Here is a 72,089-nt window from a genome sequence, read left to right as displayed (position 1 = left end):
CCCCTGTAGTGCCACAGTGTTTTCAAAGCCACATTGAGAAAACCTCCTTATTTCAATCCACGCTACATCTGTCCCTGAATAGGATGGATTAACCACAAACACACAAAGAATAAAAAACCCACAAATTTTAAAACAAAAAAAGAGTGGCTATGAAAAACGTACATATTGCAAATGTGCCAGATTCCTTTATTTAGAAAAAGGAATAGCCTTACAGCCTCTTATTTTGTCAAATACAATTTCTCAGTATGGAGAAAAGTGTTGCTTTTCACATTTAATGTTGAGTTGTGAACTGTGGTCATTTTCCTTACCTTTGTCAAAACACTAGACAGCAGTGGGAAAAAGAGGAGAGGATGGCAAAGGTAGGAGAAATAGAGCTCTTGTTGATGCTCCCAGGATCCAAGGCGACTGGTGAGACATGGATGGATGCTTTGGGCTGGCAGCCTGGTCACAGCAGATGTTGCTTTGGACCCTGGCTCTCTTCCCAGGTCTGGGATGTCATCTGGTTTATCTAGTCGGGCCCTTTTCTTTACCAGTCTTTGTAAGACAGGGCAGAGCTACGCAGGCTGTCTGCTTATCACACTGATAACCATGTGGTGCAGTAGATCTCAGAGACAAGTGAAAAGCAAAGAAAAACACACACACACACACACTCAGAGGAGCAAAAACGGCTGTGGGAGAATCAGAAAAGAGAGGGTTCAGTTTTCTGTTGTTTCTGTGGTAAATGCCCATAGCGTGCTACTAAAGACATAGTGTTTGTGAAGATGGGATGATGCATGAGACTGAGAGACTTGGAAAATGTGCAAATTCTGTTTTGGCCTACCCAACAGATTTTTCTGTCTTCCTTTAATGAAACATTTTTACAAAGATGTGAATGAATGGATGAATTCTCCAAATGAAAAACACTGCCTGATACATTATTTTAGCCTGTTTATTTTTCTTTTGTTTGTCTGTTTTAGTTTTTCAATTTCACATCCATATTTTTTGTCAAACTCCCCCCTATTCCACCCCTATTTGTTTGGATAAAAGTTTACTGTTTTATTAGAAAAATCTTTTCTGCCAGGTAAGATTACTTCAGGAGAGGTCGGTTGAACTATCAGCATTTTGATACCTTCTCTGTTGTGTCAGTGCTTGACTGATCCCTTGATTGCTTTGGATCAATTAAAATTGTTTTTCTTCCCTTCCATGGGCATGTAAAGCAGTAAGATCTTAAAGACAGCACCCAAAAAATCTACATAATTGAAGTATGATTGCAGTGATATACATTTTTTTCTCAACTCCCCTCAAATGTTTTTTCCAACTGAACAAGATTTGAATAGAAACAATCTGTAATAAGATTTAAAAAAAGAAAAAAAAAAAAGAAAAAAAAAGAAAAAAAAAAAAAAAAGAAAACAAAGAAAAAAAAGGTGTAGTTTGGATTGCCCCTTATACTGAAATTTCTTAGGCAATTTTCATTTTCCAGGCATACTAAATATTGAGGAAGTTAACTTGTGGTCTCCCTTACTTCCATAAAAATGGTAAAATTCAACAGGAAGCAAGGTAGCACAATAATAGACCCAGTCCTGCAAAAGCTTCTGGGAGAACAAAACTGCATTCAAACACTAACAGGCACCAAACATTAAACTTTCAACCTATTCCTTGGTGGAAAAACAATAAATCTTTTTTGTCTTGCAGACAAATCAACATTTCTCTTTTTCTGTGGCCAGGCAGTCTATCTTTAGTGTTTATAAACCCTCTGAATTATTTTATATTTACTGTACATAACTTTGCATTAAACCCCATTTATTTTGACCATATTGAATATACAAATTTACAGTGTAACAGTGAATTGTGAATGGAAGATCCAGATCACCCTAAAAGCATCATTCTCTGTATCATTTATAATCAATCAGCAGTACCACAAACACATAGATCCCATCTATTTGCTAAGACATTGTGGCATTTGCAAAATAATTTCAATGACTTCCACACATACAAATGTTTGACAAATAGAAGAATTGGTGTTGATATGCACATGCACAAGGGAAATGACAGTGATTTCCAGATGCCCAGCTGGAATTACTGTCCCTGCTTTGACTATCCTGCCAAATACTTCTCTAATCTTGTGATAATGATGATGATGATGATGATGATGAAGAAATACCATTGGAGCCAGCAGTCATAAATGGATTGAAAAATAATTAAATGGAAAATAAGTTAAAGTGGGTTTTCAGCTGGGTTACTCAATTTCAAAAGGGAAAACTTTGACAAATTACATGAACAAGCAACTGAAGTCAATGGAAACAATGAGGCTTGCAGAGTGACAAGTTCCTCCAAACTCTTTAAGTCAGCAGTTAAAAGTTATCTGAAACTTGCACATCAAGCAAGTGAGAACAAAACTTTCAGAAAAGGTTTCCAAAAGCATTTGGATGTATAGCCACCTCAAAAAGGACATTAAGAGTAAGCATAAAGCCTACGAGAAATTGAGGGGAAAAAAAAGGATTGATCAGCAAGTAAAGGTACACCTTAGAGGTCACAAAGTGTAGAAATAATGTAAGAATTTCCAACAACCACGCTGAGGTAGGCCTTGCAAAGAATATAAAACAAATAACAAAAAAAACCTCTTCAGTCATATAAATAAAAAAGAGAGCAGCAAAACAGGAGTAGTATCATATGCAACAGGGTTGGGTAGAAAAAAGGTAGTATATGTCTGGTTCTAAATATTTAGTCTGATTCTCCAATAAAGAATCTTTGAACAGACAGGAGGGATGATAAAAGTGTAGAAGTGAAAACAGCTATATGCAAGAGAAAGAAAAACAATATTTTATCTTAATAAATGAACCAATAAATGAATTTAAAATATATTTAATTGATAAATTACATCCTTTGAAATGCAAATTAACCACTGACAGGTAAATATTTTAACTGTAGGCTAATATTACTCAAGAATAAAAGTTGGTCTATGATTTTATATTGTATAAATTATCTGTTCCTCAGTGACAAATCTTCAAAGGTATTTGAAGGCATCTCCTATCTTGACAATTCCCCATCTGAAACAGCTCATGTTTATCCTGGGAATTAGGACAGGTGAGATTTTTACCTCTCTTGGCACAAAGAGATTTGAACAGGCAGCATTGCTGAGACTGAGCAGATGTGTTTCACTTCTGACTAACTTAGGGCAGATAGGGTTTGCCACTTCCTTCTGCTCATCCTGGTTTAATCAACAAGTGCTGAGTTCAGTTTTCATAACACCTCAGCGGGTTTAAGTGTCTGGATTCCACCTGTGAAGTTATTTTATAAAAGGTGGGGATTTTTCATCTTCTCCTTCTTGTGCTCCTCATCTTTTTTCCAGTGAGATGTTCTGGCAATGTGTTGCTTAACTGCTCATTGTGGAAAATGAGGAAAGAGACTGTAGTCTGCAAATTATTTTCAGCCTTTTTTTTTTGGTTTATCCTGTGTACTGAAGAACTGAAACTCAGGTTTCTTAGTGTTGACATGTGTTGAGGGTTTTTGGGGCCAGTTTGAGGTATTAATTCTCTTCATATGATCTGCATAGAGAATTAAGTACAGAACATTGCCAGCAAACAAACAGCAGTCCACTAATATTTAGATAAATCATTTTGAAATAATTAGATTTAAGGATTTTGTGCTCATCTATCTTAGATTTCATATTGCTTAGACACATTCTGTCTCTGACCCAGAAATTCTCACTTTCTTTTGCCACTGTGGCACATCATAACTGAAAAAAAGACAAACAAACAAACAAAACAAAACAAAAAAGACCAAACAAAATAACCAAACCAACCAACCAACCAAAAAAACACCCCCAAAGAAGGCAAAAAACCTCACAACAACAACAAAAGAATAACTCCTCCAGGAGATTAGAGACCTGGATTAAGTCAGATGGAGAAAAATAAAATCACATCTTAGGTCAGACCTCTAGTTTCTGGCATGAATGTTGCAGTAGAAATAACATGAGGCATCATGGATGTCCTAAGCCTGCCAGCTTTGTTCTGGGTACAGACATGCTGACCAAAGCATCCCAGGAATCTTAACAGGGGTACTTTGTTTCTCATTCAGGTTTGATATGAACACTGAAAAATGAAGGAAAATAAAACACTTGAGCACATATAACTCACACAACTTTTCAAGTCATAACTGTTTCAAAACTGTGGAAGCTTCTGAATTGATTTTTGGGAGGTGTTTGGCAGATCCGAGTGAAAAGCCAGTATAGCAACCATTTGGCAATAAAATTTTATGTGGACAAGGGGACAGACTTCTTGGAAACTTAAAAAAAAAAAAAAAAGAAAAAAAAAGAAAATGTGATCCTCTATTTTTGTTTAAAGTATAAATGATAAAATAAAATAAAAAGTGCTTGAAATACTTGCTCATAGAAGTAAAAGAATCAAATGCTTTTAATAATAAATTTCTTGTTTGAAAACCTTTTGTTTTGTTCTGCTCTACAATAAGGATTCCTACCAGCAGGACATTAAAATATATTATGAAAGATTTATACGTTCATTAATTCCATGGCAAAGGTCACATATATCAATGGGTAAAGACAATGAGAAATGCTTTTCTTGTGAAACAAGGGTTCTTAATGAGGCCATCTACTCCTTTCTTTCCCGCTGAAACCAGTTAGATGTAACAATTATTTGTTTTAGTAGGAAGAGCTGTATAATAGTTAAAGAAGGGATGTAAGCCAAGTATCGTTATACACAGAACTACTCTAAGAAGATCTATAGTTCAAATACTAATCTGTAAGAGACAGAGCAGCCTTGCTCTGGATATGGGTTAGGCAGCTCAGTTCTGTGGATTTCAGCAGAGATCCACCAAGTTTCGTGTTTCTGGAGATTCAGAGATTATATGGAAAATGGTAGGTATCTAAAACAACCAGGTTTTGGTGAGATTTTCCCGCATGTTTTGATGTTTAACTATTGACTATATGAATCTGTTTGTACTCTAGTTCTTTACAAGAACCCAGAGGCTTTCCTTCTCCAGAGGAGACCACAAAAATAATCAGAGGGCTGGAATTCCCCTATTGTGAGGACAGGCTGAAATGGTTGGGATTGTCCAGCCCTGGGAAGACCAGACTCTATGCAGACCTCACTGAGGCCTCTCAGTACCTAACAGAGGCTTGGAAGATGGACTTTTCATCAGAACTTCTTGTGACAGGAATGGTAATGCTTTAATCTGGAAGAGAGTAGTTTCAGATAAGATATTGGAAAGAAATTTTTGACTGTGAGGCACTGGAACTGTTGTCCAACAAAGTTGTGGATGCCAATCCCTGGGAGTAGTCAAGGCCAGGTCGGATGGGACTTTGAGAAACCTGGTCTGGTGGAAGAAGTCCCTGCCAGTAGCAGGGGAGTGAACTAGATGACCCTTAAATCCCCCTTTCAACCCAAACTATTCTATGATTCCATAAGTCACCAGAAACGTGACTTTTTGTTTTGGTTTTGTTTGGATTTGTTTTGTTTTCCTGTCCACTCCCACAGACATTTTCTCCTGAAATTGAACTGACAGGGTTATTCAGGGAAGTCTGCATATGAAAGATTGCAATCTGGTGATCTAGTCTTTACAAACTGTTGAGTTGCTGGATCATTTCACTCCACTGACCACCCGCTAGCTAATGCGGGGGTTCGGAGCTTCTGCTGGCTAGCTCTGTCCTGAACTTGCATTAATTGGTACAGCTCCTGTCCCTTTTCGCTGTGTGGGTCCTGACCCTCAGGCAGAAACGTGGCTTCAGTGTGGAAGTAAGGCTGACTCTCACATACGTGATAAGAGAAGTTTATTGCTGCCAGCTGGCCACCTGCAAGAGTGAGTCTTTCTGAGCTCTGCTTGAGTTTAAGTACAGGGGGTGTGGAGAGGGGCAGGAACTAGCCCAGGACCAATACCAGATAGGATGGGAGTTACCAGTACAAAACTACAATACACAGGACATCTGATAGATGATACAGGGCAGAGAAGACATAGGCTCTGAGTCACCCTAGCCCCCCACCAGAGTCTGGGCTGGGTTGCAGGGAGATGGACAGGACCCACAGCTAGGGAAAAACCAAAGGGGTTAGAACACGGGGTAATCCGGAGCAAACCGTTCTACATAAAATTGCAAAATCCCAATTTCACACCGCAACAGCTAACTAGTGGAAAAACATCTTGAATTTACATTGGGCATGTCAAATAATTTGACTAAAAATATGTGAAGAGAAGTATTGGTTTGGTTGATGGTGACAATGATTTTTTAACTTTCAACTGGTGAAAAAAGAAAGAAAAAGCCCTTCAGCACATTTATGTGTAAAACTTAATTATGCCAAAGTGGAATTATAAGTAGGATATGAGGCATGATTAACTGAAAACAGCTTTGTAACATTGTTTTCAATTCAAGAGTGGAATAAACATAGAACCCCTTGGATGAAGAAACGACTGACCAATTTCTAAGCTGGTTTCCATCTGACAAGATGAGAGATGCCTAGGGAAACCACCTAAATTCTACAAACAGAGAGGTGACTGAGTGATGGCTCTCCTCTACCATGCACAGCAAATACACAGGGATTACTTGCCTCTTGGAGGCTGTGGTGACATTTGGAGAGCTAACAGTGCTCGCGTCTCAGGCTCCAGGCAGAAGAGACTTCCACCCTGCTGGAGTGCAATGGTTGGACAAGTGCCCCCTGCCCTTCCTTAAAACCACAGAGACATGATATTTCAACTCGAGCAAATGGGCAGCCCACAGAAAATAACAAAACAACACCATGACAACCTCCTGCCCTAGTCGCCTTCCCGGGTGCGAGATTCTCATCACACCCCCATTTAGCAAAACAAAAGTTTTTCAGATGCTTCAGCGCAACTTTGAAACTACTTTCTTTGTGGAGCTAGGTCCCCATGAACTGCCTGCTGATAGGTGTTATTTAAAGTGCTGGTGACATCAAGATAGAAAGGCTGTAGTTGCTGTTGAAGTCACAAATGGGAGAAAAAAAAATAAGGAAATATGAAAATTCAGCTGAGCTGTTACCGTCTGGGACTCGTGTGGTTCTCTTGTGTGAATGTGCTTTTTGTTTGTCTTTGCATTATTGCCTGTGAACAACAGAGATTTCTTTCTTTCTTTTTGAGTTCTTTTCCATCGGCAGGGTGCTATTCACTCCCTCAGAGTAGTGAAGGGTCTGAACCTGGAATTTTGCACAAGAAATAAACTTTCATGCTAGGGGAATAGCCCAAATAAAAGCAGTAAGAGTATTTAATACTTGTTCATGAGTCCTACTGAAAGATAATTCCTTCAAAATGATATTTCATTCTCCAACCGTTTGACTCTTCAAAAAATGCTGAATAGAAATTTAAAATTAATATTCAAATAAACAAAAATAAAGATTTTACATTGTTGCTTTTGAAACCACAAGTATTTAGACTAAAATTGTGGTGGGCAAAAAAACCTCCAAAAAAACCACAATATATTGTTGGCATGAAATTTCTTTTGAGCCTGGCCCTTTAACAGATTTTGTTTGTCCTTTTAACTCTCAATAGATACAGTATATAGCTTTCATTGCGAAATTAAATTCACAATGTTTCATGCAACATGATTATTCCTTTGCCACCAACTAATTATCTAAAAAACAAAACAGAACAATAAAATATATGAATTATTGCAGAACAGCTATGGCAGCTGCTTGCACTTTTTCAAGTTTCATTTTATTTAAATCATTTTCATCTCTCAGCATTTTTTAAGTTATTGAGGGATTTTTTTCTTAATTTTTGCTTTAGTTTAGAACATGTTATGTGTTTTAACATAAATAAACCTGTGTTTGTATGTAAATATGTGATCATACATGCACCATACACAAATCATGTGAGGTGCAGGAGCTGAACATATGATAGTGACTAGGAGAGAACATTTTTTAAAGAGAAGAGTACTGTAAAAATATATTTCAATAAGAGTATTAAAATGTACTATTCTGGAGGAGTAACTTATAATGTAGAAAGAAAATTATAGATAACACAGGCAAATATTGATACATCATAGTTATTTAATTCCTCTCTAATCACTAAAAAGATTTACAGGATCATGGAATTGTAGCTATAAACCTTATGGTTTCCTTGGAAAAAGTTCAGCTGAATAGTTTAAGAGAGAAATGACTTATAGACAACAATATTCCTGGTGGGATTAGATGAAAATTCTGTCTCCAGAGAATTATCCAATCAGGTCAGCAACTGGAAGAATATTGATGGTCACCATTAAGGAGATTACGTCCTCACTTTAAAATATGCTTATGTTCAAATATTTTGTTAAATACAGCCTTCAAACCAGACAGACGTGAGAAAATATATTTGTATGCAAATTGTGTTTTCTGCATTGAGTTGCTAATCATGGTCACTTTTGTTGTAATTGTATGTTTCCCCATGTGGAAAAATGTAACTGTGGTGCATTGAATACACAGCACAAGCAATTTTGTGTCACCTTAACAACAGGCTAACCATTCATTAAATATAGTAAGGCTAGTCCAAAGAAAGATAACAAGCCACCTGTCTTAGTGGCTTCCAAATTGCTTCCTATCACCCCAAATAAATTTTATCCTGCTTTTGGACGCTCTAATGACCGTGCTTCTAGTTCTATATTGTTGACTCACATCAATAATGAAAGTGCAAAATTAATATCATGTCAGTGTGATGCATCATCTGAGAAAAGATAGAAGCAGACTGAACCTATTTTGTAGAGGACCTAAGAATGACAAAAAACTACAATGTTCTGAATTGCATCATAGATGATGGCAGGTGAGAGTCAAAGTCTTTTAACAACAGCCAGGAGGTAATAAGGATGCCTTTGTCTGCTCATCTCAGCAGAACTGGCTAAAGGCAGATTCCAGATGTACTTTGCCTTTTGAACTCTAACATTTTATTAGAAAAAAAAAAAAATTAAAAAAAAAATCAAAAACAAAACAAACCCACCTGTGCATACAAAGAAGAAGGAAGCATTTACAAACATAGAACCCCTTCTAGTGCTTTACCAGTAGGTACAACGTTGCTTCTTGCAAGGCACTCCAAAAATAGCTCACTCCATTCTTCGGACCCCCCACTAATCTGCAGTACAGTCACTATTCCAAACATCTGTGATTTTTCTGTCTCTTTCTTTTTCTTCATTTCTTTAAACAAAGCCGCACTTGGTGGATTTCAGCTGCTATCCAGTCATTTGGCAAAAGGATGTGAGAATCCATCTTCTTACGGGCTTTCAGTATGTGTGGGATGGAGGTAGCACAGCAATTCCCTCCTTTTTCTGAGACTGCTGCTGCAGCAACTCCAACAACAAAAAAGCACAGTCAGCAGTTTTGGGGTTTTTTGCATCTTTGTAGTGTTCTTGGCACTGAATTCTTCAACGGGTAAATTAAAATGGTATCTGCCTAATCCCTCTGAAGGATTTGTCTGACACTCAAACTACAGCTTTTTTTTTTTTTTTTTTTTTTTTTTTTTTTTTTTTTTTTTTAAGACTTAAAAGATATCTTGTTTTTTGAGCTGGATTCTCATTTTGGTGTAATGAGTTTTCATATGTAACATATGGAATGTGTTGTTTAAGCTCTAAAGTACAAGTAAAACAGCAAGGAAGTACACCTGGTAACATGGGGCACACATCCATGCTTTACAGAATCTAACAAGGATTTTATTTCATGTTGCATTTTCTTTAATATGATAATCTAAGAGACCACGGGAAATATTGTATCTCACCTTTGAGGATGCCTTCCTTCCTCCCTTACTCCCTTCCTTCCTCCCTTCCTTCCTTCCTTCCTTCCTTCCTTCCTTCCTTCCTTCCTTCCTTCCTTCCTTCCTTCCTTCCTTCCTTCCTTCCTTCCTTCCTTCCTTCCTTCCTTCCTTCCTTCCTTCCTTCCTTCCTTTTTCCCCTTCCCAGAACTTCCCAGAACTTCCCTTCCTTTCTCTCTTTCTCTCTCTCTCTCTCTTTCTCTCTCTTTATCTCTCTTTCTTTCTCACTTTTTCACTTTCTCTCTCCCTCTCTGTCCTTGAAAAGACCTTTTCTGTGCTGCTGCATACAAAAACCACATTATCAGATGGATGGTTCTAGAGTATTAAGTTTTCTGTATATGGAAATAATATGCAATAAAAATTAGTCCTTATTACCAGAACTGCAGTGCTTGCATGGAACACCATTACCAAACCTAAAAAAAAGTTCCATTTTCTTTAGAAATTGGATCTTTGAAATCTCTGTATCAATTATGATTTTGGCACCTCCTTTTTAAAGGATGCATTAAACCATGCCATTAAACCATGGTCAAAGCTAATCACAGTGTTTAAATAATTAGTTCACAGAGTACCAGAGCTAATAATTACCTGTTTCCAGCTTTTCTTCTTTCTCTCTGTGTTGCTTTAACCACATGAATTCTCTGATGTTTAATAAAGTATGAGCATCTGAAGGTTTCACTAAGGGGAGTATGACAACAGTGTCTTTCAAGTTGTATGTTTACCCAGAATAAACAGCATTGTAGCAGCACATGACAAAATGTCTTTTAAACCTTTATTTTTCTGTCGAATTTGGATGAAGTCAACCAGTTGTGTTAAAAGATATTGATGATGGACAGTAAAAGAGTGTGAGATAATACAGATACACAAACCCATGATTATTCAGCATAGAATATAAAATGCAGTATATTCCAAATGTGATTAAATTAACTGCAGACATCTACATAGCTGATGTCTATGGCTGAACTCTTTACATATTTAAAAAAAAAAAAAAAAAGTTATTTGATAGAAGACACTGATTTTAGCACGGGAGGTGTGTTGTTCCCTTTTTTCATTTTAATTATTTCCACTGAATAAAAGAGGGTCAAGGATACCTCATTCACATGCTGATTGTCCACTCTGTTTCCTTTCAGTCTCATTGACCCATCCCATCCAACAGTACCTCTGCTTTGCATTAAAAAAAGCAGCTTTATTTTCTAAGATACTATGCCTATGCTGTTTTTAGCCAACCTTATTCTCAAATTTACCGAAGGAAAATAGAGTGGGCAGAAATAACTTTTTTTATATGTAAGCTTGTTTCTACACACAACAAAAGGCAACTTATGAATCAGTCAAATAAATGCATTGCAGACTCATCAATGTAATAAATACCCCCTAAATCAAAATTAAATAAAACAATAAAGGACACCATCTTAGTCATTTTAGTATCCTTTGTGAGTTCCAAGACTCCTCCATTTTTTTAACAGAGATTTTATTGTTATTTCATTTCTTCCTACTCAGACTTTCATGCTACATTTCTTTCCTTGTGCTCTCTCCTGAACACCTTCTTCGAGTAAATGAAATGGTGTGAGGAGGATCTATCTCTCACATTTTTTTTGACATTTTGGTGGGTTTTTTGGTTGGTTTTATTTTTGGTTTGTTTTTTGGTTTTTTTTTTTTTTTTTTTTTTTTGTGGGTTTTTTTTTTTTGGTTTGTTTGTTTTTTGGCAGGTTTTTTGCTTGCTTTGTTGGGTTTGGGTTTGGGTTTTTTTTCCCATCTTCTCCTTCCTTCCACAATTGCAAAACTTCCACTTTCTGATGTGGATCTATTATGCTATGCAGGATGTGAACAATGATGAGTTCAAAAAGGTTGTTCGGAACAAGGAAACAGTAGATAAAATCATAGACAAATCATGAAAATAATACATGCAATCCTAGACAAGCCATGGGATAGAGATAGAAGGGAGGATTATGTGGTCTAGATCAAGTTCTTGTTTATTACAGGCTATTAAACATGACTGAGTTGTCTTTATGTTAATCACAATACTGTGCATCTGTCAGACATGCATCTGTCCAGAGGTATCTGGAGACTGAGAAACAATGACAACTCACTGGAGTTTTTCAATTTAAACATCCTCATCTTTTGTTAAGCAAGTAAAACTGAGCAAGTAAAAGAGACACTTTGTTTATATCTTTTACATTCATTTTCATGCTTCAGTTTTGGTCCATATATTAAAAAAAAAAAAAAAAAAAAAAAAAAAGTTTACAAATTTTTCCCTCTTGCTGCATCCAATTATGGTGTGCAAACTGGTATCATCTAGTTTCATAAACAGGAAAAATGAGCATCTATCTAGGAGTCTGAGATCTGCAAGATTATTTCACTCTCAAGCTCTTCCTCTGTAGGAAGCCTGCAAAATATCACAAAATAAGACTGAGGCATTCAAGAAGCTCACAATTCTAAGAAGTCAGAACTGAAGTCTGAAGAGTTTCATATTCATACTACTGTAGCCCTTGAAGAAAATATTGAACTTAGTTATGAGTAATAGATCTAAAATAACCTCAACAGAATGTGAGCTGAGTAATCTAATCAGCCTTAAATGGTTCAAAGAATTTTGCAGAAATTTGATTACACCAGAACATTGCATTCGGTGTTTTTCTTCATAGAAAAATAAAAGACTTCATGATCTGCTGAAGATGAACATCTTCAGTGATTAGAGATCCCACTCAAACTTCAGAGACACTTCGATGGTTTTTATTCTCTTCCATTTGTTCAGACTAAGTTTTGACCCCACGCTGCTCTCAGCTCAAACATCAGATCTCATCCTATCTTTACTGCATGAAATGCTTAATTAACAGTACAATCTACCAACAGCACAATAAGAAAATGTTTCCAGGCTGGTAAGTTGGGCCTTCCTGGTGAGGCACCACATCAAGTTAAAAAACATTGCTATGGTTGTATTAGACTCTGCAGGATGAGAACAGAGGTCCCTAAACCACAGTCCTGTACACTGAGGAGGTACTTGGTCCAGGCAAGGAAATAAGAGGTCAGCATCTGTCCCAGGATGGAGAAAAGGGACCAAACCCACCAAAGCAAAGTCCACTTTCAATTGTCTCAGATGGTCTCTGAAGTAAAATGGGGTCTGAATCACTGTTGTAAACCACTCATGTTACAATGTTTGTGCTCCAAATATCCAAGTACATCTTCCCATGAGAACTAGAAATTGTGGGAAGTGCTTCTCTGACAATATGGCTAAAAAATACTAACCAGCTCAAAATTAACTCTTCCTTTCTCAGATAACATATTATCTATCACCTGTTAAAAGCTACTAGTGAGTAGTTTTTAGTTTTCAGTAATTCTGAAAGTACTGATGCTAGTGTGGCATAAAAGTATACTTTTGGGTGTGCATGCTGCACTACTGAGTTTTGTCCTGACCCCACAGATGACCATGCAGACCTTGAGGCATGAAGACTTGTGACCTTTCCAACATTTTTTTAGTTTCTGTAATGGCAAAACTGTTATTACTGGCAATAAAATTACTCAGACCTTTTCTAAAGTCCTGATATTGCGGTTGCCTCTAGTGACCTTGCCTGACAGTGAATTATTCAGGTTGACTATCAGCTACATTAAAAAAAAAAAAAAAAAAAAAAAAAAAAAAAAAGGCAAACAAAACACTATTACAACATTTGCTTTTATTGGTTTAAAATTTACTGCCTTTTAATTTTAGAGAGAGAAGAGTAGGGAGCCACTCTTGCTCTCCCTCACTGGCACCAAAAATGAATAAATGAATCAATGTAAAACCTCATGAAAATGAAGCAGTTTAACTATTGTTATATATTGGTACATTCTGATTCTGAAACATTTTCACTTTCTTTTCTGTATATTTTTTTTTCTCTTTTAACTTCAGGCAAAGACTTAATGGATTACAAGCACCACCACATTTTGGCTGTGGAGCAGAGGTTTAGTGAGGACAGTCGTCTCTCAATAAGATTTAGAGGTTTCATCCCAATCTGGAAAACCTCTGATCCACAGAAAGGCCATGCACACTGACAGGACTTGATGCACCTCTGGGACCCTCTGTCCCTGTTCACAGTCCAAGACCACATTTTGGACACTGGCAGTCCCTGCCCCTCTCTGGCTGTATGATGTTGGTCTCTTTCACTCCGTTGCTGTGTCCAGCCTGGTCATGGGCTCTACTAAGCCATACTCACCTGCAGAAGGATGTCCCAGCATTGCCTCAACCTGTCCTCCTCTCCAGGGAAGTTCCCTGCTACTGGAAGAAGCAGCACAGCAGCTGTGGCTGACACAGGTTCCCCCTTTCCCTCACTGCCCCAGGATGCCCTCAGCTCAGGTGCTGCACATCATCCAGCTGAATTTCTGTTTGCAACTAAAACAAAAAAAAATGGCTTTGTTGAAACCTCAAACTTCATCACAAATCTAAATATGATGCGAAACATCATAAATAATTCCATATAAAGATTACAACTTCAGAGGACTTTTCATCCTCTCCCTCCCTCCTCCCCCCTCTCCTTTTTTCTTTTGTGCAACTGAGCTGCTATCACAAATGTGGGGAAAGAATTTTCATGGAACTACATTGCCTTGCTAAATCCTTGCACTGTTGTGTTAGATGTGACCTTAATCTCCTTATTCTTTGTGTTAGGGGATCATAATCTTCACATGTTTTTGCATTAGAATAAATTATATCATAGTTCACACTTTTACTGTTTTTGCAGAGACATCTCTGCAAGCATTGACTGATGCAGTGTGTGTGTCCCTCAACTCTGATCCATCCCAAACTAGTGGACTGATTGAGCATCCTATGCCCAGTGTCTGCTCTGATATTCTAGCTCATTGACTGGCCACAAGAAAACTTGTTAAATATTTTCTCACTTGGTTACACTTTTCTTCATGCAAGTGTGTTGTACATAACTTGAAGTGGAAAAGGTGACAGGGGCACTGACAAAAGAGAACCAGCTATGTAACTTCGGGCTGAGAGACTTCACAAAGAGGTGAGGTCCCTCTTTTAAACAAGGAAAAAATCTAGAAAGAAAAGCCGAGAAATTATGAAAACAGACTTTCTAAGTGACACCAAAGAGATGCCACAGAGTATGTTTTAAACTAGGAACATCCTAAGAGCAGTTTCTAACCTGGCAAGATCCTGGCAAAGAATACATTCCCTTGCAGAGGATCATTTCTTCTTACTCATATTATCTGATATGTTTGTCTCAGCTGACCTGGATTTCTTTAATTTAGGAAGTCTACAAATCCACTGGAGCAAAAGTCCTTTGGTATTGATTAACATAATTACTGCCGTATTCATGGACCTGTAACTTTTGCAGAAGTTTTAAGCCAAGGCTCCATTTGCTGTGACTCTTGTCCTGTGCATATTGCTTTAATAGTTCATTCCTGAAGACTAGCAAACCCACAAGCAAAAATCCAAGTAGTACAAAAAATACGTAATTCAGATCTTCAAACTTCCATAGCTGATTTTTTTTTTCCATGAAACAAACTTTATAACAAATCAAGAAAGCAGATGAGGACAAGATAAAAAATTACCAGTTTCAGATTACACACTTGTGAATCAGTGTGATTAAATGTCTGTTCATGCATCTTCCAGAACCACCTCAGGCAAAAAGAGTTCAAAGCATGCTATTTTAATTGAGCATATTTTCTGGTTTATTTATAGTATTATGTGGGATTAAAACTGTCCAGCCATTAGGACCTTTATTCCTGGTGTTGCATAAATGACCTGCTGAGTTTAAAATCACTTAGTAGAAAAACTACCCTCACAAGAAGAGTAGTGGAAGAAAAAATTTCATGCTGTTTTAAGTGTTTAGAGAAATTCAAAACCAAGTTATAAAAATAAGGTAAAAACAGGGAAATTTCCAGCCATTGCTATTCAAATCAGTATTGTTAGATTCCAACTAGTCCACAACACTGGCAGTATATTGAAACAGAAAAAGATATTTTCTCTTTCTCTTCCTGTCTTTCATTTTCCTTTCTTTTTTTAAAGCAATTTAGATCATAAGGCATCATTTGCTGCCCAATAGAAAACTCTTCTTTGCTCCAGAGGGAGCTAGAAAGTTGATAGATGCCCCTGTACTTTGGTTCATCCATCTGTAGAATAACATAAGACCTTCCTCTTGGGATTGCTGATGTCTGAAAAATACTTTAGGTTTCCCAGGTGAAAAGTGCAACTCATGCGCAGAGTATTATTATAATCTTTTTTTTTTTTTCCCCAACACAAGCATTTCATAAACTTGCATTGTTGTGAGAATAGTTCTGAAATATTTTACCCTCAGGTTCATCTTTCTACCTACAGAGTAAAGCTCTCAGTAGTTTATTCTCAGTATGTCTGTCTATGCACACACCATCTTTTTGAAGCACTGCTGACATAGAAATTCACAGGATATCTATAATGTTCTTATTAAAGAGACAAATTAGTTATATTACTTAAACAAACAACAGGAGTATTATCTGCTGGAATGCCCAGGCACTCTCTATAAATAATACTGAGTGCTGATGAGGTGTGTTTCAATGCATTTTATTTTACATTTTACCTTGGAGGATAACTCAGCCTTAGTTGAACTGACTTTACTGCTCAAGTGCCAGAATTCTCAGGAACACTCTAATATCAGAACATTTATGAGAGCAGGATTTTCTTTGTCAGGAAACTTTAAATTCTGATCCAAACTTGTCAGTGCTTACTAGATTTTTTTTTTTCTTTCTGGTGATGATCTTGTAACTAAGTGCTTAAACAGATCAAGATATGTGTCCTAAACAGAAGCAAAGAAACATATGAATAGAAGACAGAAAAGGGAGATTAATTTGACAGTCATCTACTCTGGGTCATATCAAGGGACATCAAAGTAATAAAATCTTTGTGGCAGCTTTAAAAGGTAGGACACCTTCTTCAATGGCACTGTAATAACAGTTTTTGACAGGGTACCTTAACACTTTATTGCTTAACTGCTGATCATGCTTTCTGGAATTCACCTATTTCTAATTTTTTTTTTTTCTATAATGTTAATCTCTATAGTCTCATTAGGAGAAGACACTACATACTTTTGCCCAAAGAAAACAGCATCAAAAGGTACAAATGTTTCAGATTCGCTTAAAACCTCCTTCTTAGCTTTTATATGCATAAATGTACTCATGAAAATTTAAATTCATAAAAATAAATAATCACTGAATCATTTGTGATGTAAAAGATCTCTAAGGTCATTGAGTCTAACACAGCACTACAAAGACCACCACTAAACAATGTCCCCAAGTACATTTACACAGCTTTTAAATATTTCCAAGAATGGTGATTCCACCATTTCCCTGAGCAACCTGTTCCAATGCTTTACAATCTTTTCTGCAAAGAATTTTTTTCCTAATCTTCAGTCTAAACCTCCTCTGGCACAACTTGAAGTTGTTTCCTCTCCTTGCTGATTAAAACTGAGTTTGCTGAGTTCTGCCATCTCTCTTTGTACCCATCTGACCCCAGAGGCTTGTTTGTGCCCAAGCGCTGCAGCTGGTTGCTAAGCAATTCCCCAACTCCAGTATACCCAACTACTCTAGTTCCAGTCTTCCAAAAGACTACTGATTTTCTCCACCATCAAAACACATGGTTCATCTATCTATGCAACTACATGATATGATACTCATTACAGTTAGTCTCCAAAAGTAGCTGTCCTCCTAAATTTAGTGGTTTCAGCAGTGAAAAATTATACTGAAATGAAGATTTGTTTGTTTATTTAGCTGATTGATTGGGTTTTTTTGTTTCTCCTTACCTTATGTTTCTGGCCTATAATGTCAAAAATGGTCCAGTAAGTTGTTAACAGTAGTATGCTTTTCCTTTTTTTTCTCAGGAGTGGAAAGCACCGTTTACAAACTATTAATTCCCTCTACACAGAGGACTGTGGTCACTCTGAAATACTGTCTATATGGCCCAACAGAACCCATAAATATTGTCTGTTAGTAAAAACCACAGAATATTTTTTCTGAGTTAATAGCTTCTGAAATAAAGCACCCTTTTTCATCCATTAGATACATATACAGATACAGATCAAAGGACAAAATGATGAAAATTAAAAGAGAGATATTACTTAATCTCTGCAGAGATCATGTTAAGATTCCAATTCTCTGCAGCAAAATACTTCACTAGAGGGATAAAATCAACATTCAACCAATTAAAATCACACCAGGTCTATTAAAATGAGTCATCAGACCAGATCTGAATCAGGTCTTTCTATACTTGTAAAATAAGAATGTGAGTAAATAATATTTGTTGCACCTGTTTATAGCCTGTAGGATGTTAATTTTGTTTTGAGACAGAGATAATCCTCCCCCGCTCCAAAGTAAATTTAAAGACATTCAAGGTCAAAGTCAGGTATGGAAAGATACTTAGCCCTTTTATATCTCTCTTATCAGAAAGACGCAATTCCCCAAAGTTTACTGTCTAAACACAGCATATATTCCTAGCCATCTAAATATATTTTTGAGATACTTTGGGCAGGGATTCAACTAACAGCCTAGGCATTTAAGGTGACATTTTGGTGGAATTTCAGTTTCTGCATCCAGGAAGCAAAGAAAACACTTTGCCTAGACACCAAAAACACCCTATCTGCTGAAGTCTTTAGGAGAAAAAAATTCAGGTAATTAGAGTGACTTTGGGAAGTCTCTCATCACTATCTCTGCATTTACTGAACTGAGGACTTAGATATTTATTTCTTATTTATGGAAATTTATCACTGAAATTGATAATTCTTCAGGACATCCTGGCATGTGAAGTATATTCAGACTCGTTCCAGCTGGGATGGTGGTGCTGTCTATATTATGGTATATAACTACATGTCATGTAATGTGTATTAACAAAAAAAAAAAAAAAAAAATAAAATATATATATATATATATGTATATATGTATATATATATATGTATATGTGTATATATATATGTATATATATGTATGTGTATATATATATGTATGTGTATATATATATATGTGTGTATATATATATATATATGTATATATATATATAATAAAAAAGGATTTGAGATGTGAACTGGGGTTAATGAAAAGGTGTTTCAAATGACAGTTACTTCATCACAAAACACAAGCCTTGTAGGAGAGCCTGAGCTATGCTGAAGGAGATGCAATGCACCTTGCCTCTGTGGAGTGAAGCTGGGTGGAAAGGACCTGCAGATCTTGTGAATCTCTGGTTCCAGATGTACAGAGAAGTTTGCCAAAATCAGGTTGGCAAAAGAAGAGATGGGTCTAGACCCTGGCTGGCACCTAAATTTGTCATTGTTTTCATCCAGTGATTACTCGTTTAAGTGAACAGTTGTTGTGAGCACTCAAGGAAAAGGAGCTCCCCTTCAAAGCTAAGCTCCTTGGCTGGAAATTCATCTTTCATTTGTATCTTTAAGCCATGCATGCAAAACTCATATGTAGGTAGGAGAAACTGTATTTCCAAGGCTAGTTTGGGCTTCTGAGGTAAAATTGGTGGAAAAATGTCCCTTAGGTTAAGAAATGCAGGTCTCCCACCTCCTAGCGTTATACCATCTGTATTATCACAAAGGCAAAGAATTGCAAGTATGTGAGAGACAGCTCCTGAATATGAATAGCTTCATATTCACTTACTTCAGCAAGTTTAGCTTAGCCTTCAGATACCAGCAATTTATATCATGCTTTTGCATAGGAAAGCTGTGGTTTGGGTTTTTTTGTTTGTTTGTTTGTTTTCCCAGTAAAGAAAGGAGTTTTATGATGTTTGACAACTCAGATAAGTGTTTCATCAAAATCTCAGTGGACAAGGAAGAGTCATTTTTAGAAAGAAAAAAGAGAAAAAAGTATAAAACAGTATTTTTTAAATTTAGATGAAAAAAATTTAAAAAATGACAAAATTTTTAATAGACTTTATTATATTCTTTCATCTGTAAATCTCAAAAGACTTGTTCCTTCATCTCCTGCCACCAAGATTTAGACATTCAGAACTCAATATTAAGGTCTCATTGGTAGCTGCAATATAAAATGTCTGAAAGTCTAGTTAAGTTAGTTTTAAGCTCAAATCCTTGATATTCAGGCTGAGCAAATAAAAAAAGTTGTTCTCATTTTCCTTTTTTCTGTAAGTACAAAACTATTTTCTGCTTAGCAGCAATCTCCTTTAAAAGACACTTCTTTTAAAAAATAATAGCTGTGATCGATTATTTAAACAAATCATATTTAATACTCATTTTAAATAACATTGGAGATGTAAAAATAATATTTGAAGATATTTAATTTAGAAAATATATTTTTTTTCCTCAAGAACATTTGAATTTTTGCTTGATTCACTTTTCCTAAAATATTTCTTATATTGTTGTTTACAAATTACATCAGTAAAACTGTTGAGATAGACAAGTTTGTGGTATTTCGTTTACTTTTCCAACTGAAATGTAGGAAGTGACTTCTCTGAATTAATTGGGGAATAACAGAGCAATGAGAATATGGACAAACCAAGCAGTTACCATCCAGGATATTAAAAAAAAATATAAAAAAACCCAGAACACAGAGCAAAACAAAACAAAGTGGGAGGGGGGCAGGACTGGAGGGGAAGGCATTTTTGAAGAAAATAAGAGTATGTGGTGAGGACAACAAAACCTCAGAAAACTAGTATTGAACGTTTCAGATATTTTAGTTTTTTTTTTTTTTTTTTTTTTTTTTTTGTTTTTTTTTTTTGTTTTTTTTTAATCAGACTGAAGTCTGTCTCTGTTTTTCCACACAAAAGAAGGAAGAGTGAGAGAAAGATGCTGAGGTCCAGGACTATGAATATGAGTGACTGAGTGATTTTAACAGGGAAGAGGCTTAGCTGCTGCTGAATGTCTGTGAGAAGTATCAATGGCAATTAACCTCCTGAAAACTGCTGCCATGTGATACCTTCCACAGTCTCAAAATGAAATAAGTTTATAACTGTATCTGAGGTTCTAATGGTCAATGCTAGTGTCAGAAAACTGAATAAATGATATGCTTCTTCAAGTAAAGTTGCAAAAGAAGTCAGAGTGTAAGCTGCCATGAAATATGAAATACCCCATCTTCTGTATGGGTGGGCCCTCCTCATCTGTAAATATTCTATTGTGCCATGATGACCTTTGTTGTGGATGAATGGAAGTATTCATTCTCTGGGGCTTTATAAATTCAAGATTAAGCATTTTAAAAATGTTGCATATTTGAAATACTGAGATGTCAAAAGACGCTAAATATCTGTCCCATGAGACCTATTAGCTCCTGTCTTTTCTTTCATCTGAACCAGTCTGGTATCACATACACTAAACAGGGATGGAATCGGTTTTGAAATTAATAAAATCACACAAAAACATACAGATTTCTGGTTCATGTTTTCTTGCTGGTTCATGCCACATAAATAAGAGATTATCCAACATGCTATTACTGTGACACTATCAAACAGTGATGATTTTTACTTACTGCATCTAGTAGTTCTTCAGCAATACTGCTGCAGTCTCTCTCTCAAGATAATGAGCTGTAAAAAAAAAAAAAAGGAGGGAAGGAAGGAAGGAAGGAAGGAAGGAAGGAAGGAAGGAAGGAAGGAAGGAAGGAAGGAAGGAAGGAAGGAAGGAAGGAAGGAAGGAAGAAAGAAAGAAAGAAAGAAAGAAAGAAAGAAAGAAAGAAAGAAAGAAAGAAAGAAAGAAAGAAAGAAAGAAAGAAAGAAAGAAAGAAAGAAAGAAAGAAAGAAAGAAAGAAAGAAAGAAAGAAAGAAAGAAAGAATCATTGTAGAACATCCTGAGGGAATAGACAGAAGTGGAAAAGCCAAAGAAAGAAGTAGCTAAGCCTGCCTTTACTGCATGAAATTTGTTGGAACGCCTCCTAGGGAAAGAAAATCACTTTTTGGGGTGATGGAATTTAAATAACTTAAAATTGTGCATACACAATTGCTTCTTTTGCTGCTGTTAGGAAAAAGAAAGTTACTCAGTCATAGCAACCTATTTTTCAGGAGGAAGGGAAAAATAGAGTAAGTGGAAAATATCAGCACAAGTTTGGGAGCTGAGACACATTTCAATTACTAAAGTGAAATACAGTTCTTGAAGTATTTTTTGTTGATTTTCTCATCAACATCTCTCCTACCTCCTTTTCAATGAAAACTTGGATGTGTTTGCAAATGTCTACCCTCAGAGAGGGCTTTAACTCCCAGCCAGGTTGAACACAAACCACCGTGGGTGTAACAGGGTAAGAAAAGCCTAAACTACAATAATTAGAGTCAATAACCCCAAGGAGAGTGGAGTCAAGGAAAGCTAGCCTTAAGAAATAAGCTTTGAGATAGTGTGCTACAGGGAAGAGGAAATTTTTAAACATACAGATGGAAAGGTGCCTGACAGCCCTGGGGGAGCAGGGTGGTTTTCTGAAGGAGGAACTGAGCTGCTTTCTGACAAAAATCCTTGGGTAGTCCTTTAAAACCAGTCCTCCAAATTGTTAGTTTCCTGTCCATAAAGCTGGATATTACCACAGTCATTTTAATGAACTTACTTGTGCCAAAGCACAAGTCAGAAGACTTTAATGTTTTTCTACTGAAAACGATAATACAGAAAAACTCAGATAAGCTCTCTTTGTAGAGAGCTCTACCTAAGAAAACACAGAGATCAACATACATAAACTTGCTTGTGATGAACCACCCCACCTTTCACAGAACCCTGGCTTTTCCACAGGCCTCACAGGCACAAAAAAAAATGCCTGCCTGCCTCACACCAATATCCAAAATATCTCTCCCAAAATAACACTGATAAAGAGAAATACTATGTCTGCCAAAGTTCAAGGTTTTACTTGTCTGCTTTATCTGGGAAGCTTATGAATATTTCCAGTCAAGGTGAAGAGTTTCAATGCCTCAGGGGCCTGCCTTCCCTTTTGACCATCTGGGAATCCAGAGGCTGCTTTAAGTATCTCCACCAGGTGTTCGAGGTAAAACAGTGTGACCCCTTAGCCTTTCTTGTGGCTATTGTGCAGAGTACTGACTGCACTGCCAGCACCTTATCTGTCATCTCACGATTACATTCTTTTCAAAGCTGACCTTGCACACCCACCCCGGGTAAACAAGGGAGATTTAGAACCTTTCAAACTGGCACTGAGCATGTGCAGCCGTGAGTTGGGCAGGGTTTGTCCTTCAAAAAATCATAGAATGTTCTAGGTTTGGAGATACCTTCAGATCATATTGATCCAACCTCCCTGCCATGGGCATGGGCACATTCCACTGGACCAGGCTGCTCAAGCCCCTATCCAGCCAGTCCTTGGACACTTACAGGGATGAGGAAGTTTATTTTCAGAGACAAACTCAAATATAGTGCAAATTCATCTTTGGTAGCAGCATTGCTACACTCTAGCAGTGCTGTTACAAAGATTTTGGTACAGTTTAAAGTTGGTACTGTACAAAAGCAGCTGAAATGGCTCAGTGGCTGGAGCTCACCATCTCTGTGTTTTTTCTGTAGCTATAGTGCAGACATGCCCTGAAGCCTTTTAGAAGTGTTGGCCGTCTGTTTTCAAGAAAGCCAGAATGCTATTTTAAAAAGTTAAATATGTATTAAACAAGGCTTTACCTTTCTTTCAGAGTCGGAAGGACATATTGTTAGACTGCAGCTGGTGAGATTGCACATTTGAGTTATGCTTTTAAACTGCTGCAAAGTTACTTGTGTCAGGGGCACCACAGGGTTCAATGTTGGAACCACAGCTTTTTCAGTACCTTAAATGACTCGGAGCATATTATTTAAACTAAAAATTTCTGGTGTGCAGATGATAGTAAATTGGGAGGAAAGGTCATCTGTGAGAAAAAATACAGTCAGGTAGGGAAGGATTTAGATCATTTAAGTACTTGAGCTAATAGATAGCAAATTCAATGCAGATAAATGCAGAATAATGGGTCTCGGAGAATGTAATAAAAGGACATAATGTCTGTTTAATGGGAAGGTACTACAGCATATTGACCTGGAGAGAGATACGAGAGTTATTTTAATAATAAAAAACCCTTATATTAAAGCTTTCAACTCAATTACTGTTAAGGAAATACAGTGTATTTCGTTAGGACCTCACCCAAAGTACTGCATTCAGCACTAATCACTCTACAGTTCAGAAAGCATATTTAGAATTGGTCTTAAAGGGGTGATTTATGGAGCAATCTAATGAAAGCACTTTTCAGATATATAAGTTTTGAGGACATTGCAGTGAAGATTGACTGTATCTTCACCAGAGTCAGAGACTTTAGAGGTGACTGTCTAAGACGTCCAGTACAAGCTTAATGAATACTTGGCAGTAAGAAGTGAGCTGTTGAGGAACTCATTACTTTAACCCCTCAATCTTCACAATTCTATAAAGTTCAGAGCTGCTGTCACAGAGGAACAAATTCTCATTTAGATTTATACCATTTCAGTTTGGGTGAAATTGCTGGACCTTCTCTTTTTACAGAACCATGAAGAAGAGCAGGATCTGTCCTTCAATTTCTAATAAGAGACTAATGGAGCCTCTGCTCCAGCACAGGTCTCTCTCTGTATGCTCCCTTGTCTCATTTGGCTATATAGGTTACAGACTAGTTAGATAAGGGAACATCAAGGTCTTGAAAGTCTAACAGGGCACAAGAATTGCCTAAAAAAAGACACGCAACAGTTTGCTAAGTAAAAAAAGAATTAAAGTATATCAGATGCAATCAAGAGGATCTTCTTTCTCCTTTCTGGTTCAGTATGACTGAAAACAGCTGGTGGGGGGAGGTGGGCTCTGATAAATGGCACTTTTTTGTCATAGCAAAGTCATCACATAGTGCCTGCCAGAGACCTGCTAGAAGGCATTTCTTGTGAAGCCAGTTTTGAAGCTGTCTGTATGTGACTCTTTCATCTTTGCTATTATTTTTTTCCATATTTTGCAAGATATTATTTTCTCTAAAGCTAATGGGCAGTTAAAGTGACAAATCAGTTCCTTCCCACCTACAAATTGGTGGTTTACAGATGTTGGAAATGTAATCTGGTGTTTTGTTAAAGCTCCAGACACAAAATCTTCTTTGGCAGGAGGCCTTCATTTAATCAGAAAATACACAGATCTGTTCCAAATGCATGGTCCTGGATAAGCATGAATCATTTGGTGCTCTGTAAGCAGAGAACAAGAGTGCTTGTGTATATTTTCCCTCATTCTGGTAATACAGATGACACAAAATTCATGCTTTTAAAATGATAATATTCAGAAGACAGTTCATATTTACCATATCCTACATTAACAGTTCTGACAAACTTTTCTCCTCTTTCAAATGGCTTTTAAACGAATTGGGTTATTCTAATCAGAGAAAGTTTCTCAATGAGACAGATAGAAGTTGAATCTGAATTTTGTTTTTCATTACCTTCCCCAGATAAAAATGGAGGCTTTTCTAAGTATTACTTCCATCATTTCCTTCATGAATAAACATCTTGTTGGAAGAGATAGAACATGAATGTTGTGAATGTTTTTCAGATGATCCAGAAAGAAACATAATCTTCTTCCAACATAATTCTGCTATAACCTCCTTGAAAGGCTTCTAAAGATAAGTCACCTGCTCTAAGATTAATGCAACTAACTTAAATAGGACTTTAGAACTGCAAATTTTATACTTTCTGCATCTAAAAAGAGATGGTTTGGTTTGTCTGTGTGCCTTTTTTCTATAAACTTCTGAAAAACTATTTTGTGTTGTACATAAGTTGCAAAACATTCCAGATCAATTTTTTGGTTTTTGTTTTTTTTTTTTTTTTTTTTTTTTTTTTTTTTTTTTTTTTATGCCTTGCATATTTTTTTATTATGTCTTATTATATTATATTTGCTTTACTTGTCTTGTGGTATTTCATTATCAGGTTCAATTTTCAATTGCATCATAGAGTTTGTTCAATTATGTCATAGAGTTTTCACTTCACAGTTGATCCAGGAACATAACAGTAACAAAAGCCAAAGGATTCAGTGAAGAAGTAAATTATGTTAAATTGTGTATTTATATATAAATCTTTATGCAAATAATTGTCTGTGGGAAATAAAGTAGGAATCAAATTCAATCTTAAGTGCTACCAGGTTGAAAAAAAGTCTAAAAGATGACTTGATGTAATACAAGCTTGGGAATCGCTGGGTATTTATCATGAGCTATTGGTTATGTATACAAAAATCTGTACAAATCTTCAGTTTTGTTCTTCATGACAAAAAGATCCATGATACTATCTCATTATTTGTTTACTTTATCTTTCATTTCAATATACAATTTTATTTCTATGTGCTCCATCCACTAGCTATCAATTGAGGTAATTTTCTCTTTGACTTTCCACTGCTATGATTTTGTACTTCCATTTGCAACTGCCTTTCATTTATTTTGAAATGCTGTTAATAGATTTTTTTCCATTTTTTTAGTTCTCAGTTTTATGATTTTCTTTGTGCTACTGTTGGGACTTTCCTTTCAAGAAGGCAATGAATATGAATAATTAAATGAAAAATGAATGCCACAAAAATAATTGGAGAAAAATATGATGAAAATGCAGAATAAAGTAATTTTCACATAGAGAAAATTTATTATTGACTTCTAGTGACGTTTCAGATCTTTTCATCTCCCTTCCCTCCCCACAACTTCCCTCAATTTCCCACAACTCCCCACAACTTCCCACAGCTTCTCACAACTTCCCTTCCTGCATCTTCCCTTCCCACAACTTCCCACAATTTCTTCCCTTCCTACAACTTCCCTTCCCTTCCCATCCCTTCCCGGAACTTCCTTCCCAGAACTTCCCGGAACTTCCCGGAACTTCCCGGAACTTCCCTTCCCTTCCTTTCCCTTCCCACAACTTCTTCCCACAACTTCCCACAACTTCTTCCCACAACTTCCCACAGCTTCCCACAACTTCCCTTCCCACAACTTCCTAGAACTTCCCAGAACTCCCTTTTTTCTTTTGTATTACATAAACAAGAATAGAAATCTGTTCTTAGGGAATAAAAATACTTTCACCTCACAGATTTCAATGATCTGGACTTCTTTCAAAATGTTCTGTACAGTAAAGGATACTTTCTTGCCTTTAACCTTTATTCTGTGGCTTCATTGAGGAAACTATTCTCCAAGGCTCCAAATTCAAAACATATTATGGAAACAATATTTGATTCACAACACTTTTTCAACCCAGTTCCACTCTTTCAACACTGGCAGTAATGGTTCCTATGAGAAAGTTCCATTTTTGGAATGAGGGAGTGGTGCTTTGGCCTTACTTCACACATCTCACATTATCTTGATTTTTCGTGGCTTGTGAGCTCCCACCATGCATGAGTCTTTCTGATTAAGGTCTTGTTGGTGGCTTGCCACCCTACTTGTCAGGCTTCTGGCATCCTTTTCATCTGGAGCTTAATCAGGAAGATGAAGTTCGGTAAGAGGATTCCAAAATGAACTCACGAGGGGGCTATGGATCTAATTAGAATCTATCCAGTGCAATTTCTTGTTGAACTACAAAGAGCCCAGCTAAGCAAAAACACAGCCTCTGTTTGTTAAATGAAAGTTAACACATTCACTTCGCTTTTATCTACTGTTCTCATCACTCTGGAAAAGATAGCCTGGGAAAGCTGCAGGATCTCACAAGTGAATGCATTTAGGAACATCTTAGATGAACAACTGTCTGGAATGGGGAAGTTTAGAGGAGGGATATAGAGGTAGGTGAACTTTTCAGACCCTATAAGCCCTATCATCTTCCATGTTGCTGTATACCAAGTTCTGTCTTCTAACACTGTGAGTTCATTCACCCCTGACAAAAAACCTGCACACCAGGTTTTCTTCTACAGCAGTGTCAGTATTACAGCAGTTTCTTCAGCAGTCTCTTCAGTTCTGAAAAATTTACTTCATGTTTCAGCTATTAAGGCCATGTAGGTTTCTAATAAATGACGAGGTCAACTGAGACTGAAAAGCAAGTGCAGCAATTGCAAAATTAAAAATGTGCTTTATTTTAAGTCTGTCAGGAATGCAAACACAAGCTGAGGAATGCAAAGTAGTAAAGCTCAGTTAAAAACTAGCATAATTATAATATATGCATATTTAAAAAATAATCTGACTGAATGATTCAAGATTTTTCTCTTGTTTTCTCCAATGGCAGTGAAATCACAACTTTCAGCTGATTCTTTTCTTGGAAGATAATATTGCTTATGGCTTTCTTGTCAATACTGGTATTACCTTTGCTTTCAAGACGGTGTCTTGCTCAAGGAAATCCCAGAAACGTCATCAGTTCAGTTTCATCCAAACTCAATCAACAGTCACACATATTCATTTTGGTAAATTCAAGCATTTCCAACCAGTGTTCTTAATTCTCTTGTTTTTGGTGAACTGTGATCTTCATAGGCATTCAAATTTCTATTCAAGATTCACTCCCTTTTACTAATATATTATTTACATCTTGGAAGTAACATTTTAGATTTCTCTGTGCCAATTTTTTTTTTCCGTTGTGGGCAATATTGGGCAGGGGTGGGGACTCTCTGGCAAAGTGGATGGCATTGACAGAGACTAAACAGTGTCAATTAATGTGTCTTCCTTAATTTTAACCAAATCTTTCCATATCCCTGTTTACACATCATTTAAATCACATTTTGTCTCAATGTATCTTCAGAAATCTAATCAATTCCAAAACACTTTGGTTTGTCTTACAATTTTTTTTGGATTTTTTTAATGATTGTGAGACTTAAACCAAGATGACCATCAGTGGGAGATCTGTGGATTTCACAAACACTTCCTCCATGATATCTCTTCTCTGGTTGTTTCCCTAGCGTTTTTTAGAGAAGAACAACTGGTCTCTGACATATGGCTTTTAAACATCTTAGCTAGCATCTTTTAATCCTTTGTCTTGAAAAAATTGTCTGCCTTCCTATGGCACATTGCTTGCCTGCCTGAAGTTCTTCAGGGCTCCTTTTCCATTTACTTTTCACTCTTCGCTCTCCAAAAATCTTGGAGGAAATATAAGATTTCCCTCAAAAAAGATTTTTTTTTTTGTTGCTTATGAAAACAGAGTAAATCTTATCGATCTATCCCATCCACAACTGAATTCCCCTGAAAGATCACAACCGCTCTTAAACGGCTTATTTTTCTTGCTTTGATTTGGTTACAGTAGAAGTAGCAGAATCCTAGAAAAAATATTTTATACTAGCAACCTTTTCTTTTTCTTATTCACTGAATTCATCTCAAGAATGCCTAGGCTAGAAAGCCTACTTTATCCAACTCATTAATAGTTTCTTTAAAAGCATCTTCTTGGGAACTTAAGACCTTCAAAATTCAAAGCTGCCACTACTCTCTCTCATGTCATATAGTTTGCAATTGTGAAACATAGCAGTGCATGTTCAAGAATTGAAATAAAAAAATACTGCTATTAAAATTCTCCTCAGCCCCTGGAGGTGATACATGGTGATCTGTGTGGTTCCTGGGTGCTAGAGTCAAAGAACTAGAGGTCCCTGTGGGAGCAGCCAGATGATTTTCTGAAATAAACAGTGTTAATTTGACCTGGAGAATCCCATGGTCCAAACAATGTGGAATACTGAAAGACTACTAAAAAGCTTACCTGTATACTTTTATTTCTTGCCAATAACTGTTAGTTTTCTGATAAATCAATTTATTTGACAGACAAACCATGATGATCTGTTCCAGTCCTGTGAAATTCTTTCTCTATGTCAAATCTGTTTTATTTGTGTGTATGTCTAATTGCTCTTTCCTTTTAAGTTTCTTTAATACCAGCTTTGCTACTGGACTCTAGTCTTTACAGAGCTTACACAGAGTATTTACTGCAATGGTTGAAAATCAAATTTAAGGAAAAAGTAGGCAGTCAAGTGCATTTATTAACATAGTACTGTGAAATGTAAAATGAATGACAGTATTAGTACAGCTTCCCTCTGGGCAGTTCTCCAAACTCCTCTTTTGATGATAAAGACATGACAAAACTTTGGCTTTGTTGTTTCTTAGCTAGTTATTCAAGAAACTGCATCTAAATGTTTGTGGTTTGGGTGTCTTGTTTTTTTTTCTTCAGAAGTTTGGGTATTCTGCTACACCTTTGGTTTCATACCAGAGGTCTGAACCTAAGACAGCATTATTAGCTTCATTGGAAGACTTTCACCAACTCATCAGCCAGGGAACGTCAAAAAAAAAGAATACATGTTATTTTCCAGGATCAGAAAAACCCCAAAGAGTCAAACAACCAAAAAAAAAAACCAACAAAAAACCCAAAACAACCCTCTATACTCCTCTGGAAACAAGCAACTCTATGATCTTGAAGTTTGAAAATAAAAAGTTCCTTAAGGCCAGTTGTCCATCCACCTAACACAGTGTAAAACATGGAGCATTTCAGAGGACTGAATTCACTTTTTATTGCTATTTCACTATTCCAAGCAGCAGGTGTTCATTAAGTGCAAGGGCACCATTAGTGAAATTATGTGTCCTACATCATCTCTTGAGTATGGTCTTAGTACCTCTGGTTTCTAATTAAACCAATCAGTTAATCTGAGACATTTGGACGAACTCTCGTAGGATGCTGGGGTGTTTTTTTTTTTTTGGTTTTTTGGTTTTTTTTTTTTTTTTGTTTTTTGTTTTTTTGGGGGTTTTTTTTGGGTTTTTTTTTTTTTTTTTTTTGGTTTTTTTGTTTTTTTTGTTTTCTTAACAGAACAGTGATGGCAGTCATTTAATATAGGGAATTTTCCATATATTTATGTTCCAAAAGTTCTTTCTAGAAGAACAAGTCTAAAGCCAACACAGAAACAATCGGAAGAGGTTAGGTTTAACTTTGCCTGTACTTTTCTCCTCCTTGAGTTCACCTACATTAGCAAAAATATTAATGGTGCTGTAGAGCTTTCCCAACTACTTCTTGAAGGGGAAGAGGGATTATTTGATTCCTTTTTTATCACAATTTATGTCAGTATAAAAGTTATAGAGATTGCCAGAAACTAAAAGAACTTGATGTAGAATCACAGGAAAAGTGTAAAATCAATACAGCCAGGTGTCTGAATGCTGCACTTGGCAGCCCCTCTCTAATCCATAGTCAGTGCTAAAATTTATGTATATAAAACTGAGATTATGTTCCTAGATAATCCTCAAACCCAAATAACCTTCACCAGTGCAGTGACCGCAGAAACAGAAGGGGTTCAGATTTTGATGTGCAAGGAAGGTTTTTGAAATAAGTGTCCAGAGAAGACCTGCAGTCCCTGAAAAGGAGAGAAGTACTTCCAGGCTGCCTGTAATGTCTGGAAGTGTCTTTGTGTCCTAATGTTAGAAGAACTCAAGGCAAGTTTTGCTTGTAACTTACATTTCTCCTGTTCAGTGGTGCATTCCAGGCTCAACAGTGACCATTTTTACCTGGGAGATGTATGTTTTTCACAAGAGACTGTCAGAAGAAAATGGAGAGCTTTTTTTGCTTCCTCTTTCTTCTCTCTTTGGTAGTTGGTTTCTACAATACATTCTTGTGCATTCCTCCCATCTCAAAAGAGCAACTGATTTAAAATCTGTCCAGATCTCGAATTTCACACAATCAAAACTGTGAATTGTAGTAATTAATTTGTCTAGCCATCAGCCCAACATCTTCTCACAAGAGAAGGTCATTTGACTGTCAAGAGGAAGATGAAACAATGAAGCACTAAGGACCAAAATACCAAAAGCATTTAACACATTTCCTTATTTAAACCAAATTGCTAAGGAGAGGTTTGTGATGGGTAATCTCTGATCCTACTTTCACGAGAAAACTTTTGTAATCATATTCCATCCCTGCCTGGCTTTAAAGAAGGTCAGATCTTTCCTGGTTTTGATTAGAATTTGAACAAGATGTAAACTTCATTTGGTCAATTCATGTGAATGTCAGGAAATTTTCTCAACATTATTGTTTGATGTAAGTTTTAGGCTCAAAAAATCTGAGATTCTGGGCTTCTTTATTCAGTTTAAGTGTTTAGTGCACTTTGATCATCACCTTCTTCTGCAGTCTCACACAAAAAATACATTTACACCCTCTCACACATAGAGAAACAAACAAAACTCTTCACATTTATATGCATATTTGTGTGCCTTCACTAGTTTTGTTTTATACTTGACTTGTAAATCATTTTAAGAATGTTCTATTCTTGCAAAGTACATAGTAAAATTAAATTCTGATCTGTTGCCATAGTTCTTCATTACGCACTACTGCAATACAGACACAAACACAAACACAAACACAAATACAAGTAAATAGAAATGCAAATATTACTACTAATGAAAATAGTAATTAATAATAGTAGTAAACACCATTATCTTTGTCTGTGCCAAGGGCACAAACAGACTTAAAACTGCGTACTTATAAAATTCCTTATATTTGCATAGGTTATCGGTTCACCGTGGCTGGATGCCCATTGCCCGTCAAAGCCACTCTGTCACTTCCTTGCTCAGGTGTACAGCTCAGCTCAACTTCATTCCTAATTTTCTCTACCTCTTTCCCCAGAGCAGCACAAGGAGATAGGGAATGTGGGCTGTGGTCAGTTCATCACACATTGTCTCTGTTGCTCCTTGCCCCCCCAGGGGCTGGACTTCTGCTGGACTCTTTCCAGATCCGGTGTGGGGCTCCTCCCACGGGAGATGGTCCTTCACAGGCTTCATTAGTTTGAATCCTTCCCACAGGCTGCAGTTCTTCTTCATTGCTCCAGCAAAGGTTTGTTCCATAGGATCAATCCTTCAGGAGTAGGCTGCTCCAGCCAAGGGTCCCCCCAGAGGTCACAAGCCCTGCCAGCAAACCTACTCTAGCCTGGGCTCCTCTCTTCATGGAGTCAGAGGTCCTGCCAGGATCCTGCTCCAGCAAAGGCTTCCCATGGGGTCACAGCCTCCTTTAGGTATCCCCCTGCTCCAGCCTGGGCTCCTCCAGGGGCTGCAGGTGGATCTCTGCTCCCCTGTGCCCTCCCTGGGCTGCAGGGACACAGCTGCCTCAGCATGGGCTGCTCCAGGGGCTGCAGGGGAATGTGAGCTCCAGAGCCTGGAGCAGCTACTGCCCCTCCTTCTGCACTGCCCTGGCTGTCTGCAGGGCTGCTCCTCTCACGTGTTCTCACTCCTCTTTCCTGCTGCAATTGCTGTTGTGCAGCTGTTTTATCCCCACAACTTCTCAAGTCTCTTATCCCAGAGGTGCTGCCACAGTTGCTGAGGAGTTCAGCTTTGGGAAGTATTGGGTCAATCCTGGATCCAGCCAGCACTGGCTGTGCCAGACATGGGGGAATTTTCCAGCAGCTTCTTGCAGAAACTATCCCTGTAGTCCTTCTGTTACTAAAACCTTGTCATACAAACCTGATACTGCATTGTATTTCTGTTTATTACTATTACTGTGATTGCTACTTCTAGTAAAATATGTTTAAGAAAATATTAAAGCACTTTTAAGACTTCTTTTGCCGTAGGCACGGACAAAGTTTTCGCTGCTGAAAGGATGCTAGCAGATTGTATTTTTGCTGGAAACAAAGTCGAAAGTCTTGTGGGTCAACAAATTTCTGTTGAGCGAAAATGTCATTTATGTATGTTCAATAACCTCCCCCCCCCCCCCAAATGAATCAATGTTGCAACATGGCTTAATAAGTTATGGCCTCTCTGCTGAAAAACTACTGACTCACTGGCTATGTACTTGTGGGCTTAGATTCAAACTTTCTAAATACAGCTAGCTAGGCAATGGACTTAACCTGGGAGCCTGGTCTCTATGGGCACCCAGTGAAGTAAACAGAGAGAGTCAGGTCAATCTAAGCAAGATTTGAGCACCCCTTGGAGAAGTCTCTGGCTATAAAGGGAGCTTTAGCACTGAGATTCCTGCTAATTGCCCCAGGCAGGTGTGCAGAGGTGGGTAGGAAGAGATTCAGGCTTTTGTATGTCAAAACTGAACTCTTCAGTGCTGTCATATGCTTCTCTCCTGCAATGGACTCAGGTCTGCTTGTAGCTCATTGACTGGGAGAAAGTCCTTTGCAAACGGCTAGATAAGGTGTCCTTTGTGACTAAAATAAACAAAATGTTTGAACCGGCCAGGCAGTTCACAGCCTTGACACAAGGCCAGGCTGGATGACACAGGCTCTTATGACCAAAACATTATTTTTAGTGCTTCCAAGAAAGTGAAGGCTCTTGGGCTTCAGCTCTGTGTTTGGGCCAGTTTGATTGTTTGTACTGATACTTGCAGCAGCTTCCCTGCCAACCTACTTAGTCAAACCAATAAAACATCTTTACAGCACCTCTTTTCCAGCCACTATTGATTCACTTGCATGTGCTACCTCAATAGTAAAAAGCTGCTAGGATTTACTCCCTCTGTTCTTTCCTTCTCCAGGCAGTCATTACTCAGTACAAAACTCCCTTAACCTGGTAAAGTTGTTGCTCTTGTTAATACTGGTTTAGCAAATTGTCGATTCAAATAATGAGAACAGGAATTATTTGCTCCTATTGTACAATGTGCAATTGGATCTCTGTTTTGCCCCAGTAATTTTCTCTATAGATCTTTTAGTGGTACTAGATAAATGGATCATAAAAAAATAAATAAATAAAAATACCAGGAAGCTGCCTGAGGTTGATGGTACACTTGAGCTGAATTCAAACTTTATTGGTGTTTCTCAGTTTCTATTTGAAAACTTATAAACACTACTCTTTGGAACTTTACAGTGGTTCTTTTTCTGCTTGTCTGGCAGAGGTACTAAGTCAGTTCTTCAGGTCTAATGAAATTACATACAGCCCATCAACTCCCCATCACACCTGTGCAAAGGCAGTACAATGTCAATGACCCCAAAACAAAATGAATTAATATTGAAAAATACAGCTCATAAGCTATTAGAAAATTTCAGATGTAAATTGACAATCCCAGGTTGTCCAGTGTCACACCTTGCAGTAATTTGCAAACTTCCCTCCATATTGTGTTTCTCTTTCAGCACTTTAATCAAAGCTTTATAAGCATATTCTTATATCGGGCTGTTCAATGTGACAGCAAAATTTATACTGTGCTTGATAGGCATGGAATAGAGTTAAATGTCTCCATAATACCTGGTGTGGACTGTGTTTTGGATTTGTGTGGAAAATCATGTTGATAATTTAGGGATGTTTTAATTGTTGCTGAGGAGGGATTACACAGAGCCAAGGCCTCTTTTGTCTCTCACCCTGCCCCCAGCTGTGTGGGTGGGGGTGCAGGTGAAGTGATTAGGGACAAGTGACAGCAGGTGACCCCTGAGTTAATCTGGATCACATGTCATCATGCCCAGCACATAAACCTGAGGAAAGAATGTGGGGATGTTCAGAGTGATGATGTCTGTCTTCACAGGTAATCATTACGCATCACAGAGCCCTGCTTTCCTGGAGATGGCTGAACACCTGATTGCCGTGGGAAGTTGTGGATGAGTTTCTAATTTTGCTTTCCTTTCATGATCAACTCTTGCTTTACCTGTAAACTGTCTTTATCTCAACCCACTAGTTTTCTCACTTTTACTTTTCAGATTTTCTCCCCTGTCCTGAGGTAGAGGGAGTGAGTGTTTGTTTGGGGCCTTGTTGCTGTCTGTGGTTAAACCAAAACAATATTTGGATACCTAACAATGAATAGCTTTCCCTTCATGTGAGCAGAAAGAACACATATGTTCAGATTGCTACATGAACAGTACAGTTTGTTGGAAAATCCATGGTTGTGTCCCTTCCGAGATAGCTCTCTCTCTTGGACCTGTTTAGTCAAGAAATATTAACCAGCACAAGCCAAAAGGTTAGATTTAAAAGTTAAATCTACCCTTTCCTTCATTTCAGTGGCATCAGTTGTATATTGTTAATGAACTGCCAGAGAAAAAGATATTCCATAAATTAGTTGTTGTCATTGCCAGCAGCAGCAGCATCATTGCCATCATATCAAATAGCATTCCCTGGAAAAAGCGAACAAAGCATGCAAGAAGGAATAAGAATCTTCCATCTGAAATATAGCACAAAATTAAGAGTCATACACGAAACTCCTTCTGGCAAAGGAGTCTAGAAGGCTGACCAGTAACTCTTTTGGCATACAAGTTCTCCTCAGTTACTTGTTGCAGTTAGTTATTCACACATTCATCCTTTTTGACAAAACCTGGATCTGATTTGAGGTTTGGAATCCCAGCCTTGCAGATGCATCCATCTCAATCCCAACATATGACCTTCAGTCCATAAGAGAACTGAAATTAAAGATATATTCTTAAACCTGTCTGCACTCAAAATACACAGCACTGAAAACTTCAAACTGAGATATTTACATTTTCCTTTATTTTGATCTGGGGACTCCAGTGTCTAACTCAGTTCTTGGATTTTGGAGTCTAAAAGTCAAGTGCAGAGTCCTTCAGCATCACCATGTTTAAGTCATATGGGAATTTGAATATTATCTTTTCTTTCTAGTCTATTTCATTCATTAGAATGAGGCTATAGTCAAACTAGATGACTAATCCATTTGAAAGAAGCAAAGAAAAGAGGAAATAAGAGAAAACACTGATAGTTAAGCCTTGTACATCAGAACAAAATGATGGATTCAGAGGGCATATATTGTCAAAAAGATATCATAATGACAATAGGAACAAAAAGCTGGGCAACAAAGGCTTATGATGCATAAGTCAAAGATTTACTTTTTCTGTATTTTCAGATGGAAATTACTCATTATCACTCTGTGTTCTTTTTTGTGCCTGTGTGTAAATTTGACCTAAACTTTCTGTTGAAGTACCACAATATGAATAAGGACTTTTAGCAGTGGTTTCTGAAGAAAATCATGGAATCATAGATTTGTTTGGTTTAAAATGGACCACAAATCTAGTCTGAATCCCCCTGCAGTGGGAGGGACACCTTTGACTCGACCATCTTCCTTAACCTGGCCTTGAACAATTCCTAGTGAGAATGGTGAGAGGGCTGGAGCACATTCTGGGAGGATAATCTAAGAGAGATGAAGTTGCTCCTCTGGAGAAAGCTCCAAGGAGATCTTCTGGTTTCCTAAAGAGGACCTACAAGAAAGTGAGAAAGGGACTTTGTAAAAGGGCATGCTCTGATAGGATGAGAGGGAATGGCTTTGAACTAAAAGAAGGTAGATTTAAGTTAGATATTAGGAAGATCCTTTTTACTGTGAAAATAGACACTGGAACAAGTTGTCCAGAGAAGTTATGGATATCCCATCTCTCTCAGTCTGTCTCCACAGGAGAGGCTGGATCATATACAACATCCCCAAGTCTTTATACTCAAGGCTGGTCTGAATCAATTAATTCACTGTCCAGCCTGCACTTTTGTTTGGGATTGCCTTGACTCAGGTGCAGGACCTGGCATTTGGCCTCGTTGGACTTTCAGGCATTCATGCAGTCCCACTTTTCCAGCCTATCCAGGTCCCCCTGGTTGGCATCCCTTCCCTCCAGTGTGTGACCTTGCCTCGCAACTCAGTGTTTTCTGAACTTTTGAGGATGTCCTTGATCCCTCTGTCCACGTCATCAAGAAAGGTGTCAATCAATGCTGGTTCCAACTCTGACCTCTGAGCAACATCTCTTGCAACTAGCCTCCATGTGGACCTTGAGTCAGTGACCACAACGCCATCCAATAAACTTTTCACTCACAGAGTGGTCCATCTGTCAGATCCAGATACCTCTTCTGTTTATAGACAAGGGTGCTGTACAGGATAGTACCAAATGGTCTGCACAAGTCAAGATAGATGATGTGAGTTGCTCCTCCCTCATCCACCACCACTGTAACCCTATTTCAGAAGGCCACCAAATTTTTCAGGCATGATTTGCTCTCAATTAAGCCATGTTGACGGCCATGAAATGTTTGGATTACGTTTCTTTATTTTTTTCCTAAATTGGTGTATTGATGACATCCTGAAGGATAGTTAAATTATAGAAATTTGTGATATTGAAGATGGAAGTTTGATGTGTTTTAAATACAAGACTGAAAACACTAGCTTTAATTGATCAGTAACACAAGTGCATTTTCCCTTAAGAATTGCAAGTCATGCAATTAAAAATTAAACAGTACAAATGCATGTCATTTTTGTGACTACTTTAGTAGGTACCAGCTATGCATTACTTTTTCCTTGATGCTTAAGTTTTTCTCACTAAGGCAGCATATATTTCAGTTGTAAAAGTTCAACAGCTTCAATTTAGCAAAACATGCTTCATTAATTTTTACAAACATTTCCAAAATAAAATAAGAAAGAAGTTTCCCTATTAATTACCCTGAGGAAAGGAAGAAATTCCTGATCTGTTTTGACAGTGGTTAACTACAGATCAGAAAACGCTGTATTAAGCATAAGAAATAAACAAGTGAAGGCAGAATGCAAACAGTAGAAGCCACATAAAGCAGACAGATTCATGGATATGAAGTCAGAAAGAATCTGAATACTCAGGGGAAAATGCTGCATTTTTTAGCTGACCAGACAAGAAAGAGGAAAAATTCTTAACAGCATTGATATTGAGGGGAGGGAAGGAAAAAAAAAAAAAATAGTCTCTGGGGGTCAAAGTAACAGAATCTGTATTTCCTCTCTGGATAATGTGTTTCAGCAGAAAATGCATTACTGCATGTGAACATACCTATGGCAAATGTACTGGGTCTTTTGTCACTGCCTCAATACTTCCCAGAAAATTTGCAGACTTTGAGACTTAACCTGCCTTTTCTATGTATTAATGTGGTTGCCATTGTCAACAGCATCTGAGGACCCTATCAATTACAGTTCAATCATTCATAAAGTTCAAATGAATTTTGATGATTCTGTAATTCTGTGTAAAAATGTGACATTTCACTTGGTCCATCTTGGACACTCATAGACACCAGCTAGAAATGGGGAGATTTTGTCTTCTGAAAGGTTTGCTTCATTGGATTGGCTATTTCACTTCACTAACATTTGTTATAAGTACCCTAGATCAGCACTCATTTCCTGAAGTTGAGGTAATTAAATTAAGATAGGACATTTCCAGTCAAAATCCTCTCATAACCATGCCAGACTCAGAATGGAATGTTACTGCTATAACATAGCCCTCAGAATACTCAGACAAAAAAAGGATTAAATGTCTGACTTCTATAATGAAACAGAAATTAAATACATCAAAAACAAAAAGAAACAAACAAACAAACAAGAAAAAACCCACCCCAACAAATCAACCAACCAACCAAGCCCCCACCCCAAACCCCAAAACAAACAGACAAACAAGAAAACAAACAGACAAGAATGTTCTAGCAACTAAATTAGTATCCTAATCTAAAAATTATTTCTTCGTTATGGACTTAAAAGAAAAAAGCAAACAGATAGCTTTCAGCACAGGGATGGTTTGCTGTTTTGTGCTATAAGAACAGTGAAAAGAACTGGTATCAAGGTTTGGCTTGCAAATATCTAAGTAGTTTTCTCATTTACTTTATAATTTAGGATTATCACTTCTCAAAATGTTGAAGCATACAATCTTACAGCCTTGCAACATTTTGAGTTTTGTTTGGCTATCTGTAAAATTCAAACAGACAAATTAGGAAAATTTGAAGGCGAAACATTCACAGAGTTTTGGACAAAGCATTTAATGCAAGCAAATGTAAAAATGACATAATAAGAGGAAACATAACTGAAATTTCATAAATAAGAGAATTAATATCTTCGCTTCATGGAAAGTTCTAATATTTTGACATTTGGCACCAACTTGAAAGGATTCTACATTTTTCTACAGATAAGTCTAGATTTTAAAAAATTCTTTTGAAAAATGGCAATAGCTGAAGATTACTTTTACGTAATTCTGTTAATTTTGTAAAATCACAGCAAGTCACACGAGTTGAAAATGCAGAAAATCCTGGTTTTGTTTACATGAGAAGAACAGTGTCTCTACCAAATCACAAAACATTCTGAGCAGAAAGGGACCCACTAGGATCATCAAGTTCAAATCTTCATGAATGGTCGAAAGGATTCAGTGGGGTATGGAACCCATGACTTTGGTGTTATTAGCACCATATCAACATCTTCCTATAAACTGATTGTTTTTTTAATGTTTTGGGGATGGAGGGAAAAAGCAAAACTGAAATTTGCACCCTTCAACAGATTTTTCTAGCTATTTCTGAGTACAAGTTCATCAGGACAAAGGAGCAAAATTAACTTTTCCAAGAGAAGTAACATGGTACCTGTCATGTAAATGAAAGATCAATCATTTGAACAAACTCATACTCCATCGACCTGAACAGTCCACATCCAAAGCAGAATACATAATAGGATACATAATCTCATTAGTCTGGTATTGTGTCCGAACTGAAAAATTTCTATCTCGACAATTTTTTCTGGACAACTGAGAATTTCATTTGTCAAACGATCTATTAGTGGAAGGGCCCAGGACAATGGCCATGGACACAATTTCTTGTCCTTGCATCCTGCAACATCTTTCACTCTCCTACCATGAATCTTTGTCATAGGCATCAAATAAGCTGTAGCCTACTGTGCACAGTAATATAAAATTTAGAAAAAAAACCAAACCTGTGTGCTTTTCTAATGTAGGTGTCTATAATATAGCTGTCCCTGATTGAAAAGGATGAAGTAAGATGATTGATTAAAAAACAACAACAACAACAAAAAAAAACCCCAAACCAAAACAAAACACCACACAAAAAAACAAACAAACAAAAAAAACCAAACAAAAAAACCCTAAAAATGTGACTCACATATTAGAGCAGAAATATCAATTTTTAAAAAATTTACTTTCTGAAAGCAACTTTTATTCACTTTTAAAATAGAGCTTAATATGGATGAGGTTGTGTGCTATGATGTCAGTAAGAGGGAGGACAGGTCTCTACAGCCCAGGAGGGCTCCTTCATGCTGGTGTTTCGATCTACTTCCCCTATTCAGCCTAAAATGAGAAGCCAAGTGCACATCTAAATTTTATGATCAGTTTCAAAAACCTCTTCCTATAATAATATTAGAAGCTTTCTAAGCAAGCCCAAGAGAGACATTTACTCTTTCAAAATTGTACAAAGTGGAAAGAAAAGAGAATGACAGAGAAATAAAAGGAAAAAACAAAGAAAAAAACAAAGGAACTCTTCACTGTATTAACTGTTGGAGTCTGAAAACTGTCTCATTAAAGTAGAAGAATAAATTTTAATAAAGTAGCATATTATAAAAATATATAAAAAATTATAAACAAATTTAACTCTTTCATGAACTCTTCAAATTTAGAACCTTAAAAAATTCTTCAGTACTCTGTGATTTCTAGTGATCTTTTTGTAACTTCTGTTTTCTTAAATAGATTTATTGTTTCCCATACATATTATATTTCTGTACACATAAAATTTTAAAAATTAGGAAAGTAAAACTCAGTCTCTGTATCTCGGATACCAAAGGAAATCAAGGGCATGGCAAGTAATTTAAAAGAACAATAAAAAACATAGATGGAACAAGAAAGATAAAGTGTCTCCAAAATGCAAGGTGCTTTTTTCTCTTTCCTCTTCTTACCCTTTGAAACACCTATCATTCAAAGACAAAATAATTGGCAATAACTCATTTTGTACAGTTTTAGACTACCTTTCTGAGAAGAGGAGAGGTCAGCAGAAGGTGAATAAAAGCAAGGAAGAAAGATCAGAGAAAAGAAGGGAAAGAAGAGGAATGAGGGGAGGGAGGGAGGGAGGGAGGGAGGGAGGGAGGGAGGGAGGGAGGGAGGGAGGGAGGGAGGGAGGAAGGAAGGAAGGAAGGAAGGAAGGAAGGAAGGAAGGAAGGAAGGAAGGAAGGAAGGAAGGAAGGAAGGAAGGAAGGAAGGAAGGAAGGAAGGAAGGAAGGAAGGAAGGAAGGAAGGAAGGAAGGAAGGAAGGAAGGAAGGAAGGAAGGAAGGAAGGAAGGAAGGAAGGAAGGAAGGAAGGAAGGAAGGAAGGAAGGAAGGAAGGAAGGAAGGAAGGAAAAAAGAGAGAGAGAGAAAGAAAAAGAGAGAGAGAAAGAGAGAGAGAAAGAAAGAAAGACAGAAAGAAAGAGAGAGAGAGAGAGAGAGAGAAACAAAGAACTGTAGATTCTTCAGTGCTGTCCTTCATGGCTCTGCTGTGATTTACTGTTGTGATTGTTGACTAGCTGACCACTGATTTCAACACAGGGGTATAGAAGAGATAGATTGACATGAGTTTCATTAAAATTCAAGAAACTCAACTCCACAGAGAGCATGACTAACTTCCTTATACATGACAAGAATCCCCACAGATGGTTCTTCACCCTTGCTAAAGGAATTAAGTCTACCAAAAGCATTCTTGTCTATAAGCAGCCAATTCCCCAAATCTACAGCCTCATCTGCACAGAAATTCTTTATACTGTCATTCTTAAGTACCTTAGGGTAGCAGTGAAAGACAGGGAGCCGACAGGGAGTGTCGACTGCTGCCTCCACTACCCCTCAAGCATGCTGGTGGCAGAGGGATGATGGGATTATAAAGTAAACATAATAAAACACAGTACTAGGGCATTCAGTAGCCACAGTATATTTGCTTGCTTATCTTTTCCCTGTAAAAGCTCAGGATGAAGTTCCTAGTACAACAGCAAAGTGCATGTGTACAAAATTGGCAGTTATTAAACCATTAAAGCAGCCCACAAATGGATACTGTATTTAGTTTTCTATACCAATTAACTTTCCCTTTTCATATATATATATATATATACTTTTTTTTTAAAGATTGTTTTCTCACTCTCTACAATTTCCCATCAAATGTTGGAGTTTTCTTTCTCTGCTTCCCTGAAAGTCTGCTAATAGCTGGATACAGTTTGTCACTAAGGATAAAAAACAAAAGCTTCATTTCACTTAACAAAAATCCCAGCTCTTCTGTCCTGCTTTCCTGTCAATCAAACCAGCAGTAATTAAAGGGCAAAATAACAAAGCTTTCACCCGAAGACTACAAGAAGAAATATTTAAGAGGCACAAGAGGATAAGGAAAAGAAATAAATAAAAGCTTTTTCTATGTTAAAATAAGAAAAATGTTCTGAGGAACACTTTTGTTAATGAACAGGGACATTTGAAACACATGAGTTTTTAAGGGTCTGAAACCTTCATCTCCTGAAACATAAAAGTCCCTCTGCAGTGATCAAATTTGGTTCCTGTCAAATCAGGCATGGTCTCTGAGAGCTCAGCAAGAACTCTCAGCTCCATGTCACTTAGAGAATTATGAACAGACAACATGCAAAAGATGTTGATTTCGTAATCATAATTTCATTTGACATAAGAAAGAAGAATCAATGTCTTATTCATATAAAATTATGAAAAACAATGAACATGTCCACTCTTTCAAGAAATATCAACAGCTCTCAGTAGAGATAATCAATATAGGTCATCTACAAACTTCTGGGTCAATGAACTTAACATAAGACTATCCACTCTGTTCAAAGAGAATAAAAGGGCACAAAAATTACATGGGAATTTTTCAATGTTAGAAGATGACTGCACAGTATCAAGGATATTGAAGTAAGATGGAAAAACTCATCACACTGTTTAGAAAATGCCCTCTCTACCAGTTTGTCATCTCCAGAAAATATCTAGCTGAATTCTCAGTACTGGGGGAGAAAAAAAACCAAATCTCTAACAAAAAAGGTTTTTCCCCTCAGAGCATATTTTTTTGAATTTGAGATGTTTAGCTCACCTATTCTCCCTACAGAATCCTCAGAAGAGATATTGACCTGTGGCTGGAAAAACACAGCTTTGTGGCATGTATGATTCTTCTGTCGTGGGTTTCTGCCATCAGAGAAAAAGTGTGACTGAATCCTAGAACAAGTATGGATGGTGCAAAGTAAAGTAAGGCAATATGACTGATTGGTTATAAAGTCTTACACAGCTGGCTGACAAATGGCCAAAACATTCCTTATCCACGCAACAGGAAGTCCAGCTTCTTCCTTAGGGAGAGGGGTAAGGGCTAAAAGCCAAATCCAAGATTGTCACCTCCACCCCCATTTGCTATGGCAAGGAAATGTTGTGTCCCAGTTACTGTCTGGATTCTAACAGAATTTAAAAAAACTAGTGATTACAGCTATGAAGTATATATGAGTGGAAAGTGTCATCATCCATCCCTACAAAACTAGTCCAGAAAAAGAGATCTCTTCCATTCCCTTTGTGTCTACTATCTTTCTCATCAATGTTTAGACATTCTCCCTTCAAACATTTTGGCTAGATTTTTAGTTTGCTGCTTCCTAAACAAGATTGCTCTTTGATCAAGACATCCTTTCACCATGCTTTGTTAGGCATCCCCTATGAGAGCACTGTAGATTCAGGGAGGTCGTTTGCACAGGCATGGAAGAAAATACACCATTTTCAAGAAACACGTGAAGGATAATAGCACTGGATTCTAAATCAACCACCCAGCCATCTGTGTCCTCTGGAGAACTTTTATTCAGTCTGCTTGGCTTTCAGGTCACGCACCTTGCTGTGGTCAGCCCCCATGTAAAGGCAAAGCTCTTAAACTAAGTACAACAAGGTAATTTGATCAAAAATGACAAAGGTGATGCAGAAGACGGTCCATCTTGGAAAACCATTCTGGTTTTTCCCTCTGTTTTCCCTCACTCTTTAAAGGCTTTTATTGTCATCTATATCATCACTGCCTTCCATGAGGCTATCTTTTTTGAGTTGTGGTGAATACAGACTGTGCCGTCCAGCATCCTTTCTTACGAGTCTTTTTAGTCTCCAGAAGGCACCTGGCATGGAATCAATAAATGCTCCAAAACCTATTGCAAGGCTCTCTAGTGAAGAAGACTCTCTTTCCCAGTCTGTAATTAATTTTTGAGTTAAAAAAATCCCATACTCTCAGTAGACATCGTTCACATTGAGATTAAAATATAATGTATTGTTTCACATTGCCCATGAATTTATCTTTCTCCAATACGAATGGAGCTTTTTGTCTCCATAATATCAGGTGACAATAAACTCTAGGGTTTAAATGCTGTTTAACTAGAGCAATGTCACTTTTTAAAAACAAAGTACATATAAAAAAAAAAAAAAAAGGCAGAAAAATATGCTTAATCCCTCTGAGAAATGCAGCTTGAAAGTGTATGTGTTTCTGAGGTACTTTTTTCCAATCTTGGTCCCCCCTGTGCTACTCATTCTTCTCGGTTGTACCAGACTGAACAGAGACGTCATATGTCACATGTTCATAATTCTTTCCCATTCCTATGAAATGTTTTCTGCTTTCTTTTCTTCCTGGAAATCTACTCTCTCTCTCTATTTGTGTTTCAAGATTCCAGATATCTGTGTACTTCACTCCCTGCTATATCCAACCGGCTCTTCAAAAAAACAATACAGCAAGTCATATTCCTTTGCTGTCAGAGTAGCCCTGATATTTCCTCCACTGAGAGGATTTCACCAGCCCCAGAGATTAGGAGCCACCAGCACATGAAAAAGCAACCCTCCTCCCTCTGCAACACAGCCCTTTAGCAGATCAGAGCAGAGCAGAGTGCTAACACACAGAAACTTACAGCAAACCCAAACAAGCAAACAAAACAGATGCCATCTGCCACAGTCTGGAGAGCAAATTCCCTGCCAGCCTTGATTCAAGGCAGCCAGAATCCATTCAATTTAAAGGCTCTAAAGGAGTTTTTTATCATACTATGCTGTATCAGTGTTTTCTTTGTAGGGGAAGAAACAAAGAAACACAAACTTAGCTGATAAGATCAGTATCTATTTATTTTCATGTTTTTAAAGGTCTTTCTTTGCTGTTTTCCTTTGAAAATGTTGTGTACAGGTACTGAATCTTCTACACAATAAAAGAAACTGAGGTCCCTAAAAGGGTCAAAACTTATGCTGTCAGTTTTTATTATTTGTCCCAAATAAACTTATTCCTCTTTTCAACCTTCCAAGAAAATTAAATCATGCATGCATATATGTTGAAATTTTATCTATCTTTTTCTCCACACAAGGTTAATTTTTGCTATCACATATGTCTAGTTTGGGGTACAGAAATGAGGTTTATTTGTACCAGGAAATATACTAAAACAGAGAAAAATTTAAATTATTCGGTTGATTGGAACTGTTCTTGAAAGTATGGGCTAAGGAAAAGAGTTATCTTAGATGTCTTATATAGTAAGCATTCACCAAAATATAAAAACCATATATTAATTTCTGCAGTAAAATATATGTTCAGACCTGTATTGGACATCTTTTTGAGTGTCTAACGACAGAAGATTTTGTAATCTGGGCTTTGCTGCTTAAGTCCAAGAAGGAATTAGTACACCTAGAAAATAATATAATGTTACAAGACACAAAACATGCCTCAGCAGTTGTGAGAATATCATCATACATCACACTGTAGTGACTGCAAAAGGCAGGAAGAAGTATAACACTAACTTTAAAGTGATGGTTAATACAACTTCTCTTTCCAACAGCATTTTAATGAGAAAGACTGGAATTCCATGGTGAAAATCTTATATCGAATCAGATGTTCTTTGGTGGTTTATAGCTGCCTATTTACACATAGTTTCATCCTCTGACACTGGAAAAAGCAAATAGCAGCTAGTACTTCTAGAGAGTCTTCTTTTGAATTTATGATCATGAGCAATGACAGTCCAATAACTGTAAATGACATCAGAATGTTTTGACTGTCACACAACTCATGAGTGAGAAGAAAATGTCTCCCTTTTTTCTCCCCTTACTGGCAATTTCACGTGAAAAACTCATTCCTCATCACATCATGGGATATATATACCTATCACCACTGGTACCACCAACTCAACTGCATTCTTCCCTAAATAATAGTCCATGTCTCTCACAATTCACTTCAAAACAAAAACCAAACAAAAACCAAACCCAAAACCAAACAAAAAACAAACCAAAACCAAACACAAACACGAACATGATCAAAAACAAAACAAAAACAAAACACAAACAAAACAAAACAAACCCCCACAACAACAACAACAACAACACCTCAAAAAATCACCACATCAGAATATGCCCAAAATCATACATTTTCAAAGGATGCAGCAAGTCCCAAATTAAAAGGTGTCTGAATGTAATTCACTATATAGTGTTGAAAGAAATTATCAAAATGTTACTAGTATTCCAACCGGAATGTTTGTTAAATATTCATGAATAATGTAAGATGTCTGTATAGTCCTTTTATCTTTTCAGAGTAGAGAAGTTAGTGCTTTGAATGTCAGCAACTTTTCTCTTTTAATGGAGAGTCCTGAATCCAGCCCAATGTACTAGTAAGATGGTAGCAATCAGACTTGCATCAGGTCACAAACCTGCAAGATGTTCTAAAATTAAAGAAAGAAAAAATAAAAAAAAATATAAAAGCCCCCAAACCAAAACAAACAAATAAACAAACAAACAAACCCCCCCAAAAACCTAAACCAAACCAAAACAAAAAAATAACCCAAAACCTTATCTAATGAAGGATTTTTGCATAAATGTTGGGAAATCATTGCTTGCTTAGAGTTACCAATAGAAAATCAACATTTTCCTCAGCAGCACCAGTTACAAAATTTTTACACTCTCTGTATGTTCTTGGGACACATAGAAATATTACAGAAAGTGCTATGAACTGCTGAAAGTAATCCCAGATGATTCCTAAAACTTAATAGGACGGGGATGATACTGATGTGAATACTTTGTGTTTGTTAGTACCTGGGCTTAGGGTTGTTTAAAGTTTTCTGTAAGTAGTATAATAAGTAATATCCAATACACATCAGTATGAATACTTAGGTAGAGAAATATAAATGTAGCTTATACTAATAACTTTTCTTTTTCCAATGACAGCCTCAGTCAGGAAGTGGGAATGGCACTTTAGTGGGTGAAGCAATGGATTGTCTTTCCTCTCTGCTATTAACTTGTTATGTCAATAAGGGAAAATCACTTAGGCAAACATCATCAAAGTTGGGTGAATAAAGTAAGGTAGTAAAGTAGATGCTGCTGTAAGACCAACAAGATTCAAGGAGAACTTGAATTACCTAACAAATAAGTCTGTTGTCCTACTGTCCCATTCCAGAGCTGTGCATACTAAGATGCAACACAGAAATGGTGATAGACAGGCAGTTGAATCAGAGGCAATAAGATCAAGGGGACAAACTTCTTTCATAACCCACACCATGCTGAATCACAGGTTTCTGCTCCTGAAGGATGATGTATTGATTATATGTAAGAAAATATGGAGCCTATCAGAGTAAGAGCCATGAAACAGACCGAGTAACTCTTTGCTCCAAAATATTTAAACATACCTTAAAAATGATGTGGCTTAGTTCTTTTAAGTTCCAGGAAGCCATTCAAGAGATAAATGTTCAGAAAGAACAATCCCTTCTTTTCCTGAAAATCTAAGTCTGAGCCTTCAGAAATCAAAACATCTCAAGTCACTAAGCTACTGCAGTACATTTTGTAAAGATGAGAGTTGATTATAATTGCCCTTGGAGGGAGTGATTTCTGAGTCAGAAAAACACAACACTATGACTATGAAGAGTTTATTTTCTTTTAATTTAGTTTGGGGTAGAAGGAAATAAAAGGGGGTGAATGTTGCAGCCGTTTGGATGAATATAATAAAAGATCATATAATAAAACATCTGTTAAGAACATGTGTTGGAACTCCAGGGTATATACTGAAACTAGTCAGTAATATCTGTGAGCAAATGAAAGAATGAATAAATAAGTGTATAAAATCATGATTCGTTCCATCATCCCTCCCCTATGAAGCCTGCAAGGATTTTTTGAGTCTTGTCAAGGATGGAGGAACCTAACATCTCTGCAGCTGTTTTTCAGTACATCTTCACATTGACAGATCTATCAAACTAGAGAGGAGTTCACGAGTAAGGAAAATATGAAAGACCACTGTAAAAGAGAAACCATGGCCCAGAGAACTTTGTCAGTGAGAAAAGGCAGGGGAGGAAAGGAAAAGTTCAGGGAAATAAAGTGACCTGCTCTAGAATGTCAGAGGTGGTTACTGAGTCACAGCTTAATGCTTTCTATTAGATGTGTTGCATTTCAGTAAATAGTTTATACTATTCTCTAAGAGTGCAAATGTGCGCCAGTGTTATGTTCCACAACTACCTCATTGACCCTGGATCATCTCCATTCCAGAGAGTCAGAGGTAGTGTTTTTTTACCATTAAACAAGCCCACTGCACTACTTGTGGATTCTGACGCCCTGCTGAGCACACCTCGCTTGCCATCATTTTGTTGTCTTATCAAAAATTACGTTTCTACTTTTCATATATTAGAGAACTTCTCATTAATGAATGAGAGGCATGCAAGTTGACAGGGATGAAGAAGACAATTTCCAGGAAGTGTAAAAAATGCTATGAGATCCTGCAGAAGCCTGTAGCTGTTACTGGAAGGGAGCCAAGATACCCAAATTCAGCTAGATATTGTTTTAAGCCAATCTTTAGCCAACAACCCATTTTTCCTCTTTTAGAAACAGGTGGCTGCAGTTAAAAGCAATACAACCCCAATCACTTACAAGCTAGTTATCTTTAAATTGTTTCCTTGAAAATTGGATGATGAGATATTTTCTATGTGTCTTTCCCTTCTTGAATTTTTGCTCTGAGTTTCTCCTTACAGGCAGGTTGTAATAGCTGCCGGCTAAAAGAAGTAGCCAAGAGAATGCAGGCATTCTCAGTTCTCATTAGGATATTGGAAAAAAAACCCATTATCCTCTGTCTTTCAAATTATAGGGTTGGGGGATATTATAGCAACTAACTGTAAAGGTAAGAAAAAATATTTTGTCACATTCCTGTTTTCATTATCTGGATGGCACTGCAGAAAATATCAACAAAACAAGGTAAGTAGGGCTTTATGAACTTCCTACCACTGGAACACTCATGCTTTGAGAGGTAGCACAAAAAGTCAGGCAGCTCAAAATTAACTAAACATTGGATAAAATTACATCTATGTTGTCATCAATAGGTCTAGAAAGTCTCCATGAAAAAGATTCATCAACATAGTAATTTAAATCTCCAAAGTTTTCAAATTCATTCTTTCTTTATCTTCTATCTCACAACTCCCATACTGCAAGTACACATGAAGCTAAATAAAGAGTAATTGTAGCACTGTTGTGATTTTTGGCTTGTAATTTAGAAGCGAGAACAAAGAGAAAACAATTAATCAAAAGTCAGCTACTCACTTAAGCTCCATGCCTTGGAAGATTTCAATCTTATGCTGCAGTCCAAAATCGTGCACACTCTCTCTCTCCTATGAGTTTTCTCCTTAGTACTTCAGTATACTTTCTATATTCTCTGTATTTCAAAATTTAAGATCACAATAGGTTAATTTTTAACTGGACCTCCTTAATGAAACAACTAACTGAAAAATCAATGATCAGTTTTGAATACTAGCTTGAAGCCAGGTGTTCATTTCCCACATTTTCTGGGACCGAAGGAGAGCGACTTCCTCTTTATTAGATCATGCCTCTCAAGAGGTAAGGTAAATCATAAACTGGTGAGAGATGTTACCGTAGCAGCTATATAAGCTGCAATTTTCTATATAGAAGCAAAAATAGAGAGCAGGACTTATACCTCTTGCCCTGAAAATATGCCTGAATTTTGCCTTTGAGACTTCATGTTTCAAAACTGAAGCACTCCTTGGTCTTTAGGTTTTGGTCCTTATGCTTTTGGATAGCTGTCAGAGTGTAGGGGTGTGCACACCTCATGAGTGGAACACAGACACAGAATTGGGAACCATGAGACTGCCATAGGTTGTTTGCAACTCTCCTTTGGTTTAGGTGGGAAAAAACCCAGTGATCTAGAGGGAAAAAAAAAACAAAATAGCTGAGAACTATCACCAAATCCTTTAAATATTTATTCTGGATTTTCCCCCCAATTTAATTGCATTTTGAAATAGAATCAGATCAGATTAAACAGTCTATTTAATTTCTCAATTTGCTGTGCTCAGGAAAAAAAAAAAAAGAAAAAGAAAAAAGAAAAAAAAAGACATCTGTTGGGTTTAAAACATTTGAATGAATACCAAAACTAGTCATATATGGGCACAGTTCTCACAGCAGGAGACAAACAACTTTTAAAAATGCTGGCCTTGCGTTAAGTCACTGTGTTTTCTCAAATTGTTGTTAAAACTGACACAAACATTTGAAGGCCTACACAAAACAGAATCTATTGACAATTGCGGAGTTACTAACCAAGAATACGAAAAAATATGTTTCTTTTCTGAGCTGATAAACCACTGTCTTAGCCCAGCATTTGCCCTCTATGCCTCTGGCACTGTTTTGTTGAAGAAAGGACCAAGTCTTGTGAACCAGGAGTGTGCACGACCTGGTGGGCAACAAAGCAGACCCTTGAGGCAGAGGAAGGCTTTGTGTGATATCATCCTGCCCCCACCCACCTGGGCTCACTGCTCATAACCCAAGCCTGAGACATAAACTCAAAAGGTAACCAGAGGACGGCTTCAGGAGGTGCTAGGGAAATGGTATGAACCTGATGTGTTGTCATCTCTCCTGGTAAGCACAAAACAATTTATTCTTACATATATTCAACCTGGTGTTTCAGAATGAAACCGTGGGGCCTTCAGGAAGATGGTGGTGGGGAATCAACCTCAGGTACCAGAAACAGCAATTTCTTCCTAAAGCAGTTTGTTTGCCTCATTGGGAAGTGTATCCCTCAATTAAGCTGAAGGATATATGAAAACAGAATAGGTGGCTGCCACCTTTCTTATTGAGAGGCAAAAATTGTCTGTCACAAATGATACATGCCATAGATATAAGGTGGGGTTTTTTGGGTTTTTTTTGGTTGTGGGTTTTTTTGTTTGTTTGTTTGTGTTTTTTTTGTTGTTGTTGTTTGTTTGTTTGTTTGTTTGTTTGTTTGTTTTATTTTTTTGGGGGGTAGGGGGTTTGGGCGGGGGGGTTTGTTATCCCTTATATTTGCTTTTTTTTAGCCTGGTCACTGAACTTCACCCTTGTGAATTTGCCTCAGGCTATATCCTCTTTTCCCAGCGCAATGCCAAAAAGGTCATTTCTGGTCACTGGAGGTTGTGACTGCAGGGAAATTCTCTTGAGCCCCATTACCCCAAGACAGAATATATAGTGGTTCCAAGGGAAGAAGCAACTATAATCCTGAAAATAGTAATTCTGTAACTCTAAAAAGTTTTGGTTTGTTTTTGCTTTTTTTTTTTTTGCTTGTCAGTTATCAATTAATGGAGCTAGCATGACCTGACTTTCTGAAAATGGTGTTTTGATTAATCAAGAAAAATTAGATGAATTCTCACACAAAGTATGAGATAATTTGTAAAATTCCAGATCTTTTTTAACAAGCAAAAGTCAGGATACTTCTCAGAAAACACTTCTATGTGAGTTGTTTAAAAGTGAGTAAAATCTTGTTGTTGGTTGTTTTTCACTTAAGCTTGCTTTAGGAAATTATATTTATTGGGGTATTTTCTATGCAATATCTGCCCAACACTATCTGCCGGATGAAACATTCCTGCCTAAAATTTTAAATACTGGCAGGATTGCTACCAGTTGGAAAGAGAGCGCAGATATGGGAAATTTCAGTCAAAATTAGCACTGACTTTGTTGCCTAAGCTGCCTGGCTCTATGATGCCATTATTCCCACAGGATGCCAACACCTTTTACAACCTGGGCTGCCTTCTGCTGCTGATTGCATCCTCCACAGAACTGCCCCCCCAAAGCTTTTACAAACCATGAAAGACTTCTGAAAAAATCACACAATTTTAAAATGATGGATTTGTGTCTCTCCTTTTCTACCATCCAGCTGCTGACCTCTCAAGGTGTGCATGTGGGAGGTGTCCACCATCTATGATTTTGTAAGTGTGAAAGAAGAAAGCATTTCTTGGTTTCCTTATAATTAAAGGTGAGGCTTGCAGTGATTGACTTCTGCCTCCTATTTTGGAGCTCTAAAAGAAAAAGCACACTAAAACTTCAGGAAATAGTGACTATTAGTAAAATTTTAACAAATCAGGGCTGGAATTTAAGGCAGTGTGTTCTCTGGCCTTGTATAACCACATGAGATCTATGCAACCCCTGGCAGAGTGTGACTGCTGAGCACACAGCACTGATGAAGGTGCAGCACTGAAGTGTCAGAAGACGAAATACTTGTGAAAAATACTGGGAAAAACTTCCTTCTGATGGAAAGCTCTAATGTTTCCAGAAAGCAGGCTGGATATTAGTTGCAATTTTGCTCTTCCCTGAAAGAATCTCACAGAATGACCTGCACAGAATTCAATTTCTTTCCCTTGAAAGGAGGCAGAATTGAGTCAACCCAGCCAGAATCTGAACCGGTGGCTCAGGGGAGTCTAAGTAATTCAACCCTTAGGCACGACTTTTAAGCCTTCACCCTCCAGCATATGATAAAAGGTATATTATAAAGAAAGGAAGTGGAATTGTAATGAGGGGAGTTTTGGGTGAATCATAAAGTGAGACTGGCTTCAGATATTTTTGGAGGGGGTCATAAAATCACAATTTTTTTCAGATTACAGGGATAACAGCAGGAAACAACAATTGGGTTAAAAACATCTTCCAAATACTGAGGTGAACTCAAGATTTTATATTATTTAAGAAAGTTTAAAAAAGCTGTGGTGTGGGGGTTTTTTGGCTTGGGTGGAGGTTTTTTGTTTGTTTTTGTGGGTTTGGTTTGGGTTTTGTTTTTGGTTTTTGGGGTGTTTTTTTTTTTTTGGGGGGGGGGTTGTTTTGTTTTGTTTAGTTGGTTCCTCCTGACTTTCTGCTGTCATCTGCTCCTGAAAAAGAACTTGACAGGAGACAATGTTTGTAGCTCTATTTCCAACACTTCTGAAACTGAAAATGATGGAAACCATTTGAAGAAGTTCAATCTTTTTTCCAGTTGCAAACTGAAGAGCTGAAAGTTCAGTAGAGTGTTCATGAAAATATTTCTAATAGAAATTTTTTGATACTTTGCTTCTGAGATGCTTTCTCCCTCAATTTATACATAAAATTCATGGTGAACATGATCTTAGCTATGGTGATGCTTCTGTCTTTGGAGTAAATTTAGTTTAGAAAAGTAAATTTTTCATTTTCTTGGAAATGCTTAAACTTTGTTTCTGTAGGGACAGCTTTTGTTTGTTTCAATCACATAGTGTTTGGATTTTGCTTAACATCAGGAAAACTCCCATAAGATGCTCTTTCATATAACTTCAGATATAGATATTTTCCCTATGAAAATGTATGCATCAAATTGTATCTGGTGAAAATGAGTTCCATATTTTTTAGTAAGTTTTAAATGAGTTGCCTTTGAATTTTGCTAAATATTTCCATATGTTTCCATTATAAGAACTCAAAATAAAAGTGCTTTACTCATTTCAATACATCATTTATTTATAGATACACATACTGCAGTTATTTCAGAGAGAAAAGCTGTTTTTAATATTCACAAAGATACTCCAAGGGCTGGAGCACCTCTCCTATAAAGACAGAATGAGATAGAAGAGAGGGTGTTCAGCCTGAAAAAGAGAAGGCTCCAGGGAGACATTTTTGCAGCCTTTCCATCCTTGAAGGGGACTTACAAAAAAAGACAGAGAATGACCATTTATATGGGCAGACAGTGACAGGACAAGGTAGAATAGTTTTAAACTAAAGAGAAGGGATTTAGATTAGATATTTGGAAGAAATTCCTTACTGTGAAAGTGGTGAGGCCGTGGCACAGGGTACCCAGGGAAGCTGTGGCTGCCGCATGCCTAGAAGTGTCCAAGGCCAGGTTGGATGGAGCTTGGAGCAACCTGGGATTTTGGGAAGTGTGTCTGCCCATGGCAGGGGGTTGGAACAAGATTATCTTTCACTCAAGCCATTATGCGATTACATCATTTGTATTCATTGCATCTAAAGCTATTTTTTTTTCTGCAATACCATATTTTGTCTCACTAGGTAACCAAATTGGAACACATTACTCCAGGTCAGACTTTCTTTCTTTTTCTTCTGTGTCTTCTGCAGCTGAGTTCTTTCTGAGTAATTCTTTCTATTGAGTCAAATTCATCCAAAAAGGCAGGATTCTTCCCTTCTCCCATCTTTAGATCCCAACAGAGTATAGAAGCAGATAAGTTTTCTCCTTCCATGCTTCATCATTTCCTTTCTATCAAAAAGTTACCCTTGTTGTTTTTCACCTAATTTTGTGAAATCACTTCAGGATTCTTTGGGTTTTCTTGTTGTTCTCAATAAGCTTCAAAACTTTTGAAAAAATGGATAATTTCTGGGCAGAACAGTTCCTCAACCGAAACTGAATGCAGTTTGCCCAAACCAGAAGTTCCAAATAGAAATAACAGATAGTAATAGGTTTTATATTGGAAATATATTACTTTTTAATTTTTTTTAATCAGCTTTTCGGGCTTCAGCATGTTCTTGTTATTTCTGTACTATACTTAAATAGAAAAAGATCTTTTCTTCTGCTCACCCCACCCCACTAGTGAGGGATCTGGGTGTGCACAAGGAGCTGGGAGGGGACACAGTCAGGACAGGTGATCACAGCTGACCACTGGAGTATTCCATAATACATGATGCCATGCTCAGCATGAAAAGTTGATCAGAAGAAAAAGGAAAGAGGGGGCCATCAAAGTGACGGTGTTGGTTTTTTCAAGTCATTGTTACATGTTACAGTAATCCCCTTCTTTCCAGGGGATTATTGAACACCATGGAAAATGGTGGTTGAATTCCTTGTTTTGTTTTTTTCGTGTACATGTCTTTTGTTTTACCTACTAAACAGCCTTTGTCTCAACCCATGAGTTTTCTCCCTTTTTCAGTTTTTTCCTCCCTTCAGTGGTGGGGGTTGGAGGTTTAGAGAGTGAGCAAAATACTTCATAGAGCTTAGTTGCCACTGGGTCTAAACCAAGACAAAGGGATTCAGTCCTCCCTGTGGGAAATATAAGTGATAAACCAGAATATTTTATGGTAACCCTCCAGAATCACTATGATGTTATGGATTATCAGTTCTCAGCTCCTGGTCTGAGAATTTAGAAGATGGGTTTGGGCTTTTTTCTTGTTTTTGTTTTTTTTTTTTACTGCATTAATCCCTTTGCAGTTCTGTTGCTATATACATATATACATATACACACACAAAACCCATTATTCTTATGAGGATATATTAGAAACATTATATTGCATTAAATGAGAGCAGTGTTTGATACTCTTCCAGTGCATCTTCCTTTGTTTTAATAGAGAGCTGCTGTTGAGTGGTACACACTTGGTAGAGCTGAGAATGCACCTCTCCAAAGCAGCCGCGACCCTCAGAGTGATGGAGTTTACCCATCAATTTTATTATGGGTAACTCATATTTTGCTGTGCCATGCCAGCTTGATTTAACTAGCACATATGAGCAATGGCAACACAAGCCTGATTCCTGAGCATTTAAAACTAGCTGTTGAAGGCAGATGGCATTCTCCAATTCTCACACTGCTCGACTGCGGAGAACTAAAGTTTAAACTATCAGCTACCTGCCATTTTTGAAATTGCTGCAGATAAAAACTCTTTGATGATTTCAGATTTCTGCTGCTTGCTTGCAGGCTTACAGAGAATAATTGCTACCATAAGAAAACTACTGAAATAGACAATAAACTGATTTTGGCTGGAAGTACATTGTAATTCTGTTCTATATTGGTATGTGCTGCACCACAGAGGCAAGTGTTTGTTATAAACAACAACAACAAAAAATAGCTAAACTGAGGTGGAAGAAAAACAACCCACCAGTTTAATAGTTCTGATGCAATAATCTGTGGATCAGCTAACGTGGAAACTTAATTGTTGCTGAAAAGATTAAATAGGCTATGTCTGGTGTAAAACACATAGGGCCATATGCCATCCTGCAAGGCTGTAGAACAAAGGAATGAGGCACAACATAATCTAGAACAAAGACCCCCATCTGCAAGGGAAAACCATTAATGTGATATGTTTCTCTCATTCTTCTTTGAGGTCTTATTGCTGTGCTGTGTTAAATGTGAAGATCATCTAGCCTCTGTCTTCCTTTTCCTCAAGATCTTCCTCTTTATCTGACCTAGGTCCAATGGTAGCTCTTTTTATAATGCTCCCTACAATGGTACTGAAGATTTATTTTCATTGGTTAGACACCATGACCCTCAAAATCTTCAGACTTTTTTGACTGTGTAGTAAAACAATTATGTTTATTTTCACCTATCTGAACAAATTCTGTAGTATTGACTTGCCTTTGTATTATCATCAGAATTGAACAAGACTTTTCAGAATCACAGAAAACCTGAGGTTTGAAAGCACGTCTGGAGGTCATCTAGGCCAACCACCCTGCTCAAAGCCTGATAAAATAGAATAGGTTGCTAAGGACATTATTCAGCTGGATTTTTAATATTTCCAGCAAGGAAGACTCCACACCATCTCTGTAAACCTGGGGAATTTTTTCCAGTGCTTGATCAACATAAACTACTCTTTTTGTTGTTGTTGTTTTTTCTTTTTTTTTTTAATGTTTAAAGGAGATGTCTTAGTTTTTTATTTTCATTTTAAGCCCAGTGGTTCCTGCCCTGTGTACCACTGGGTACCACTGGCAGGAGCTGGGCTTTGTCTTCTTTACACCCTGGCACTAGTTATCTATCCACATAGATAAGATCACCTCTGAGCTGCTCAATCCTACTCAAGTATATTCAGCTCTTCTCAACTTCATGTCTTGAGGCTTCAGCTCTGTCACTCACAATAAACTTTATAAATGGCATAGCATCTGACTGCAAACAAAACTATTTACAACAAAATGCATCTGTTCATTCCTTTAAACCTATTTATTGCATTGATTCTAACTGTTTTAATTGCTTAATCAAATATTGTATAGCCTCAAATCAAATGCCTCATGGACATGAAAGAGCACTGTACCAGCACCATTGTATTTATTAATTTAACATATGCTCCTCTCAAATGAAAATGTCACATTCGTGAGATGGAATCTACTTCACATAAAAAATAAGTAAGAATGAATCTTTACTAAATATGTATAGTTATTCAGATTTGTTGTTTCCTCTTGAAAACACCAGCACTTTTGTAACCACTTCACCAAATTATCTCCAGCATTCCAAAATTTTGTGAACCTTGACACAGATATGTCAGAGATGGTCTCAGACAGTTTTGCCAAAGTTCTTTGGTATAAACTATCAGAAGTGTTAATGAAAATTTATCACACTTAATATCAGTGTGAAAGTCTAACAGGCTTCAGCCATTTCTCAGAGCTGAAATCATGTCAACATATTCTATATCATATTCTACAGGTCAACATCTTTCAGCTTGTCCCAAATTCAGAAGTGAATTATGCACTAAAAATGTTTGCCTTTTTTTGCATTACTATAATCTTCACCATGAAACCTTTTTTCCCAATTTCGAACCAGAAGATCAATATTCCAACCCAAGCCCATCAAAATAGACCACATTTTTCCCCACCCTTATGCAGACTGATGAAGCCGAAGGCAGCAGTCAAATTCATAACACTCTATACATTCCTTCGACTTGGCTTTGTGCTAGATGGATTTCCAGGTTCTCTGTTGTTAGCACTTCCCTTTTGCATTGGTATTTTGATTTGTGAGTAATATGGCTGCTGTCTCTGACAACTTGACAACTTTTAAGGGGACAGGACTTAACAGAGCTTCATGGATTCTCTTTCTCACCCACACCTGCTCTCCCAGCATAAGTCATCAAAGATTTTGCATGAGCATCATCCTAACAGCTGTGTCATTCATAAATTCCCAAATCAGAAATTTATTTCCAAAATCTCCTTCCATTATTTTCTTATTTATACCTGATCATTTCCCTTGTGAGTAATAACTGGGTAAGGAGTATAAGGAAAGTAGCATTTTTATTTTGACGGAAATTGCCAATATTTATTTTCTTTTGTTAAATCAGTCCTTCCTGACTAGTTAACACCCATGGATTTTAACATTTTATGCAAACAAATCTACCCTTCTACCAGTGTTTTGGGTCCATAAGTAGCAATTTTAGATTAGATTTATTTAGTGTTGAGGCTCAGTGGCCATTCAAAGGTGCATTCTAACTTTTCATTTGTCCAGATAAGTCTGTAGAGATATCCTTCACATATTCTATCTTTGCTCTCTGAAAAGATCAAAAATTTCTATAACCAGAATTCTACTACTGCCTTATCCTTAGTTGCTTACTATCCCCCCTTTTCCATCTCCCTAATCATCTCTCACCAGCTGCTTGATCTGCTAATGTAAGTTATACAAAATGTTCTGAACCATTGTTTGTCAGGGTTTTTTTATGGTTGGTTGGTTGGTTGGTGGGGTTTTTTGGTTTTGTTTTGGGGTTTTTTTTTTGTTTATTTGTTGGGGGGGGTTAATTGTTTTTTGTTTTGGTTTCTTTTTTGTTGTTGTTTTTTTTTGGGTTGTTTTTTTGTGGGTTTTTTTGTTGTTTTTGTTGTTGTTGTTTTTTGGTTTTTTGGGGTTTTTTTTGGTCTGGAGAAGTGGCTATGATACCATCCACCAATTTTGTTTGCTTAGAAACCTGGCTTCTTCAGGCACCGGAGTTGCCCATTCAATCTAACAGTTTGATACTTCTAGTCCATTTGCCTAATGGTTTTTTGTAGAAGTACTTGCACTGCTATTATCCACAGGAGAAGGTAAAAATAACAAAAACACATTTCCATGTCATATTGATCAATTATTGTTCATTATGTACAAAGAAGGGCTCTTGCTAAAAGAAAGTGCTAAAAGCCCTGGCTCTCCAAATGTCCTGAAATGTTTAAGAGCCATTAGGCCAACCAACTCAACTCTATCTCTTCACAAATGTGCAAGAAACACAAATATCGTGTGTTTCTATACTATTTTTAGTTTCTATACAAATACAATTCAAAGAATAGTGAATCACAGTATTTCTGTACAGAAACCAGGTCTATACCTTTCTTCGTTTATGTTTTTGTCTTGGTTTAGATAGACAGGTATCTGCCAGGGAGGGTTGGAGTCTCCCTTAGCATGTAAACCCCTACCCCCCCTTTTCCAAATTATCATGAATTTGCAATTAAAAGGCTGTCAGGCAAAGATTTTGGGAATAAGTATAGCAGTTCTTTACTAGGGATATAAAAATACAGATGTTGTAATACAGAAGAATAAGCAAACAAATAAACAAACAAAAAATCCTAGGAAAAAACCCTGACAGAGTCAGAAATACAACCTGATACCCTGTTGGTCAGGGTGTTGGAAGCAGTCCAACGTAAACCCTCCTGGAGTGGCAGATGTGGTTCTGTTGGAGTAGAGATGGTCCTGTTGAAAAAAAAAAAAAGGGGTCCAGTAATGGTGAGTTGGGTCTGGTCTTCCTCCAGGGATCCAGTGGAAAAACTGGATACCTAGTGGCACTGTGGCTCCTTTTTATCCAGGTTAAGATGGTTTAACTCCTCCTCCCTGTGTGGAGTAGCTTACAATAGTGCAGTGTAATGTGTAAAATCATTGATGGTCCATCAGCAGAAGACATTCCCATGAAAGTAATGAAACAATGAAGAGAGATAAGTAGCACTCCACCATCTGATAAGTGACACTGACCCATTTGGGCAAAGATAAGCAATTCTGCTCCACCCAGACGGAAGAGAATAATATGCTCTTTACAAAACCCATGACAGTTTTCAAGGTCAAATTGTACAACTTCCACAAAAATAAAATACTAAAATAGCTTTTTCTACCTGTCTATAGTTTTCTAATTTAAAATTCTGATTTTATGGTCATGTACTCCTTTAATCAAAAATTTCTGATGTTCCCTTTTATTAAATTGAAATAGGATGTTACCACAGATGAAAGGGAAAAAAAAAAAAAAAAAAAAAAAAAAAAAAAAAAAAAAAAAAAAAAACAAACCAAAAAAACCCAACCAAACAAACCCCCAAAAACCCACATGACTACAAAAAAACCACAAACCCAGCTAAACCAAACAACAAGGTGGGGAGGGGGTGAAGATCAGAAGGAGTGCAAAATCCCACAGAATAGAAAGCACAGGCAGCTGAAGAGTTAGATATTTTCCTGTTGTTTTAAAGCCAGGTTTGCTGCAAATTTAAATATGCAAATATATATATATAATATTATATAGAATTATATGTATATATATAAACTTATATAAAAATATATGTGTATATATATATAAACATACATATGTTTATCTCATACATCCAAGTCCTCATGAAGCTGAGATTACTGATGTTATGTGAGTATACACACCATGACCACCCCCCACACGCCTCTTCTGATACTTCCTTACTGAACTAGTATTGATTTCTTTCCTAGACCTCATTTCATATTGTGCCCTGAAAATTAAATGATCTATTTAGTTTCAATATGACCCAGGATTCTAATTGGATTTTGAGGCAGTAATTTATGTAATATTAATGGATACTTTCAGAAAACTGCTAATTAACAGCTGACCTTTATTTTTTCCTGTGTAGAAAGAAAGAAAGAAAGAAAGAAAGAAAGAAAGAAAGGAAGAAAGGAAGAAAGAAGAGAGAGACAGAAAAAAAAAAATAAAAAATGAAACATTAAAAAAAAAAACAAGTAATCTGAATTTAATTAGCAAAAGCCAACACACATCAGGGACATTTTGGGGAGCATCAAAATACATTATGTATTTGATCACCTTATGCCTATAAAAATGGCTAAATAATTTAAATGCAATTCAATAAAGTGTGTTTTCAATGAGAAGGTTTAGATGTGGGTGATAGATTAAAAGCTTCTTATAACCCAGAGATTTTATAAGGTAGTGGCAATCAAATTCAAAGTGGAAGATTATATTTTCTTTTCTTCTTTTATGTAGCAAAATTTCTTTATTTTCTGCTTTTTTTTCTTCTTTTTCTTTTTATTTTCCTTAGCTGTATAAATAAATACATTCATAATAGTTTAAAGGCTTTATGAAGAGAAAAAGAGGAAAATTCAGTTATCATCTCATCATTAAAAGAAGAAATTTACTTGCTTCTTCAGCAGCTGTTTTACTTACTTATTGCTATGTAACTCCCTAAAATTAAGGATTTAGGGAAATGTACCCTGGGACACCCAGAACAATACTGAACCTCACTGTGAACTGATACTTTCACTATGGTCTCAATAATTAGACATGGTAATGTTTTGAGAAATTTTCTTTTAGGAACATCTTGTTTGTATCAACAGTTGCGGGTCTATCGAACAAACTATCATGATGTGTAAAACTGAAAACCACTGTAACAAATGTATATATTTCATTCTTCATCACTGCTTTGGATTTCCTTTACACTTGTGTTGTTGCTGTGTCATGACATTTTACTTTATTCTTCTACTTGAATGTAAGTTGCTAAATGAAAAAGAAGATGAGTAATCAGGGCCATAAACAAAAAATCCACATGTACTCTGCATCAAGGTATACACTAGCTTTAGACCTGGCCTGTTAAGACTTGTCCAAATGACTGACATGTCAGTATTTACTAACAAAAGCTGAGCCTCTTCAAAACTGCTTAAAAATCATTAAAAATTAATAAATAAGTTGTTTAAAAGAAAAACATCCTCCTGTGGGTAAACCAGTCTAGTGCAGTTCTTAAGTGTGAATACAAAATTGGATTTAGGGACTTCAAAGCTGAGCACTGCAATAGTCAATTATTTTTCAGTCCTTTACTCTTATCATGGGATCCATGGTCTCCAGTTAGGCAGTGGGGTGTCTGATGACTAACACAGAAAAAAAAATAAAAATTAAAAAAAAAAAAAAAAAAAAAAAAAAAAAAAAAAAAAAAAGAAGAAAAAAAAAAAGGTCCTTTAGCATGACATTCAAGAAGACGACTAAACAGAGATTTTTGTGAGAGATGCACAATAGGCTTTTCATAGCACTTAGATATGTGGTCTAAACAACTTCTTTCTGTCAGTATGGGAACAATAACAGGCAGGATTACATGAGGAATTAAGGTTTCAGGACTTCAAACGCACATTTAGTATCTTAAATTTTGTTTACTGGAATTTAGATGTGTGTATGCCTTATTTTCAAAATAAAGAAACAATTTCTAGTATTTCTTTGGCTTCAATCCCTGAATTTTATGATTAATTGGGACCTGACTTAACCAGCCAGTGAAAGACAATTGAAGACTCAGAGAAAGAAGAACTGTCCAAGTTTCTATCATCTGTATCAAAAATCCCCTGCATGAGTCAAGGTATGTCAGAGACGTCTTATAGAGAACTGACCTTTAAAATCTATGGTAACCCTCGTCCTGTTCTCATTTCTCAGGTTCTCAGGCACTACAGGGGACCCTCAGAGACAGGTAAGCAGGGACATACAACACAGCACAGTAAATGGAGTGTGTGCAGACATAACTGCAAAATTTGTCACACTTTTAAATTGAAATTTTTTCAGAATTATCCAAATTTCTAGTTGTCTATCAGTTAATCTTTTCATAATGTTAGTTTCTCTATGACATTATTTATTGATAGCAAGTCATGTTAGACCTTTAAAAAAATAGTTTAACACAGATTTTTTTTAATACTTAAAGAATAAGTTGACTCTGTAATGTAACATATTATATATATATATATACATATACATACATACATATATATATATATATATATAAAATTCAATATGCTTTGCTCCACCAGTGATAAAGTCCAGTTTACTGTGATTATGTCTGCTTACAAAACATCCTGAAGTCTGAGGAAAAATTATTCTCTTTCTATTAGAACAATTAATCAGGGAATAGATTCTTTAAATCTCTCTAACCACTCAAGTATATATATTTTTTTCCTTTCAACTAGAGATATGCTTGAAAGCATCAGCTGATATGTCCCCAAATACTTCTTTCTGATGTCTGACTGCATGAAGACCAACAATCAATGGTATCAAAGCTTTTTTCTTTTTTTTTTCCTTTTTTTTTTTTTTTCAATTAAATATAAAATGAGTGGAAAACAGATGAATGGAGAAGTCAGGTTATTTTTTCAATGTCAGACTGCAGATTAGTGGTGAAGCTGGGAACAAGACCTTGTTTCACAGTTGCTGGCTAATGTCCTCCTAATCGTTCTTTAGCACAACCTTCCCTAGCAAGAAACTATACATTGGACTTACAAATTTTCATTAAGTTGTTAGTACAAGATTTTTTCCTCATAGGTTCTACGGTGACTACCTAAATTTACATTTAAATCACTGAAGCCAGCCTGTTTACTTCCACTTTTTCCATTAAAGAGGGATGAGGGTTTACTTTCTCAGATAGGCTCGCATTTTTCCTTAACTTTTCCCTCCCTTCTTTGAAGTTAAGCGCTGACAGGAATGAATTGAATTTCTCTGCCCCATATTGTGGCCAGATCCTTTTATGGGCCAGACACTGCTCAGGGAGCAGAAACTGGGTTTAGAACCCTTGCTGCCAGAGCATCAGAAATGTCACTTGAGGAACAGAGCAACACAATTATCGTCATTATCCTTCACTCCTCTAAGGACTGTTTCCAGGTTGTAGACACCTATTGTGGACGCTTTGGGAATAATGAAAATCATTACCAGATTGTTAATGTGACTTGGCAACAGACCAAGCAGAGACTTATAAAACAATAAAACTTTATAATCAATCTGATGTGTAACTAGGCACTGATGGGAGCACGTATAACATCAGTTAGGGCCAAATTGTGACTCTTCTTAGCGCCCTGGTGATAAAGAGACACTGAAAGCTATCTGGATCACGTGCATAGGTGTTTTGAGGATCATTTCCTTCGGGGAGTTTTTTTCAGGTGATCAGCTGAATCTGATGCGGCACCAAGCAAATGAGCCAAGGAGCATCTTCTGAAACTGGTGGAGGAGTGTTTGTATCCCTCCATGCAGCAGAAGTGAGAGAAGGGGGTTTGGGGCTTTTTTTATTTGTGGTGTTTGAGCTTGGTTTTGTTTTAGTTGTTGTTTCGTTGGGTTTTGTTGTTGTTGTTGTTGTTGTTGTTGTTGTTGTGTTTTGTTGTTGCTGTTGTGTTTTGTTTCGTTTTGTTTTGTTTTGTTGTTGGCTGGTTGGTTGTTTGGGGTTTTTTTTAAATTATTTGCTTCTTAAAGTTAATGCAATAAAAAACTTTTGCCATGCCATGACTGTGTGCCACTGTGTGCTGTGGAAATGCTCATTAAAGAAGTCAGAAAAATCAAATTAGAAATTTATTTTTAAAAAGCAGATTTACTTTACTCTTTCACTGATCTGTTCTGTTGTCTTGGCAAGTCACATTTTTACATTTGGGCCTGAGTTTCCTCACCTCACCTGTGTCTGGTTTGACTTTATTATATTTCATTAGAACTCCTTGCTTCCTTCCTGCTTTCATCACATTTCTCTGACTCTCTAAATCAAATTTTCCCTTCCCTTCCCTTCCCTTCCCTTCCCTTCCCTTCCCTTCCCTTCCCTTCCCTTCCCTTCCCTTCCCTTCCCTTCCCTTCCCTTCCCTTCCCTTCCCTTCCCTTCCCTTCCCTTCCCTTCCCTTCCCTTCCCTTCCCTTCCCTTCCCAGAATTTCTCTTCCCGGAACTTCCCTTCCTTTTCCTTTTCTCAAAAATCTGATGGCCATCTTACTATTGCCCTTTGTTTTACAATGCTGACATTTTCCATATTGATGTGTGGTTTTGGCATTCTTCATTTCTGGATCTTCAGGCTGAACTACGTTTACAGTCTGGAGAGCACATCACTGACTATGCTAATATGGGAGCTAAGGTTTAGAGCATCATAGTGGGTGATAGCAAGATATTTACAGCCCAAACAGACTCAGATTGAGCTGTGCGCTCTGTCATTTTCATTTTATGAGCTTACTCCATAAAACTGTTCCCATATAGTTAAAGTTAGGGATAAACAAACAGGTTCTGATCAAATAAGAAACCACTCAAATCTTTGCCCAAGGTTCATAATGATCATCTTTTTTTTTTTAATCTTTGAAAATATTGCTTACGCAAATTTCAAAATCTTGTCTTGTTTGTTTCAGCTGAATCTTTATTTCTTATTTTAACCTGAGACTTATAAGCAGAAGGAAAAGTTGTTTTATATTAATTCTACTTTAATCAAAAGTACAGGTAGCAGTTTTACAAACTGCTGCCGTGCAAAGCCAGGCAAGGTTAAATGAAGCCCCTAACCAGGGTCCAATGCACCCAATTTGCAGTGCTGATTTCTAAGGGAAAAACAAAACAAAACAAAAACAAAACAAAACAAAAAAAAACACCAGAAAACCAAAAACCACGGCTTAGAGAAAACCACACAGAATATCTCCTTTCTCACAGGGACCTGAGATACAGGCATCCCAAACTGTTGAAATCAGTTAAATCCTGCTGTCCTTCCACAGGAATTTGCCTGTGTGCAAATACTGTACATTCATCTTGAGGCTATGTTTGTATTTTTGTACCACTATGGTGTGCTTGTACTCCTAGAGCACTGGCTAATAGCAGTTACAGTCCTGCTGTGAAAAGAAGGAGGAAAGATGGTAAGGTTTCCCTTTTTTAGTTTATGCAGACAAGTCACCATTCACATGGGCAAAGTATTTTGCCTGTTCATGTAAAAACAAGGCTGATCCCTCAGTAAAAGAGAGCCAAAATGGGAAGAAGGGAAGAGACATCAGTTTCAGAATGACTGCTCTAGCTGAGAAAAATGAGGGGGAAAAAAAAAAAAAAAAAAAAAAAAAAAAAAACAAACAAAAAAACACCTTTTGAGGCACAGATTTATTTTTGTTCAAAAAAATCTTCTGTATGTGATAATTTCTCTATTTCTCACCTTGCTTATGTACTGCTATGTGAAACCATTCAAATCACCAGATCCAAGCATAAAACAAAATGTAGTCTAACTAGCCTGATGTCACAGTACAATGAGCCTGGGATGTCTCAGTTTGAACTCTGAGTCCTAAGAAATGTGTATCTACATAAACAAACTCATTCTGACCTGACTTTCCTGGAGCCTAACACCTTTGAAGCAAAAAGAAGGAAGTCAGAGAAATCTTCTTGCAAATGAATTTGGGCTATTTTCTTCAAATAGGACACCACAATGTTAGAAATAAATGCATAAGAGGTTTGACTAGTGTATTTGGTTAGTACACAAACAAGAACACTCCTGGGTGCCTGTCAGAAATAAACTTTAGAATCTCTTGAGATTTGTGCATCCATAATCACCCATTTAGCTTCTGCCTGCTGTAACAGAGATACTGGACTAAAAGCACCTGCAGTGCTGCCAAATGTTCCTACTCCATAAAAAGAGAACTACTGTATTTTCTGTGGAAGACTGGTAGGGTGAGATAAATAAATGCAGAGCCCACATCATGTCTCAGTCTAGGAAGTGGAGTGTGAAGGCTCAGCAATTAGGGGTTTAAGAGCCGCTGAAACCTTGGCTGAGATGAAAGAAAGTCACTTTTCTCTGACCAGGCTTTTAATCTTCCTTGATGATCCTTTTCTGCCTGCCATGAAGAAGGTTCTTGTTTGAGAGGCATTATGTGGGTACAGCTGGAAGGTGACAAGGAGAGATCACAGATCTTCTCAGTCCTTGGTCAACTCCGCCCAGATGACATAAAGCTCTCAAAGATTTTACCAGCAAAGATAAGAAGTGATGTGGTGTGTTTCTTCTTGTGGCAATTGCACATCAATTAAGGGCCTTGGTTGCCTGATGGATGAAGGGGTTCATCCCCCCACCCCACCCCCGCCCCCCCCCAAAAAAAATACTGCAATAGGTAACAATTTCAAACTCCTCTTAGTAGCAGGAATTTGACATGGTAGACTTCTGAGCCATAATACAAGCACTTGAGCATGCACGTTATAGAATCATAGAATAGTTTAGGTTGCAAGAGACCAAAAAAGCCATTTAGGCCTTTGCCCACTTCAATGAACTGGGTCATTTTCAACCAGATCAGGCTCCTCAGACCCGTGCTCAATCTGATCTTGAATGTTTGCAGGGATGGAGGATGTGGGCAATCTGTGCAAAGTGTTTTACCGTGCTCATTGTAAAAAATCTTTCTTTTATTTCATCTAAATCAACCCTCTTTTGGTTTAAAAAACCATTCCCCCTTATCACAACAAGTTCTTGTCAAAAATCCCTCTCCAGCTGTCTTGAAGTGCCCTGAGATACTGCAAGGTCCACTAAGGACTGTATAGAGCCTTCTGTTCCCCAGGCTGACCAACACCAGTTGTTTCAGCCTTTCCTTTGGACCTTGCCCAATAGGACCATGCCTTTACTGTGCTGAAGGCCGCAGAGCTGAATGCAGTGCTCCAGACAGGGTCCAGTGATGGACAAAGTTTGTGCCCTGGCTTGTAATTAAGTCTTTGCACTCCAGTATGTCTGGGGTAGCCTTATCTCAAAACCTAACCTTCTCCACTGAGTATAGTTGCATGATCTGTGGGGCAATTCAGGCTTCATTCTAGCAGTTAATCAAAGTCTATTGTCAAATTGAACGGTTCGTTTCTTTTTTCCCCCCACTTCCTGCATCTACCCCCTACCCCTCCCAAATAATTCTGTGCTGTTAAATCAAAACATAGAGAAGGTGAATCCCTAGGATAATACAAGTGAAAATACATGTAGACCAATTACAATATTGCAGGAAGAATTTTTTTTTTTTTTTGTCTTATTTTCATCCCTTTGTTTTCTACTCAGTTGGTGAGTTCAATTGCATCCTGGGAACCAGTGCTGGAACAGAGAACAGTATAAGGCTGCACATCTTGGGGAGTGACATCAGGGAAGAGAAAGGGAGGCATCCCTCTTGGTAGCAGCAAGATAGGTGGGCAGAGCAAACTTGGTTAAAAGGATGTTTTACTTTCACATAAAATTAGTAAGATTGCAAGGGGAAACAAAACCCTATAGATCTCCTTCTCCCAGAGCCATCCTGGTGCACCTAAACCCCTGTGCCACCACAGGAGAAGGAGCAAGGACACAGCCACAGTGTCTTGGCAGACACAGGGGAGCAGAAGCTGAGACTCAGTTGCCATTTAAGGTGCTGAGACTCCTTCAAGGTGTGAGGTCTGGCATTTCTGTAAGTGGAAATTGTTCCCAACCAACATTGCATAAAGGTTGGTATTCTTGGATAAAAGTTGTATGAAAATAAAAAAGGCAAATATTAAAACCACTCTGATTACCTCATACCTCAGTTGATGTTTCATTAAGCCTTCATTGAGTTAATTGATTTTTCTAATTGCTTTTAGTCCTTAAATTGTTACAGAGTAGAGTACAGAGCCTCTTTTTTGTTGTTGTTGTTGTTTTTTTGTCAAGATCTGTGGTAAGAGTTTTGGTCTCAATTCTTCTCTTGTCTGCTACCTTCAAATCGAAGTGTAGAGAGCACTTGAACCCTTTGTGATGCCACAAAAGATCTGTTTTCCCTACAGACCAGAGAGCTGGATTACATCTCATGCAACTCAGTCTCTCCCAACTATTGCCCTGGGAGATCTGAAGATTTGTCTTTCACTTGACTCAGAGCCATGTGCCATCTGGCCAGTTGTATTTTACTCATGACACATTCCCTCTTACAATCTCTTTTCCCCCCTTTGGAGAATTAGGTTTGCTACTGGAAATTGTGGAAAAAGCATTCTGACCACAGTAGGGCATGTGCTAAAAATTATGAGGAGGCTTATTGAGCAGGTCAGAGTGGATAGTGCAATGACCTCATAGAGTTCAACTGTAACATTTTTCATGGAGTTTTAGCTTGCACTCTTGTCTGCACCAAAATCACACTGGATTTTTTTTTTTTTTTTCCTGATCTGAAATCAGTAGTGAATGCCAGCAGGCGATTTGTTTCAACGCCAAACGGAAGACTTTGGCTAAAGCTGTGATGTAATTGGTACTGTAATTGACCTCATGCAGGAAAGCCAAGAAACCTGTCCCACAAAAGCATCTGTAGCTTCTGTGCTCCAGGTTGCTGTTTTCAAGCCTGACTTGATGTGCAGTTGGCTCTCGGGGTGTAGATGAAATACTCTTCTGCCCTTGTTTCCTCCAAGAAAATAAGAAAGAGTAGCAGCACTGCTACTGCAGTGCATAAAGCATTGGGTCTTTTGTAAAAAGCCACGAATGTAGCAAGTTATAATTATGAAACTCAGAGGCAGAACAAGAGCTCAGATTAACTTTAGTCTACTCTGGAGACTTTTAATTACGAACACCGTGGGGAAATATGGAGTAGCATGGAAAAAAAAGAAAAAATCCCCAAGTCTAAAATGGACATATAAGGATATTAATAAGAGAATTTGCAATGCAGAAGAGATGAGATGTAGAATAGTATTAACATCTGCAGTCATTAAAGCATGGATTTGTTCTTGCTTCATTTCGCTGTTAGCCTGAGTGATCACAGGAATATTTGCTTCTCAGTTAAGTAAACTAGCTAATTGCCATACTAAAATATCTGTTTCTCTGAAAAGGACAATTGGAAAGAACTCCTTCTTGAGAGAGAACAGGAAATTGGAAATTTACACTCTTTTAAATTCCTATGAATTTAAATTCTCCAAAGTCTGGAGACAAAATTTTTCACCACTCTGATATGTAGTGACGACTTGGATGCTTCAGCAACTAAAGTGCCACTAACACAGTAAAGATTCTATTCCTCCTTTGCCATCCATTTTTGATGTCTTGTCAAGAAAGTAATCTATCCTATACAATTTTGAATTTTAAAATTAAATCAAGAACCTTACTCCAAAAGTTTTTTTTTCCTCTGTGATGGCACTGGTGAATAATGATTTCCAAGAAAGGATGAGTCTTGTAAACTTAGAAGTGCACTAGAGGAAAAAGAAGGTAAAGCATAAATTACTATTATTATTAGTATATGAACTTATTGAATTTTGAACGAAAAATATCAGGAGGCTTGATTAATGATGATACAACTTCCTCAGTGCTGATGGACATGGATAAAATAAAAATCTCATGCAGTCTGAATTTGTTTTAGACAACATACATCTGACATACCTGTCTAAGACACACTTTTGGTTTTATTTTTTTTAAATACATTTCTTACTTACTTTGTATGTCTGAAATTCTGGGATTTAGTTGCTATTGTTGCCTCTTTTTTTCTTTTATTTTTTTTCTATCTTTTTTTTTCTTTTTTTCTTTTATTTTTTTTTCCCCCTAAGTCTGAAAACCTATCTGGCAAAAGGACTTCAGTCCAGTTTTTAATAAGAAAATTATTTGGTGAGGTCTGAGTTGTTAATATTTGACCTTTCACAGTCACACACCTGCATCAGATGCTCTTTTTAGAAAAAAAAAAAAAAAAAAAAGAAAAAGAAAAAAAAAAGGATCTTTTGGCAAATTTGAGGGCAATTTACAGCAGGGTTTTAAGGCAATCTTCATAGATCACTTCTCTAAATAACTTTCTAGCCCTGAATAATATAACTTACCAAGGTCTTCAAGGATGGAAAAAAACCAAACAAACTTGTATGAATATCTTTCGCTACTTATTTGCTCCAAGCATAAATCAGCACTAATAAAATAATAATCTCATAATTATAATGGTGTTGTTAGCATCATGACTCCGCTGTTCATATTTATAAAAATACACATCAATTTTTTTCCATTGATAAAACATAGATTCTGATTTTCCCACAGAAATTGGAAGTGGTAGGATTATCCAAACGATATCTTCTCCATGGATCAATTCTGATATTGGACTGAGTTTGCACACTATGTAGTTTATGACTGAGTTTACATTTGTGTAACGGCCTCTGGCCTGGCAAGGATGAAAGGTAGGCAACCTACTCTACTATATCTTTGCTAGACCTCAAAGATTTTAAACTTAGTTCTACACTATTTCAAATTTTAGTGTTGTTTCTCTTCTGCACATAAATATTTTAGCCCCTTTGACAAAAATGAAAGGGTTGAAGAGATGCAAATACATAGAAGCTACAGACTGATGAAAAGTATTTTTGTTTTATACTGAATAATGCCACTGGCTAGGTCATCTGTGAACATCTGTGATCCATCAATCTACCCACATAAATATCAATGCTTTGAGATAAAAGTCTAAGTCAATAAACTTTATGGCTGTGGCAAACTCATTACGCTGCGCGTGTTATTCTGTCACAAGAAGCCATGAAAACAATGCTGAAAAATTAAGGGCTAGGCTCAAGTATGAGATTTAACCCTGAAGTCCACTATAAAATAAATGGGTTTTGGGTGGAGTTCCAGTTAAGATACCAGCTATTGTCTGAATGTTATCTTTAATTAATTTAAAAGGAGAAGGAACACAGTAGTATTCAAGGTTCACCTTAGATTAATATGAATTTCTAATTCCCAAAAGCGGGGCTCCTACATCCTTCACAGAATAGCAAACCAACAATTGAGGAAATCATTAAGATACACAGTCTAGATAAAGGATAACATGGACATTTCAAACCTTCTTTGGAATGAACTGCACAGACTTAGTTGAAATTAAATTTTTTCCTGCTTCCAGGAGGAATTTGTTCCAGACTAACTGCAGGTTTCCTTTCCAAATTTTCTCTGATTTTCTGATTTTCTAACAGCATCCAGTGGGAAGCTTTAAACTCTGTATCTAAATTTTTTTAAAAAGGAAAAAAAAAAATGAAAGAAAAGACCATGGCCATCATCAAGACTGAAGAACATTTCACAGGGCAAATTATGAAAATGCCATTTTTCCATTATGTTTTTACTCACCAAGAAACTGGAGAAGGACAGTAAAAATGGACTAAATATATTATTAAGTCTCCGTCTCCAACTATTAATATAAATTATGAAACAAAGCATTATACTTAT

The sequence above is a fragment of the Chamaea fasciata genome, unplaced genomic scaffold (assembly GCF_029207755.1).
Source record: "Chamaea fasciata isolate MVZ Bird 193981 ecotype frontalis unplaced genomic scaffold, bChaFas1.0.hap1 SCAF_4, whole genome shotgun sequence".
NCBI classification, from domain to species: domain Eukaryota; kingdom Metazoa; phylum Chordata; class Aves; order Passeriformes; family Sylviidae; genus Chamaea; species Chamaea fasciata.
The sequence above is the reverse complement of the archived record's forward strand: the minus strand, read 5'-3'. Positions refer to the sequence as shown.